This window comes from Pagrus major, chromosome 6, assembly GCF_040436345.1.
Source record: "Pagrus major chromosome 6, Pma_NU_1.0".
Classification (NCBI taxonomy): domain Eukaryota; kingdom Metazoa; phylum Chordata; class Actinopteri; order Spariformes; family Sparidae; genus Pagrus; species Pagrus major.
Window position 1 is genome coordinate 31,675,285 of NC_133220.1, and position 50,546 is coordinate 31,725,830.

Genomic DNA, 50,546 nt, shown 5'->3' on the forward strand with positions numbered 1-50,546 from the left:
TCACTATGAGCAACCCTTTTCACATTACACTTTCACAGTCATTTAATCCAGTCATTTATATAAAAGTACTGATTAAAGGGGCACTATGTAGCTTTGGAGAAGAAATATAAACCCAGAATTATAATCTTTACAGTATTAATGAGGTAATAAAACAAACTCTTATATTATAAATAAAACATATTTTTATTTAATTGATGCTAGGAAGGTGGCAGGGTCAGACAAATATAAACAAAGTTAAACAGAAATTGTGTTGTCCTTTAAGGTCAGCTTGTTTATTCAGTCATGAAAATGAAGAGAGTTTTTATTTAGTTTGTTTAGTATGAAAAAAAACTCAGTCAATGAAGACCTTTCTTTTCTGATTAAAATTTCTTCCCCAAAACTACATAGTGCTCCTTTAATGCAGCTTTCAAAGTGTGAGTCAGTGCATACAACGTTATATCAGCCAACAAATATTCCTTTATTACAAACCTGATACTGACAAGCATATCAGTGATAAGAGTTATTGAGTTGGTCCACCAGTTTAATTTTCATGGGAAGTGTCAGTTGTATAATGTTTTCTTGTATAATGTTGCTCTTTGTCTAATCTGAGAAATTAACCTTGATGATGTAATCAGGGTTATCTCAGTTTGGGCTTGTAGACAACAGCTTTATAACAGAAAGCCCGTGGTGCTGGGGCCTTGGAAAGATGTGGTTGTTTACCAGGCAGGGAGAGTTATCAAAAAGATGCAATTGAGTTGCATTGTGGGAAAATGTAGGATCAAGCATTTTTGGACGAAGAGTTTATTTTGACCATTTTTTTTTTAATGTATCTTGTGGCTACCCCAACTATATGGATGTCCATGGAGAATCCCTTTAAGGCCTGATCAAGTTAATTTGCCCAAGTGTTTTTCTTCACTGGGATAGACGACAGAAATGCTCACATCAACAAAGAGAAGTTAAATTTTATCTTAGACCAGCCATCACCATGTCTGTATTTGTTTTGTTTCAAACAAGGAAGCTCTTTCGTTGACATCTTTGTCAGTGTCTTTAAAAGGTTTCCACCTCATCGCACTACCATAGGAGATAAAGAGGGTCTAGGAAAGAATCTAATATCTAAGATCAAAAGCCATATGTATCCTAGGGTGGACTAAAGAGGCCTTGTTGTGTGTGCCATTGAGCATGCAGCCCTGTGGTCACAAACATGCCCCTGCTCTGCCTCCCATTGTGCAAAACCTCATTTCGCAGATTTCAGGGATCATTGAACTTTCAAACACATGATAAACGGACGAAACAACTGCAAAAATCCTGGGTACAAAAATACATTTCCTGCCCTCCTCGTGCTGCTTCACTGGGCTTGTGTAGCTGCCTTTGCAGTAAGTCAAACACAGGTTATAAAGTTACTGACTCCTGAGCTGACACATTTTAAAATGACACATAACATTGCACTGCTGTAGCAGATGCATCTTCAGTGCAGTCCTCTATGGAAATAATTTTACAGCTTGCAGTGTTTTGGCCATAGAGGGAGGACTAACAGTGTATGGAGTGGAGGGCATGGATGGGTGCCCGGGTCCCACAGCTGCATGGCGCTGGGGCACAGACAGCCCTTCTCTCTGGGGCACATTGCTCCTTTTATGCCCAACACACTGAACCATTGATCTGAGGCTGCCTCGTCTCCGCTGCACCAACACAGCTCAGGTCAGCACAGACCCCAGCAGGGCTCAGTGAACACAATATCTGACAGCATCTCGCATGCAAACATTTATTTGCTGTCAAAGCATGAGTCATTTTGGGGAAGTGAAAGTTTGAAACGTTATCTCTGTTTCCAAGATTTCATGAACTACAAACCTCTGGTGGTGTTTAAATTAGGGAACATTAATCTAAATGATACATTTATGAGAGAGATTTTTAATCGTACGAAATACTAAATATTTTATAAATTGTGCAAATTCAGTGACATTCCTACTTTCCAAGAACTCATTGTAACAAATGTTCAGCCCTTATACTGAACGTACTGTGACGTGTTCACTTTCATGCCAGGTCTCCAAGGCGTGACACTGCAAGGCTAATATAAGACCCTGATAGACAAGACTACAATAATAAAATACATTTTGATTGTCCTTGCAGCCTGTTCTTTTGTGCAAATGTGTGTAGCATGATGTGGTTGAATATTATTTCAGGCATACACAAATTAACTAATTATTTTATACTTTGATAAATTCTTTGTTTTTTCAGTTAGCAACTGGAAAAACCTCATCACATTGCCATGAATTGTGGGTAATTTAATCAGTGAAGTCCTGTGAAGTGTGTACCCCGAGAAGACTCTCTGGAAGCCTGTAGAAAGTCCGCTTGAGGGCCCTTGTGGACTGGATGAACCATGGGTTTGGACAGCCCTCAGCACAGTCTGCAAGCGTGTTGAAGTCCAGGCATTTGGATGCAGCATATGACTTTTAAGTTACCCATCTAGTGTCAGTTTTGCACGTGCAGGGCTCCACAGCTAATTAACCAATAATACATTCAAACTTTCAAAATAAAACTTGCTGACAAACAGTTCACATATTATGAAATATTAAGACTTTTGGGCTGTAATTAAAAGTTTCGGAAAAGAACATGCTTTGGGTTAAAATAACTATGGTTCTTACTCACGTAAAATGATTAAAAACAAGTCCCTACAACGCTAGAGAGACAACCTCCAGAAATTATATTAGAGGGGTAACTATGGCATCATACTGAGGACCGTAGGGCCACTGACCAGGCTGCCGTATTTGACATGTGTTATAAACCTACTGTACACTACTTGCCCAGCACCTGGCCGTAGAAAGACAAAGCTGTCAACTAGCTAGTGAACTTACTAGAGCATATAGCAATGAGCCACATATTTTCCTTCAGGATTCCAAAGATGTGCTAGTTGTAGAGTCAATGTTGGACTCATTCATCAGGTGACTAGTGTTTCTCCGTAGCTGCTGTATGTGTAAATAAGCAACTGTTTGCTAGAAGTTTACCATATCAACTTTTTATGGTGATAATGTCAATGTTGTGTTAGCTTGTCCCACTGTCACAAAGTAGCCAAAAAGTGCAGCTTTAAGATGTAAGATGTAAGAAATTATTGCTAAATGTTACTACCTTGGTTAAAAATTTAGATGCATTACAGTTTTGGTGAAAAGGTCTTTTTCAGTCATTTTTGCAGCTTCAGCTAATGCAGAAATTGAAATGATCTCATTACTTTCTACATTAATTATTATTAGTTTAAATATTAGTAGTAGCAGTAGTGGGCTTTACATAATGACTTTATTCATTCCATCAGAAAAAAATAGTGGTTTTAACAATCATGGTATGACAAAAATGCATTTTCTATTGATTTTAATCACAAATATGTTTTTCTCCGGTACTACAAACTGACTGAGTAATGTCAGTTAGGTGTAGTTCAGAAATATTAGTCAGCCTTAGTCATCGTAAGCTGGTTGTACCAGACCGAGTGAGGCTACGGCAGCAAATCCCTTGAGTGCACTGAGGTGGATGGAGTGTCATTGGTTATAAATCAACTTTTTGTTTATAAGAAGAAGAATGGCTTATTTCTCCTTTCAAAAGTGAAAAAGTCTGACTTTAAGTGCCAGTGTATACTATATCCCATCTGACCTGATGTGTTGCATACATCTGCACAGATGCATTGACAAACAGTTCATCTGCCACTGACGGTCTCTGTACCAAACCTCCAGCTGAGCCCTCTCTGGGTTAAATTATTAAAGATAAACTGAGGGAACATAATGTGGAGCCTTGTAACCAGCTTGTGGATTAAAAATAAGAACAAAATTTATAACAGTTGTCCAGAAAATCGCTGTTCATTGATGTTTCAATAACTGTTTATAGGTCTGTGTATTAGCTGTAAAAGTTTACATGACAGAAAGTTGGTCAATTCTCTACGGGGTAGGGTTCATCCCAAACTGTTTCCGATTTTAAAAAAATCAATCTACCCCACCAGACTCTCTTTCTTTATGTGTCTCTTTTTCTCTGTGGTCAGCTATCACTCTACTGGCCCAGCGTTGCCTGATTGATATTCGCTGCACTTCTCCGCTGGCTAATGCGCCGAACAGTTTACAACCTCAGTGGGAGGAAGCCTGTCAATACGAGGCTGGAGCTCTTTTATGGTTTTGGAAAGCAACTTTTCTAATTCCACTATTTGCCGTCCCTGCTACGTCCTTCACTAATGTGTGAGTGGTTGGAATTAGTAAGGCTTGATTAGGCTCATCTACAACTGAGTTTTTCCTTTTTATTCACAGTGTGTCTTGATGTTGAAAAATGATCAAACAGAGATCTAATTACATTCTGAGTGAGAACCACCGCCAAGAGAAAAACACATACAAATGTGACATTATTCCAGTACAGCAAGTGATGAAATATTAACTGACCTACATTGAGCAAGAGTGTATTCCAGACAGAGCAACATGCATTTAAAATATAAATGATCCACATATGTACATTATAGAAAATGCACTACATTCAGTACCACTACTTTTTAAAATAGACTGGCAATTTTTTTGTTCTTCCACTTTGATCTACACTGAAATATCTCAACAACTATTGAACTGATCGTCATGACATTTTGTACAGACATTCACTTATCCAGTAAAGCTTCTCAATAGGTACTAGATTGATTGCCACAAAATTCTGTAAACATATTCATGGTCCCCAGAAGATTAATCATATCGACTTTGGTGACTCCCTGACTTGTTAAATGTGTGATTTTCAGTGAAATGTCTTGACAACCATTCGATAGGCTGCCTTAGATGTGGTACATACATTCATGTCTCCGTCAGGATGAATTTAACAACTTTGGTGACACCTTGACACCACTAGCTTACCAGTAGCCTGCAGCTTGCTTTCACACTCTTATCGGGTGTGCAGTGGGGGAGGTAACGCCAACAGTGTAACAGACGGTGGGTTAATGCTGCATTCTACTGTAGTTGGAAGTCGGAAAAAACGACCTCCGATAGGGAAAAGTGCCATGGAATGGTCATCCAAGTCAGAATTCCAGCACAGGCAAGCCCAACTTCACCAACATAAATAAACACAACATCACAGGAGTATGGAGGCACACACAGTGAACCTTCTGCGTTATATCACTTTTTACTTCATGTAGTGTGTGTGTTGTGAAACGTGCTGTAACAACAACTTTGTAGTTGCCATTTTCATTTCCATTCAATTGATTTATACTTAATATTTATGAGTATGCGTACAAGCCTGCTCCTCCTGTCTTTTTTCAGTGTGCTTATCTGTCAAATCTGCTGCTGTAGTTGCTGTGAAGTTTGCTGCGGGGCATCCATGTTTTACCAAGCAGATGCATTGGAACACATTTAGCTTGGAAGTCAGGCATACTGACTCAGAAATACTAGAAATGGATTATTGATTTGTTTGGGTAGAGTGTTTAATCAAAACACATTTAAGATACCAAACTCTGCAATCTTTATTTTTGGTTAATATTATTTGAACTTGCCTAACCCATACATGAAATAACCACCAGGATAAAGTCATGCTGTTGTTGTTAATGAATACCCCTATATTTTTAAAGAATTTGAACATGTAAATGTTAAAACAGTTGTCAGGGCATAAAAACAATTATCTGGTTTTGATCTGCTGAAAAGAAATGTTTAAATCGAAAATCAAATTGAATCATGACCTTGAAATCGAAAGTGAAATTCGATCATGGATTGACTTCGTTGTTACACCCCTAGTTAGCATGCTAACACACTAAACTAAAATGGCGAACATGGTAGATATATCCTACCTTTCAAACATCAACATGTCAACATTATCATTGTTAGCATGTTAGCATGCTAAAGTTAGCATAACCCTACCATACCCCACTGTGCTTTGCGCAGATTGTGCGGCCTCACAGAGCTGCTGCACGGCTGTAGACTCTCAGCCTTGTTACATTAGTTTGTTTATACACTGGTCTCATCAGGCCTCTACATAAATTGGGGCTGGAGCAGAGGATGACTTTTCCAAAGTCTGTGAGAGGACATCTTTGGCACTAACAGGAAATGAAAATTTAAAATATGAAATATCACAGCAGGGAGCAGACATTCTGTTTAGAGGAAGCCCTTTGGTATCTTTTGGTATTAAGCCATCAAAGACCTGGGTGGTAATCATGAGCGTGCTGCGTGCGTTTTACTGATCCCCCACTGCACGATTTCAGGAATCAGTTTAAATTAATTCTCATTACCATTTCAAGTCATTAATTTAAGAGGTTACCAAAGGAGAGCAACTGGAAACTGCTCATTTAAGCATTTCCCGGTGTTTACTTCTACCCTTGAGTTTTTGGATAACTCACACGACTCATTAAACAGTGGTGTTAAATGAAATCATCTCAGCTGTCAGTTTCAGTGGCGTAATTGCTGCTAAGTGAATCTTGCAGTCAAATATGGAAATTTTCTGGGATAGCGTGGATGATTGTGTCACATTCTTGCAGTGAATAAGATGTTATACTGATCATCCAGTCAAACACTAACTGGTGATGTGACACACATTCACCCATTTAAATGCACAATACTTAATTTCTGCTGCTAGGGGGCTCTATCAAAATAAGACAAAAGACATTTGCTGAGTGTTGTGGGGGGAGCGCTGGGCAGACCTGGGGGGCACAGCCACTGCAGCTGCTCAGAGCCTGCCAGAGAGCCAGACCTTCTGGAGGAATAAACACCCACAGTTGTATCGTATTCTGCTCTGATCTGGAGCCGTTTAGCGATGAGAGGAGAGCTCACGGATTACTTTTAAACTTTTGGGACTAAAAAGTGGATTTATCTCCACTCCTGTTCATTAACCTGACTGCAGCAGTGATCCGTGGAGGTGACCTCCATTGCTGGGTGTTTATGTAACGTTGGTAATGTTGACTTCAGACTGGAGTTGGAGGGAAAGTGTACTTTACTACAGGAACGACTTTACAGAGAGGAGAGGGGAAAAAGAAGAGAGAGAACCAGACTCTCTGCTGAGTGCTAAGTCTGGTGATTGACATGGATTTAAACTCACAGACACACACCCTTGGTGCATGTCTTTGCTCGCTAGCTAACGGCTAATAAACAGTAAAATAATCTGGTTGTTAGGGACTTAAAGACACTGCAGGAGTAACACGTATAAACACAGATGATCCCGTGGTCAAACTCACTTCGCTAGTGGTGAACACACCCTTTAACTACCACCATTGTTGATAAAAAGTCTGTCTCACATGACTCAGGCACAAATGTTGGATGAGGTAATGTTTTAGTTTTATTTGCTGGCCTCCCTATCCCAGAAGTTATAGCCACAGACGACTGAATATGGATCATTAAATCTGTAAATGAGAAATTTTCATTATTTGATGTACATTTGTAATCTGATCTGACTCAGTTTAGTTGTGCTGTGATGAAAAGAAAGTTGTTGTGCTGTTTTGTAATGTGTGGTAGGATGCCCTTGAGGCTGCTCCATCTTCGAGGAAGGAGTAATGGATTTGCCCACAGTGTGACCACAGGGTGCCTAGGCCATCTGAGTCATCCCATTACTTGACTGCCAGAGTGTTTACAATGTCTCCTGCCCTTGGTTTACCTTGAAGATACAGAGTTCATGAAAATTTAAAGAAACCCTGCAACATAGGCTAGTTGTGAGGGTGTACAACTTACAAAATGCAAAACAGTTCTTTCAAAATATGTCAACGGTGTTTCTGTCAATATTTGCTTTTATAAACTTCCCCCGCTCCCTGCAGAAACTTGCAAATCTAAACTGGCACAAATATACTTCATTCTATAAACTCAGTTGTTTATGTATTTGAATATATCGATTTTTGGAAAGCAAGAAATATGTTGTCATCATTTTCCAAGGTCGGCATTTTTTCCAAATGTCAATATTTTAACTGGGTATGCAAGCAATCAGATTAGTCAGGAGTCTGCGTTCTGCAAGAGACTAAGCCCAAGGAAAAATGCAACACTCGCTGGGTCTGTAAAGCTTCATCTTCACTCTTTGTTGTGCTAGATTCAACACTTTGATGATATCAAGTGCATTAGCCTAATTTACAGCAAGCAAGAGAGGAAAAAATAGAAACTACTTTAAGTCGCTATCTTATTATGTATCAAGAAATCAAACAAATAAGACACAACAGTCTTAATATGTTTACAAACCTTCGGTTATTCTTGCTGATAGGCTTTGCATGCTAGCTAGCTAGCTAGCTGGCTAATCAGGTCCTCTAATCTGACCGTCATTTTGATTTTATCGTATATGCTGATCAAATCTGTGATCTAATTTTGCTTAGTTTATAGTCTACATATTCGCACCAGAATCAGCAGCAGCCAGTTTCAACTGAAGGTGCTAAAAGAGATTAAATGTTCCCATTTTCTAGTTAAAACTTTCAGAGAAATGCTTTTAAAATGATGGAGAGAAATCTGCCATTTTAAAAAGTGGTAGTTATATGTCCCCAGTGTAAATGTCACTTACTGTATATGTGGTCAAAATTTAAGTAAATGAATAATATATAATATATAATAATATAATATTATAAACAAGTAAGTCAGTAAATAAATACAGACAAAATATATAATATAGCCATGGATGAGTTCATCCAAAAATGAAAATTCAGTTATTATCTCTTATCCCTCATGCCAGTGGAAAGTTTAGTGAGGTTTCGTAATCCACAAAACATTTCTGGAGCTTCACAGCTTGTTACAGCATTCTCCTAAACAACTGCAGTAGATGGGGCTTGTTTCAAAAACATAAAAAAATCCCCAAGATCTCATGGCCTTTGGAGACTCTAATTAGCTATATGGAGTCATTGTATGATTTGTGGAGCTTCAGTCTTCCTGCAATCGGCATGGGGGTAATGACTAAATTTTCATTTTTGGATGTATGTTTCCTTTAAAATGTATAATCCAGCCGTTTTGATTTCAAGGTGTCGTCTTTACCAAAGTCTGATTATTGCACAACACCATTTTGACGTGACTAATTTATTACATAATGTCACACATCAGACTTTTTCCAAGTCTCCATCTGTCAATCAAGACAGACAGAGAAGAGTCACTTATTATTGGCTGTTGCAATGTATAATTTATTTATTAAAGAAAACACCCCACAACAACAACTTCTCTTTGCATCCCCCTCTCTGACCAAAATACAATTCCAGCGTGAGTTATAACTCATTTCAACAACCCTTTACTGTTTTCAGCTCTCAAGTATTCACTTTACAATGCTGAGAAAGAAGTGGCACTTCCCCAGCAAACACCAATGTCAGTTTTTGAGGGTCCACAAAGTACTTAAAAGCACTCATATCAAGGGTTATCGGAAATTAAAAGGATCTTTGTTTGAAGAACAGTGTGAAGGCCCTAAGGGACAAAAGACCAAAATATTTAGGGGATTTTCTCAGCAGATCCTTAAAAAACAACAGCAGCTGTGATTGCTTTTTCCTGATAAGACACTGCATCAGAAACAGTGTGATATAAAAGGGGTCTGCTGTAGTGCGGTAGTGGTGCTGCCATTCAAGCAAAGGTTGATTGTATCTCGAGACCATTTGATTCAATACTGTCTTCAGCCTCAAGAGGGCAGGAGCGCACCACCAGTACATGTTTGAAGAGACATGATTCAGGAGGAACATCGGCTTGATGTTCATATGTGGCATTGAGGAAATGTAGATAATGATTTAAAGCATTTTTGATTAATTTGTGACAACCCATAGTTTAAATTCAGTTACTGGCAACTTCAAAACTCTCATTTTTTCCTTAACACAGTGGTAGAGACAAAAAGGAAAAAAGGCTCTCTGTTGCAAGTCTGTCTGTGGACAGTCTTGAGGCGGGAACAGAGAATGACATGACAATGAACCTGAACTCCGTGTGAACTTCCCTTTCGGACTACTTCAACCTCTATAGTGAGCTGCAGAACATCTTTAACCTCTGGTTCACTCCCAAGGAGTGAAGTAAGAGAGATCTCATGTAGATCACCCTGGACTACAAACATGACCTTCTGTCATTTTAGTCTGGTTTATGATTATATATCTTCATGTAGGAACAAATACATATGTGAACAAAATGACACATTGCAGCTTAACCTTCTTGTTCTCTGTGTTTATTGGCAGATCGCAAACCAACTCTAAAGGTGCATACAGCCAACTATTGTGTATACGCTTTGCTTATTAAGTCAATAAAAGCGATTTGGCGTTGTATTAGCGGCTCTATGGGCCAGAAGAATGATAACCTTAATTTCCCATGATTGAAAACTTGTCAGCCAGATATATTTCACGCATCCCTATCATACAGGGCCTTTAAAGGTGTTACTGATATCATTCAGACACTAAATGTGGGCCACATTTAGTGTCTGAATGATACATTGTGTGGCCATTCCATCCCCTCCTTCCATTGCATTCACGCCATTAAAGAATGTGAGTGCTTCTTCTACCACTTTTTTAACCACTGATTTCACTGTGGCTCATTAACTCTTCATATCTGCAAATAGAAAATGACTTAAGGACTACACACACATCCTGGATCTAAAGGTTGTCTTTGATTAAAGAGCAGTAAATGTGGATAATAGTTTAAAAAGAAGGGTCTGTGCTTTCAGAAGAAGCTATTGAGTAAGTAATCTTTGTTAATGAAAGGTCCTCAACTGTGAACAAGATATTTAAATGAGGAACCAGTCACTTGTGATAAATATGGAAAGCACACTATACTATAAAGAGGAAGTCACGTGTTATTGCTTCCCAAACGTACCTTGCACAACAGCAAACTTGCCAGTCACAGAAAAGCAGTTGAAATACAACAATTTCTCCAAAGTTTCATTATGAGATTTTCTTTCCCAACAACTGGAAATGGAGTGTGGATGTTCAGTTTTACTTCTCTTCTTAAGATCCATTGGTAAAGCTGTAATGCACTGCAGAACTTTTTTTTAACTAGCCCACTTTTTTGATGATCAACTTTCCTCTGAGGTTATTTTCACAAAGAATCGACTGTATGGAACGCAGCCAACTAGGAGTTTTCTCCAAGAGCAACCTTTACCACTTTGTGGGAATGATCATTTTTGCATCACAATTTTTATTTTCACTCAAGAAACAATTAAAATCATGATGATGTTACATTTATTGGTGTCTGTACTAAACAAACGTGTTTTCTTACATCTGGAGAACAGGATTTGTTGTTTGTTTGTTTGATATCTCCGCAGCACGACTTCTTTACTGTTTTCTTACATATTTTACCTTGATCAAAATATTGTAAAAGTTGCAGTTTCTTGCGATTTGGATATCCCAGTTAGTCATGTTGCAACTTTGATTATCTTGCGATTAATTATGAAGCCCTACTTTATCTACAGTTTGTTTTTTAAAGTCACGTTCGGTGGTTTCTTTGTACTGTGTTGCCATTAAAAAGGAATGTTGCCAATTTTCAATTAGCTGTGGATGACTACACTGTTGGTGGTATTTGCAAATGAACAATGGTAAACTTCTCTCCATTTTGCCTGCAGCCAGAGCCCCACACTCTTTTGCTTGCTTTTCTCTGAGCTGAAGGGAATTCCACAGCCCTTTTAATTTGTTTTTTCTGGTCATGTAGCAGCAATTTCAGGATTTGTGTCTTTCCACAGCCCAGTCTTATGCAACAGCCATCTTTCCAGCAGTGAAATATTCCTTTCAGGTTTAATGTCTTTGCGTAAGACTTGTCCAGGAAGTGTGCAAGTTACAGCTTGTAACTGTTTGATCTGTTGTTACTGGATTATGCCATCTGGTTCACTATGTCTAGAATTCATCTTAGTCCTTTGGCTCAACACACAAATTTCACAATTTCAAACTTTCCTGAATCATCAGTTTTTAATAATATTTACTTTTGGGAAGCCCGGGATCATTTCACCTCTTTGGGCCTCGAACATTCCGTTAAATGAAACCATCTGAGAGGTTTACAGAGGTAATAAATCTCTGGTAGAGCTGCCAATGACTCACAGACATCTGAAGCATGTCACAAGGAGCACTAATTACACACTGTTTTATATAAGAGGTCACATGGCAAAAACATTGGATACCAGTGGTTTAATGTATTTTATAAGCTTTTTGAGTGTGTTTAGTGTTATTTTGTAAAGTAACTAGGGACTACAGCTGTAGTGGAGTGGAAGTTTAAAGAAGCAGAAAATGTACCTCAGAATTATAATTTACAAATATACTTTCATATTTTTGGTGTTATGTCTGTCTAGCTCTGTCTGGGGTATTTCAAGTACATGCACACTGAAAACTGCATTATTCCAGGGTCACAGTGTTGTGAATTATCTCTGGTCATTAACATTAAAAAAAGTTGTTTTCCTCTGATGCATATGCAAATGGTCAGAACACTGAACTTCAGTGATCGTAATAAAATTCAGAACCCATACTTGACATTCAGTTACTGGTTACTTCAAACATCTCAGTCTTTCCTGTTCATAGTGTCCGTGTGTGTACAGACAGGATCAGCGGTGAAGACAAAAAGAAAAGAGGCTCTCTGTTGTAGGTCTGAGTGAAATCCTCCTCACACTTGTCACCCATCTGTAGATTGTGCAAGAAGTTCTACTTGCTCATGACACATTTGGTGTCTCAATGAAAGCTACTGACAGACAGCCAAGTGGCTGTAACTAGTTATTCGAATTCCACAGCAGATGGAATAAGCATCAGCATCAAGTCACAGATGATGAGTAATGACGGTCTGAATGAAATCAGATTAGAGGTTTCTGGCACACCTTCACCTACACCTCCAAGGTGCATGGAGGAGGGAAAAAGTCCAGCAACACAACGTATTGTATTGTTGTATTATGTTTCGGCATGTGGCCTGATACACATTACAAACAACATTTGAATAGGGTATGTATAAAGATGAAAAAAATACCAAAAAGTATAAAAAATATACTTTTTTTGAAAGACAACCAATCATATCAGCCAATGGAGCACCTACAAAGGTGGGTTGGTAGTCATGTCATGTGGTTTAAGAGATGAAATTAGACTTTATTAATCCCTCAGCAGGGAAATTCACATGTTACAAGAGCTTAGGAGTCATATGCAGAGTGAAAGAACAACAGTGACTGAGTTTTAAAAAAAAATTAAAAAGAACATGCAAGACAAAAATAGAATAGTATAAAGATGAAGTGAAAAAGTAATAATAATAATAATAATAATAATAATAATAATAATAATAACAGTTATAATAAGACTATATACACTATTTACCTTTTACTTTGAGATATGACCAAGTAGTTGCAATACATTTATAGTGTGTAGCAATGTACTTCTGAAAAATATCTATGAATAAATTAATAATTGGCTTCAGGCCAATCGTTGTCCCAGACTGACAGAGAGGTGAGGGGAGTGTCCAATAAGAAACATGGGTGATACCCTGTTTGGTCCCTAAACTGCAGAAGAGCAGCTAAGAGGTTCAATATATAAGAACTGACCACATGTCAAATTAATGCTCAAAACAAATAGAGGCCAACCACTAAAGTAACCGCTTATTGTAACTGTAGCTGCCGTTAGCTCGTTAGCTCAATTAGCCTTGCAACTAGCAGTTCACACTGGGAGCTCGGGGACCAGGAGAGTATTAGTGGAACTTTAGGACCCACAGTCCAGGGTGAGCTAATTAGCATGCTAACCTCACTTGATATCAGAAATACTTTATTTATTTCTGCAACATGAACATCATAACATCAAAACAATTTGCTATTCCTTCACTTTTTATCGATATTTTATTTAATTTTGAAGGATTTCAACTAAAATCTTACACATTGCCTCTTTAAGTTTGCACAAAACAGAACCTTTTATAAAGCATTGTATAGAGCAGCAAGAAATATCACTAAAAACCATTAATAATGCATCATAAAAACATTATGTGATAAAAATGTTATCATCACACTACGAAACAACATAAATGAGAAATATTTAAGAACCGCTCCACAATGCTTCTTTCTTTGTCCTGAGAAAATTGACATTACCACCTCTTTGACTGACCTCTAAGATGAAAAGAAAAGAAAGATGAAAGGTGATGTTGCTTCTCATTAAAAATGTATTGCAACAGGATGGATAATATCATTCCTCTTAATGAAACTCCTATACAGTATGTTAGTACAAGGGATATTTTATAATCTATTACCATCTTGCATTGTGTGTTTTGATGGCAAATGCTGACAGAGGAAAATTGTAAAATAACACATTCGCCTATCAATAAACATTATTTATAATTATAAACTCGTAAACACTGTGCCCTATGTTTGCACTTTTTTTCTCTCTGTGTTGTTCTGCAAATTCATAGAAGGAACTAGAAAACAACATTATCAGCAACAGTACAAACAAGTGATAGTTCCAAACCATGTCAAACTGTAACTGTCCGAGTTTGTTTTTCAGGTAAATAGCACTCAGATAAGAGCACTGTAGGTGGATTGGGATTTTGAAGAGGTTATAAGAGAGCAGGGCAGTGAAGTAATGAAGAAATGTACATTTCCAAGTTTGCTAATGTTTGTTCTTTGTGGGAGATTCCCCTTGCCAGATTCAGTTCCTGATTGAGTAAGTGAATTAGAGGGTGTGTGTTTCACTTCCTCTTTCACTCTGTCTATATAAATGCAAGTCCCAGTCCAGTTGTTGGTAGTCAGAGTGACACATCCGAAGCTGTCTGGTCCTGAAAAACTGCTGCTTCAGGTAAGAGTGGCTGTATATTATCTGCATGGGCCCAACTTTAAACTTGAGTTATCAGAAAGTGTTCTTAACAAAGGCAGATTCCAGTGTGGATAAGTTGTCCTGAAGTTGGTTCTGATGTGTTTGGTGTGAAGGATGTTTTCATATGATAGACATTCAGTTACTTACACTTGGTAGCAAACAAGTAAGACAAGTATTACACGTTTAGAAACTGTGTTAAGTAGCTGCAAAACAGATTAGGAAAGATAGTAGTGTCAGTGCTACTTGTTTTTTGACGTGGAGGCCAACATTTCGGTAAAATATGACGACTTAGGGAGAAATTAAGTGCTGATGTCTTTGAATGTCCAGTCAGAGACGAGGAGTGTTTCCTTTTTTTTTTTTTTTTGTGCACATACATACAGAAAATAACACTTCCTTCACTGCACTTGTGACCCACATTGAAAAATGTCCTGAAGACAGATTTCCACTGCTAGTCACATGTCTTAGATCATCAGTTCAGTTCTTCGACACATTCAGAGCCTAAATCTTTTATTCGCACATGCAACACACTAAAGTTCAGGCAACATCAGCAGGAAAGAAAAGCATAAGATAGAAAAACAGCACGTGACAGCCGTAGCATTTTCTTACATTGAAATACTGAAATTGTGTCTTGAAACGCGATGACTTGAATGTTCCACAAAGTGCATTTGAGATATCTATCTAAAGATATCTACACTGATTCAAATATCCATTTTCAGACTGGACTAAAATGGTGGCCTGCGCCTTTAATCTAGGCCTAATTCAATCAAGTGCTCATGTGGTTTCTTCTACAGCTGACAGTTAGCTCTTTCACAAGCCTGCACTGATGCAGGAATCCCAAGGCTGCACTGGAAAGTATGTAATTCAGTACAATGACAAGTATGTCTATCTCAAAATGATCTGATATACAGTGCAGAAAGATACTTTCAGAGGGAAACATGACTTAACTTTTCAGTCCATGACATTAAGTTGTTGTGGAGTTAATGTTCATGTTAAGCCTTTATTTTAAGGTGCACAAGAAAATTAATCAGAAGAGAAAGATCTTCATTTACTGATTTTTTTAATGACTAAACAAACTAAATAAACTCACTTCATGACTTCATGAATAAACATACTGACCTTAAAGGACGACACAGTTTTTTTACTTTGTTTATATGTGGCGGACCCTGCCACCTTTCTAGCTTCAAACAGTGTTCTAGGACCTTATTTTCCTCTGAGAACAACTTGTTACTTCAGTTATGGAAAAAATAATATATCTGAGTTTGTATTATTACCTCATTGATGTTGTAATATTAACATTTCTTCTCCAAAACTACAAAGTTCCCCTTTAAAAAAAATATATATGCTATGCTTATTAAAACACAAGACACCGTTAGAGGACGAACCAGTTGTTTCCAAAATGTTATGGCTGATCTTTTGGAAGAAGCAGGGCTCCTTGTCGCATTCCAGAGGTCTATGATTACAGTAGTACAGTAAAGAATGGTCTGAGCTTTAAGGAGAAGCCACTGAGTAAGTTATCTATGTTAAGGCATCTATCTATGGGATATCTGAAGAATAAGGAACCAGTAACTTGTAATAAACGGGAGAGGCGCTCTATAAAGAGGAAGCCACATTGTATTGCTTCCTAAATGTACTTTGTAGAAAAGCAAACGTGCCAATCACACAAAAGCAGAAACTTCGCCTGATTTTAAGGTGTCATATTGAGAAAAATGATGAGAATTCTGTCAACAATCTTGTCCTTTTTGTCTCCCAACAGTCAAGATGTCCCTGTTCTGTTGGCTGGCTCTGGTGGCCTTCATCCCTATGACCTTAAGCACCGAACCCGGGGTGAAGGTCAGACTAACAGCAAAAGGCCTTGAATATGGTAAGCACTGCAGCACCGGTTTCCTCTGTCAGTCGGAAAACGACAACGATCTCTCCAGTGCTTCATCATCAAATTGTCTTGCATTTCGTTATAGGCAGACAACTGGGGATGGCGTCACTCCAGGAGAAACTCAAAACCATCCGGGTCCCTGATTTTTCAGGTAAAGAGAGGGTGTCTGGCATCGGCAAGGTCAAGTACAGCCTGTCAAAGTAAGTCACCAATTCATCCAACACTGTAAATTCTGTTGGAAAACTGGGATACTGGGAAGCCAAGTGCCTTTACAAAGAAGCATGTTGTTTCTTCCAGTATCGTTATCACGAGTGTGGGATTGCCGACATCTGCAGTGAATCTGGTGCCAGGGACGGGTGTCAAGATGTCCGTTAGTGGTGCCTTTATCAGTCTGCGTGGAAACTGGAGGGTCAAGTACCTCTTTATGTGAGTGAGAAAATATTTCTTCTTTAATGCACTAAAATCTATTGTGTGATATTTTTGCTACAGCAGTGATGTCTCTCTCTTGACAGAAGGGACAGCGGCTCTTTTGATCTGGATGTGAAGGATCTCAGTATCTCTGCTAGTATTGCCATCAGCAGTGATGCGACAGGCCATCCCGCGGTCAGTAGTGCCAACTGTGCGGCCAATGTTGGCAGTGCTAAAGTCAAATTCCACGGTGGGGCCAGGTAAAAGAAACCCTGCCATGCACTACGATTGAAGTCATGTGAATGATCAGTGTAACTTTCGTCCTTGACACACTGCATTCTCCTCTAATTACTATGTTTGCTTTCTGTTGCAGCTGGCTGTACAATCTCTTCTCAAAATACATTAATAAGGCTTTGCGAAGTGCAATGGAGAAACAGGTGAGGGAAATCCTCTTAACATGTTCTACTTCTAACTTGTTCACAACTGCTAAGAGAAACTTTTACTGAGAGCAGCCATGGAGGAAACCCTGACACCCAAAAATGTGGACGTTGTGTAAAACGGAATTTAACGGCTTCATGAAGTGTTCCTGAACATTCCTTATAGTATCTTTATGTAAACAATGTACACAATGGTATACTCAATTACAAGTTAAACTTACGATCTTATGATGTTTAATGAATTCAGCCACGACAAAAATACATTCTGATGATTGGAAGTTATCATGTAGAGCGTAGAGAAACTACAATCCTTCAGATCTAACAAAAACAAAATCTGCCTCAGAGGTATCTCCATTTACTCTAAAAATCTGATCTACAAAACAAAAGTAAACAATGGTGTATTCATTTTGGGGAGCTTCTAAGAATCATTTTCTCAGAATTCACTGTGTAACATCAAGTTTCTTTTGGAGTCTAACAATAGATTTTTCTCTGCTCTTCATTGTTGCAGATCTGCCCTCAGGTGACCAAGGCAGTATCTGATATGAATCCTCATCTGCAAACTCTCAATGGTAAAAAAAGAAAAAAAAATCTCTTAGTATAAAATATGTGGATGTTTTGATGCTGAATATCTGAGAGACTTTCTGCCTCACTGCAGTTTTGGCCAGGGTGGACAAGCATGCAGAGATTGAATACTCCATGGTGTCATCGCCCTCAGTTACAACATCCTACATTGACTTGAACTTGAAGGTAAAAAATTTCACACTGTTATACTGTACATTTAAGGACAGGTTGGTAATAAAGAAATAGACAGTCGTGGTCATATCACAACTTTTCTGCCCGCCTTTGTCATTTAGGGTGAGTTTTACAACATCGGGAACCATCAGGAGCCTCCTTTCTCCCCAAAAGCCATCTCCCTGCCGCCCCAGGTCAACAACATGGTGTACATCAGCTTGTCCGCCTTCACTGCCAACTCTGCAGGCTTCGTCTACAACAGAGCTGGAATCCTCAGCCAGGACGTCACTGATGACATGGTGAGCTTTATCCTCTAAATTTCCTAATAAATCCACCTTCATGACATCACACTGATCTACAACCTTTCTGTCACAACAGATCCCAAGATTATCTCCCATCCGACTCAACACCAAAACGTTTGGAGTCTTCATCCCGGAGGTGACACACAGATTCCACTGATTTTATAAGAAGCATTACCTTCATTCATGAGCAGTCAGCTGTATCTTGGTGTATTTTCAGATTGCCAGGCGTTTCCCAGGCCTGATGATGAAACTGGTGGTGAAGGCAGCTAAGGATCCTGTTGTCACTTTTGAGCCTGACAACATGACAGTTAATGTCACTGGCACGGTGACGGCCTACGCTATCCAACCCAATGCCACACTTTCCTCTCTCTTTGTCCTGAACTTGGTAGGTTACACAGCTCGCATGATGAAAAAGTGAACACTGTAAAAAACAAAAAAAGGAAAAAATACTTCTATGTATTGTTTTGCAGAAAAAATGTACTCAAGGTTATCATGCTAACCAGCTAGTCCCAACTGCCCATGGCTCCTGTGCTAATGATGTGAGCTCACAGTGCGGGCATACCCCGGTCAGCTAATTGGGCCACTAGCTACACTGCTAACTCAGCTAAGTAGGTAATGGCAGCTAAAGCTAGCAGCAATTAGCAGTTGCGATGGTAATACGCTGCCCACTATTTGTTTCGTTTTGTCTGTAGTTTGAATTCAACAGGAGGCCAGTTCTTACATGTTGCTCCTGTAAAGCTCAAATAGACCAAAAAAAACAACCCTAAGAATCCCACTTTGGAGTAAAACACAGAGTTGTATAAATAAGTAGGCAGGTTTTGTTACTTGCTGATCAAGTGGAAAAAACAGTCTCAAGTCCTGCTGGGAAGGGGGAACACATCAGCGGGGGAACAGACTTTGACACAGTCACGGCGCTCTCCATTGTCGGTCCACTCTCGTTTTACCTCGGTTTCTATCATTCTTCCTCGTCACCTTCTTTGCCTCCTCCATCAGCGGGGTTCCTCTTTTGCAGTGTAGAGTCTCCACAGTTATTCCGGTTGTTCCACTGTTACCTGGGAATAGCGACTGGGTAAAACTATGGCTGTTCCTGGTTTGGTTTTGCAGTGGCAGACACGCCTCCTCAGTGTCGTTATTCAACCCTCAATTTTCCAGGAAAAATCGTTAGTAGTGAAAGTGAGGTTTATAGTAAACCAAGCTATGTCGATGGTGTCATTATTTGCCAACCTATGATCTTTTGTTGAGATAATACAATAATTGCAATTGACAAATTGAATTATAAACAGTTAAACTGAGAATTTTTAGTTTCTGAAGCTTAAAGATTTAAGTTTTTGTGAAGAGGAAAAGTAAATGATCTCAATAAAAGATAAGAGGTTTGCAAAAACTTTGTTTATTTCAAGAGTTTGAGTTTGAGTTTATGTAATTGTCTTTACAGGAGACCAGTGTCAGCGCCAGAGTGTTTCTCAGCGGAATGAGGCTGGCTGGAGCAGTCACCCTAAACAAGTGAGTTACTAAAAAAACACTACTTGCTCTCAGAAGAGAAAAGTGGGGCCAAAAGGTCTTCGTAAAAATTAACATCACAGTCTAATTTTGCCTGTCTGGTTTGCACAGATTTGATCTGACCGTGGGGACAAGTTCTGTCGGAGAGTTTCGGGTGAGAGCTGCATTCTAACATGGGTCACCGCAGGTACCATCAGTACCAACACAACAGACTAACCCTGACTCTAACCCCTGCAGGTCAAATCCCTCGACAGCATCTTTGAAATGGTCCTCAATGTGGTGGTGATACCTGTGCTGAATGGTGAGTTCTTGCATTTTCAGTTTGTACTCTATATGAAGAAGGTGCCATATCATTACTAAATGCTCTGCTGACAGGCTTCAGGTACACAACTCTGAATCTGAACAGTGCTGTATAAAACCCAAAAGAGAAGTCAAGCCAGTTGTGGACAGGCTGTGCTGGCTTCCTGTAACTTTTAAAATTGGTTTCAAATTCTTTCACTTACATTCAAAGCTCTAAATAGTCTTGGACATATTTATATTGCAGATTCATTATCATGTTATGTGTTACACCCTAATTTATGAAACTAGGAATGTGGTTTTGTTTAAAAGCAGCTATAATCGACACCGATATCAACGACAATGTGAAAATAACGTGTCAATGTGAAAGGAGTCAGTCGTAATGATGAGCCTACAGAGAATTACCAGCTGAATCTGCTGCTCTCCTCAGCTTTATGGAGCTTTACATACCTGTACAGCTGCAACATGTTTTAATTCACTCTCACCACAGCAGTCAGGCAGCTATTTTTTTTAGAGAAAAAGCCCTTAAAACCCACTGAACACTACCTGCTCAATATCCAAACACAGAACGACAGTTAGAGACTAGCTGGTGAACACAGTGGAGAAAAAAAAGTTAGATATTTCCCTCAGAAGTTGGTAGAGACCAAAAAGAGAGCTAGAAGAGAGTGAATGTTGGACTTACATTCACCAGCAATCCAATTAAATAATAATGTTGCTCCATAACTGCTGGATGTGTGAATATTATAAGCAAGGTGAAAGGTGATGTAATGTCTGTCTGTTCACAACTTGTTTCTGCTGCCCCCAAGTGGCCAGAAAAAAAATGTTATTGCAGGTTAAATTAAACACAGGTGAAAGACTTGGTTGCCCTTTTAAAACAAATTTGTTTTAATTAATGTCATATTTATATAACCACCAAGCACATTGTTAGCATCTGTGCTTATATTGCATTTCACCTTTAATTTTATTTTCTAATTGAATTACACTGCATTGTCGTTTTAGAGTTCATTTAATCCTGTGTGTTCTAGTTCTCGTTATGTTTATCTATTTCATGATGTTCAATATAATTAAAATTTAACACAAAACCCAGGCTAATATCATAATAATGTTTGTAATGTTGGACTTTGATGCTCGTTTATTAAAATGTATGAATTTTGCTTCATAGTTCAACTTGCAAAGGGATACCCACTTCCTGCACTTAGAAACATGAACCTTCTGAACACCAGGCTTCAGATCCTGAAGGTAAGAGGCTGCATGTTTTCTGCAAAACTGCATGTTTTGTGGCGAGCTGCGTTTCTTATTTGACATGGAATTTAAATGTGTAGATTATCAACAGAATTCATAACCTCAGAGCTGTTAATAACTGTTGAAATGTTTCTGTGGTGTGTTTTTCTCTAGGACAATATCCTGATTGGGACAGATGTCCAGTTCACAGGTTAATGGCATTTCTGCAAACTCCCAGAGATTATTTCTGCACTGCACACGCCACCATGATCACAGCCAGAGTACAATTTCTCCTACGAGCCTGAGAAACAAGCATCTCCTCATTTTTTTTTTTTATAATTTAGCTTTTTTATTCTATTTTTCTGTATCTTATAAATTTGAACTCAGACCAGGTTTTCTATATATGAAATGTAGATGAACTTCTCCAGCAGGGTAACTGCAGTCGTGTAGTAACAGGACACAGTCTGCAGGACAGGGTTTGCAGTTTGTCACCACAATCATCGTCTTTATAATAACATGCTTCTTCCAAAGCAGATCGCAGCACTTTCTGCTGCTGACTTTGGGCAAATTCTTTCTAAAAACTTTCTGACTTTGTAGCTCACGGAGCGATTTCGGCAAATGTGCTGACCCACGACATCTTGACTGCAGTCCCAGAAAAAAATGCAAACACATCAATCAAACACAAGACAAAACAGATAAGATACAGTAGTTTGTATTAAATAATCACTATGTTTGACATCATCTTGACAGGTTTTAGTACTTTATGCAGTTCAATATGTACATACACATTTGTATGTACATACTGAACTGCGTAAAGTATTGTTTGTATTTGTATTACTAGGGCTGCAGCCAACAATGATTTTCATATTGATTCACAAGTCAATTAATCAACTTATCATCGCAGCTCTAGTAAATACTGACTGTATAAATAACACATTGCAGTTTTCACAGCAGTCCAGGGGGACTGTGAGATGACCAAAATCCCAGTAAAACCAGCCTGTGTGTCTTCACTGTCAACAAGGGTAGTGTGCTAGTTTTCCAAAGGAATAAGAGTTTCCTGCGGTGTCACCTGGGTCAATCAAGGGCATGTCTCAGTCCTGCTTATGTCTGAGGCCACATGTTCATCAAGCTCGCTGTGCTTCACCGTGCCTCTCAGGGAGCTGTGACTGATGGCGCGGCCTCTCAGGCTCTGCGAGTTGGCCGCCAGTATCTATATTAAAGACACAAAGAATGAATGAGTGAATGAAGAAACCTTTTAAATTACCAGATAATGCCTTAAAGTTCTTCACTGTGTTGAAATGATGTCCTCCGACTGTTACCATTGACTATCAGCAGACTGTTTGTTCATGCTGGTTACTGAGACATTCATGAATGTTATGTGATTTTAATAAAGATGCCTAAATCTGAAAACCTGGGATTGATTTCTCATTTTAGAAGAAGAAGAAGAATCTTTATTTATGTCACATATCATACAACGTACAACATGGTGAAACTGGCACTCTGCATTGAACCCATCCCAGGGGAGCGGTGGGCAGCGTATGCGCCCGGAGACCAACTCCAGATCTTAGCCAGTGCCTTGATCAAGAGCACTGACTGGAGAGGAAATGTACATGTTTTTATCTCGAATGAGTGTAGAGTTTTTTACACTGGTAAAAAAAACGTATTAGTGCTCTTTGGTGCAAAAAGCAAAGGCCAACCACACCAAGAAGGATCATTATCATTATCATTATAATGATAACAATGTGACATCGAGCGCCCGCTGCACGCTCCAGCTGTGTCGGCATCTTAGGAAAATAGTTTCAGATGACCTGTTACTGCTGCACGATGCAAAAACTAACAAACAAATGACATTTTAAAATGGTTTCACGAAAGTCTTCAAAGATAAGCAGAGTTCAGGGAATCCAACACTCTGACATGATAGTTGTTGCCTTTTATTCCTACTGTCGTACAAGTCAAAATCAATGATCCTGGGGATATCATTAAAGACTAAATGAACTTTAGAGACCCCATTAGTGCCGCTGACTGTTGGCAGCATGTCTGTTTACTAAGCGATTAATAAGTTGTATACATAACCAAGACTGAGTCTCTACAGTAGACCATCTGAAAAGTGTTTCAGTCAGAGGATTATCTTTTAAAGTTGACTTCACGTAACATTAACAGCTAAGTACAAAACTTCTGTTTCACAGGGCTTGTAGCACGCTGTGGCTCTATCTCCAGCTCTACTTCTTACTCAGGCTGAAATGCAAGGCAGTAACAGCCACATATAAACTTCTTTGTATCACAGGGCCGGTGGCATGCTGTGATTAACACGAGGAGCATTTAAACTGTCATCAAATTCTGACAGCTTGACTACAATGCATTGAATACGGGATATTCAAATGCTGAACTGAAATTCTTACAATTTCTACAGAGCACTTTCAACTTGAATCGATAGCGGCAATAGCAAATGGCTCAAAGTGGCAGATAATGGCCTAAAAGATTTTGGTTAATCACATTGGTTGTAAATTTGATTGATGAATCAATTCTCACCACACTGCAATTGTTTGTAGGTAAAAATCAACGTCTACTCCTGTAGTAGACTAGTGGGGTTAAATGTAAAGACTTTTGGCTAAAAGGTTCAAGATGTGAATCTCAAATTTTAGCACTGTCCAAATTATGCTGAAATTAATATTGCACATTTATGAATGATTGCCAACAGTACACTACCTCACACGGAGCACCATTTATGTTGTGCTCACATCACACGAGGCACCATTATGTAGTGCTTCATGCAACAGTAATAGGGAGTTTTGGGTTAAATTTGGCTATCAATAATAATCAGTGATTATCAGGGATAATTATTAATTATGATTAATAATAAGATCCAATTTACATTAGATTACCTCGGGGCACCACCCTTGAAGAAGGGAAAAGATAGCCAATTCATCAGTCTCAGAAAAGTTATTATTGACAGAGTAGAGGTTGGCAACATTCACGCTTGTACAATATTAAATAGGCAGTTGATGCCAGGTTATAGAAGATGGTTAGTTGCATGCAAAAACCCTGAGTCTGTGTGATGCATCATTCGACTAACGTCAAATTAGCCGTCTAGGAAAGCAAACTACCAATAACCTGACCTGAGATCACAATAACACTCAAACAGTGGACACACATAAATTGAACACATATGCATTACATCAACCAGAGTTTAAAGTCCTGTGCCTAGCCGTGCTATGCTATGCTATCTAAGCCCAGTTCAACGTTACCAGTCTTTGAAGAAAAAGTGCTGGTGGTTGCAGGAGAACGTTGGGATTCTAATTTTGAATGCTGTTCTTGTTGTGCAAGGACGGATGAAAGTCGGCAGAGGAGGAAACGGTTCGCTCCTCTCCTTTGCAAGGATAGCAGCTCGGTGCTAACTGGCTTGGTGTTCCTCAGATTGTGAAGTTAGCTGGCAAGCTTTGTGTCGCAGCTGCTGGTGCTAACTGATAAGGAATACTGGCAGGACCTCGTGTCGCTACAGTGAGGAGAAGTTCTTTGGGCCTGCTGCAAATGCAGCTTGCAGCTCTCCGCAGCTGTTAGGCCCAGAAGAAGAGATCTTGAGGGCAGACAGCCCCGTGGGGGGGAGATAGAGAGGAGCCCTTGAGGATAAGAAGTCGAAGGAGTGGAGGGCGTTAGAGTAAGAGAGAGCGTTAGAGTAAGACAGGAGAGAGCTTGAGGAGAAGAGAGGAGAGAGAACAAAGGAAGGTGCTGGAGTTTTGACTATCTGATCAGAGGGGGGTTTGTCCAACTTTTATCGAGGGACTGAGAGGGACTGAGAGCAGCCATGGAGGAAACCCTGACACCCAAAAATGTGGATGTTGTGTAAAACAAAATTTAAAAAAAGAGCGCAATCATTTGTAACTGAACTGGATATTACTACATTACACTCCATAAAGCCGTTGTTGGGAAACATCCCAACAACGGCTTTATGGAGTGTAATGTAGTAATATCCAGTGTAATGTAGTAATATCCAGTTCAGTTACAAATGATTGTGCTCTTTTTTTTAACTTTGTTAAAACACACACACACACACATCACGAATTGCTTCCAAATAAAGCACATTTCAGTCATAATAACATACATAGGTAGGTAGGTAGGTAGGTAGATAGATAGATAGATAGATAGATAGATAGATAGATAGATAGATAGATAGATAGATAGATAGATAGATAGATAGATAGATAGATAGATAGATAGATTCATTAATCCCTGAGGGGAAATAAGGTTATCATAGCAGTGGGTACATTCAAGTACAAATACAATCAAAATACAAGGGCAAATATGGAAACAATAAAGGACTATATATAATAAAATGCTTAAGTAGCTATAAAATAAAATAAAATAAAACACTGAGGTAAATAAAATAAAATACTGAGGTATCGAAGAGTAAAGGTAAGTGGAATATAAGGTGCAGTATTTACGGTAATAATAATTTAAAGCGCATTATTTGTGTGTTGTGGAGTGAGCGCTATAAAGTCTGATGGCACCAGGTAGGAATCAGTTCCTGTGCCGTTCCTTTAGGCAGCGGGGTTGAATAAGTCTGTTGCTGAAGCTGCTCTTAAGAGTTTTGTGGACGGGGTGAGAGACATTGCCCATGATTGCCAGCAGTTGTCCCAGTATCCTGTCCTCCGCCACCTCCTCCAGGGTGACAAGCTTAGAGCCAACAACAGACCCTGCTTTTTTGGTGAGTTTATTCAGTCTGTTAGTGTCCTTCGTTTTCATGCCCGCACCCCAGGACAACACAGCAAAGAAGATGGTGCTCGCAACAACAGACTGATATTGTACAATAATAATGTAAATATTGTGGACTCCTCACATGGGACTAGTATTACCTGGGGACCTCTAGTATTTTGTAATAATTGTGGAGATCGTCTGTGATCTTAATCCCGTGCGAATCTGCCATGTCCGTAATTTGTGATGTAAAAATTCCACCACAAATTACCTACCATATTTTGCCAAACACAGAGGTCATGTGATAATATTAGTCCCGTGCGAATCGGCATCTCTGTGATTTGGGGTCGTTTTTTGTTTTTTTTTAAGGGTTTTTGTGTTTTCCGTGCCTTTTTTCTGCCTTTTTGCCGGTTGAGAATTATGGAGGCTGCGTTGGCAATTATAAATGAAAGATTTGACAGCATTTTGGGTGCAAATTCAGGAGGCTCATCTAGGTACACAGCATGGAGACCCATTTGCAGAAAGAGCAAGCTCAAATCCATCAGAAGAGCGAAATCTCGAAAGATGATTAGATGGATTACATGCATGGCAGCATCTTTCAACAGGCTCACCAGTTATTATAATATTAAAAATATCCATATCTAACCGTTGTGCTGCTCCAACGAGGGCTCCGGTGCGATCGTATCCCTTTCAGAGCCTTTGTAATCCAGCCTTGTACTAAATACAGACATGGTGGGGGATTTTCTAAATCCCATGAGGTCCCCAGGTAATACTAGTCCCGTGCAAATAGGGCTTTAGTTTAGTAAAAAGTTATTTTGTGCATGAGGTTTTTTTTTTTGTCCTTTTATTTTTTGGGGGGGCGCTGAAGGTGAGGTTTGCCCAGGGCGTCATGCAAGCTAGGACCACCACTGCCAAACCATGTCAAACTGTAGCTGTCTGAGTTTGTTTTTCAGGTAAATAGCACTCAGATAAGAGCACCGTAGGTGGATTGGGATTTTGAAGAGGTTATAAGAGAGCAGGGCAGTGAAGTAATGAAGAAATGTAAATTTCCAAGCGGCCAATCAGTTCCTGATTGAGTAAGTGAATTAGAGGGTGTGTGCTTCACTTCCTCTTTCACGCTGTCTATATAAATACAAGTCCCAGTCCAGTTGTTGGTAGTCAGAGTGACACATCTGAAGCTGTCTGATCCTGAAAAACTGCTGCTTCAGGTAAGAGTGGCTGTATATTATCTGCATAGGTCCAACTTTAAACTTGAGTTATCAGAAAGTGTTCTTAACAAAGGCAGATTCCAGTGTGGATAAGCTGTCCTGAAGTTGGTTCTGATGTGTTTGGTGTGAAGGATGTTTTCATACGATAGACATTCAATTACGTTCACTTGGAAGCAAACAAGTAAGATAAGTATTGCACGTTTAGAAACTGTGTTAAGTAGCTGCAAAACAGATTAGGAAAGATAGTAGTGTCAGTGCTGCTTGTCTTTTTTGACTCAGGGAGAAACTAAGTGCTGACGTCTTTGAATGTCCAGTACACATAAATACAGAAAATAACACCTCCCTTCCTTCACTGCACTTGTGACCCACATGGAAATGTCCTGAAGACAGATTTCCACTGCTAGTCACATGTCTTAGATCATCAGTTCAGTCCTTCGACACATTCAGAGCCTAAATCTTTTATTCTCACATGCAACCTTCCAAAGTTCAAGCAAAATCAGCTGGAGAGAAGAGCATAAGATATAATTAATTAAATGTTTCTCATTTCTCAATGACTGATAGAGCTCTTCATTGTGGAAAAACAGCACGTGACAGCTGTAGCATTTTCTTACACTGAAATATTGGAATTGTGTCTTGAATCGCGATGACTTGAATGTTCCACAAAGTGCATTTTCTATCTGTAAAACCTCAAAGATATCTACACTGATTCAAATATCCATTTTCAGACTAGACTAAAATGGTGGCCTGCGCCTTTAATCTAGGCCTAATTCAATCAAGTGCTCATGTGGTTTCTTCTACAGCTGACAGCTAGCTCTTTCACAAGCCTGCACTGATGCAGGAATCTCAAGGCTGCACTGGAAAGTATGTAATTCAGTACAATGACAAGTATCTCTATCTCAAAATGATCTGATATACAGTGCAGAAAGATACTTTCAGAGGGAAACATGACTTAACTTTTCAGTCCACGACATTAAGTTGTTGTGGATTTAATGTTCATGTTAAGCCTTTATTTTAAGGTGCACAAGAAAATTAATCAGAAGAGAAAGATCTTCATTTACTGATTTTTTTATGCCTAAACAAACTAAATAAACTCACTTCATGACTGAATAAACATATTGACCTTAAAGGACAACACAGTTTCATACTGTTTTACTTTATATGTTTATATGTGGCAGACCCTGCCACCTTTCTAGCTTCAAACAGTGTTCTGGGACCTTATTTTCCTCTGAGAACAGCTTGTTACTTCAGTTATGGAAACAATAACATATGAGTTTGTATTATTACCTCATTAATATTGAAATATTAACATTTCTTCTCCAAAACTACAAAGTGCCCCTTTAAAAAAAAAAAAATATGATATGCTTATTAAAACACAAGACACCGTTAGAGGACGAACCAGTGGTTTCCAAAATGTTATGGCTGATCTTTTAGAAAAAGCAGGGCTCCTTGTCGCATTCCAGAAGTCTATGATTACAGTAGTACAGTAAAGAATGGCCTGTGCTTTAAGGAGAAGCCACTGAGTAAGTAATCTATGTTTAGGCATCTATCTATGGGATATCTGAAGAATAAGGATCCAGTAACTTGAAATAAAAGGGAGAGGCGCTCTATAAAGACAAAGCCACGTTGCATTGCTTCCTAAATGTACTTTGTAGAAAAGCAAACCTGCCAATCACACAAAAGCAGAAATTTCTGTCAACTTCTGTCAACAATCTTGTCCTTTTTGTCTCCCAACAGTCAAGATGTCCCTGTTCTGTTGGCTGGCTATGGTGGCCTTCATCCCTATGACCTTAAGCACCGAACCCGGGGTGAAGGTCAGACTAACAGCAAAAGGCCTTGAATATGGTAAGCACTGCAGCACCGGTTTCCTCTGTCAGTTGGAAAATGACAACGATCTCTCCAGTGCTTCATCATCAAATTGTCTTGCATTTCGTTATAGGCAGACAACTGGGGATGGCGTCACTCCAGGAGAAACTCAAAACCATCCGGGTCCCTGATTTTTCTGGGAAAGAGAGGGTGTCTGGCATCGGCAAGGTCAGGTACAGCCTGTCAAAGTAAGTCACCAATTCACCCAACACTGTAAATTCTGTTGGAAAACTGGGATACACGGAAGCCAAGTGTCTTTACAAAGAAGCATGTTGTTTCTTCCAGTATCGTTATCACGAGTGTGGGATTGCCAACATCTGCAGTGAATCTGGTGCCAGGGACGGGTGTCAAGATGTCCATTAGTGGTGCCTTTATCAGTCTGCGTGGAAACTGGAGGGTCAAGTACCTCTTTATGTGAGTGAGAAAATATTTCTTCTTTAATGCACTAAAATCTATTGTGTGATATTTTTGCTACAGCAGTGATGTCTCTCTCTTGACAGAAGGGACAGCGGCTCTTTTGATCTGGATGTGAAGGATCTCAGTATCTCTGCTAGTATTGCCATCAGCAGTGATGCGACAGGCCATCCCGCGGTCAGTAGTGCCAACTGTGCGGCCAATGTTGGCAGTGCTAAAGTCAAATTCCACGGTGGGGCCAGGTAAAAGAAACCCTGCCATGCACTACGATTGAAGTCATGTGAATGATCAGTGTAACTTTTCATCCTTGACACGCTGCATCCTCCTCTAATTACCATGTTTGCTTTCTGTTGCAGCTGGCTGTACAATCTCTTCTCAAAATACATTAATAAGGCTTTGCGAAGTGCAATGGAGAAACAGGTGAGGGAAATCCTCTTAACATGTTCTACTTCTAGCTTGTTCACAACTGCTAAGAGAAACTTTTACTGAGAGCAGCCATGGAGGAAACCCTGACACCCAAAAATGTGGACGTTGTGTAAAACGGAATTTAACGGCTTCATGAAGTGTTCCTGGACCCATGTAAGTGGTGAACCTCGCCCCGTCCTTGCCTGTGAACATCTGAGCCTCTAAAACTCAATCATGACACTATCACCTGTCAGCAATGAAAATTTCCCAGTCTTTTGTCACCCCTGTTCCAGTTTGTTTGAAACGTGTTGCTGGCATCAACTTCACAATAAGCGCATATTTACAAAAATCAATGAAGCTGGTGAGGTAAACCATTAAATATATTGTCTTTGCACTGTTTTTTAGTTGGGTAAATGTCAGAAAGGATTAGCAAAAAATCCTTTACTTAAACGTACTACAAGAAACTTTTAACTGGTCACTTTAATACTGATGCCTCTGTATGACCTACATAAGCAAAGGAGACCATCTGTGAGAAGATTTGCTATAGTTATTACAGTTATTCTTAATGCCTGTCACCGGGTCAGATAAGTCATAATTTAAAACTGTTTTTTGGAGCGGAGTGTTGAGGATGACTTGGGAGGTAGCACAGCCTGTGGAGGGAAGCTGCCCTACAGTCTGTTGGTATGGTGCAACACTAAAGCAATCCATACTTTGTGTCGCCATTGTCATCTTTTGTCCACAGGGGGCGCCAGAACCATCACAAAATGAACATTCTTTATAGTAGCTTTAAGTAAACAATGTAGACAATGGTATAAAAATACTCAATTACAAGTTAAACTTACGATCTTATGATGTTTAATGAATTCAGCCACGACAAAAATACATTCTGATGATTTGAAGTTATCGTGGAGAGTGTAGAGAAACTACAATCCTTCAGATCTAACAAAAAAAAAATCTGCCTCAGAGATATCTCCATTTACTCTAAAAATCTGATCTAAAAAACAAAAGTAAACAATGGTGTATTCATTTTGGGGAGCTTCTAAGAATCATTTTCTCAGAATTCACTGTGTAACACCAAGTTTCTTTTGGAGTCTAACAATAGATTTTTCTCTGCTCTTCATTGTTGCAGATCTGCCCTCTGGTGACCAAGGCAGTATCTGATATGAATCCTCGTCTGCAAACTCTCAATGGTAAAAAAAGAAAAAAAAATCTCTTTGTGTGAAATATTTGGATGTTTTGATGCTGAATATCTGAGAGACTTTCTGCCTCACTGCAGTTTTGGCCAGGGTGGACAAGCATGCAGAGATTGAATACTCCATGGTGTCATCGCCCTCAGTTACAACATCCTTCATTGACTTGAACTTGAAGGTAAAAATTGCACACCGTTATACTGTACATTTAAGGACAGGTTGGTAATAAAGAAATAGACAGTCGTGGTCATATCACAACTTTTCTGTCCGTCTTTGTCATTTAGGGTGAGTTTTACAACATCGGGAACCATCAGGAGCCTCCTTTCTCCCCAAAAGCCATCTCCCTGCCGCCTCAGGTCAACAACATGGTGTACATCAGCTTGTCCACCTACACTGCCAACTCTGCAGGCTTCGTCTACAACAGAGCTGGAATCCTCAGCCAGGACGTCACTGATGACATGGTGAGCTTTATCCTCCAAATTTCCTAATAAATCCACCGTCATGACATCACACTGATCTACAACCTTTCTGTCACAACAGATCCCAAGATTTTCGCCCATCCGACTCAACACCAGAACGTTTGGAGTCTTCATCCCGGAGGTGACACACACATTCCGCTGATTTTATAAGAAGCATTACCTTCTTTGGCGAGCAGTCAGCTGTATCTTGGTGTATTTTCAGATTGCCAGGCGTTTCCCAGGCCTTATGATGAAACTGGTGGTGAAGGCAGCTAAGGATCCCGTCGTCACTTTTGAGCCTGACAACATGACAGTTAATGTCACTGGCACGGTGACGGCCTACGCTATCCAACCCAATGCCACACTTTCCTCTCTCTTTGTCCTGAACTTGGTAGGTTACACAGCTCGCATGATGAAAAGGTGAACACTGTAAAAAACAAAATAAGCAAAAAAGACTTCTATGTATTGTTTTGCAGAAAAAATGTACTCAAGGTTGTCATGCTAACCAGCTAGTCCCAACTGCCCATGTGCTATTGATGTGAGCTCACAGTGCGAGCATACCCCCGTCAGCTAATTGGGCCACTAGCTACACTGCTAACTCAGCTAAGTAGGTAACTGCAGCTAAAGCTAGCAGCAGTTAGCGGTTGCAATGGTAATACGCTGCCCACTATTTGTTTTTTTTGTCTGTAGTTTGAATTCAACAGGAGGCCAGTTCTTACATGTTGCTCCTGTAAAGCTCAAATAGACAACTTTCTGTCAACTTTCCACCCCCTTAGTGTTTCCGTGTCACAAAGACAGTGTTAGCAACATGGCTACCGCTAGCAGTCTAGCTGCGGTCCAAAGCAAAAAAACAACCTTAAGAATCCCACTTTGGAGTCAAACATCAGGTTGTATAAATAAGTAGGCAGGTTTTGTTACTTGCTGATCAGGTGGAAAAAATGGCGGTTTTAAACAGTCTCAAGTCCCGCTGGGAAGGGGGAACACATCAGCGGGGGAACAGACTTTGACACAGTCACGGCACTCTCTATTGTCGGTCCACTCTCGTTTTACCTCGGTTTCTATCATTCTTCCTCGTCACTTTCTTTGCCTCCTCCATCAGCTGGGTTCCTCTTTTGCAGTGTAGAGTTTCCACAGTTATTCTGGTTGTTCCACCGTTACCTGGGAATAGCGACTGGGTAAAACTATGCCTATTCCTGGTTTGGTTTTGCAGTGGCAGACACGCCTCCTTAGTGTCGTTATTCAACCCTCAATTTTCCAGGAAAAATCGATATTAGTGAAAGTGAGGTTTATAGGAAACCAAGCTATGTCGATGGTGTCATTATTTGCCAACCTATGATCTTTTGTTGAGATAATACAATAATTGCAAGTGACAAATTGAATTATAAACAGTTAATCTGAGAATTTTTAGTTTCTAAAACTTAAAGATTCAAGTTTTAGTGAAGAGGAAAAGTAAATGATCTCAATAAAAGATAAGAGGTGTGCAAAAACTTTGTTTATTTCAAGAGTTTGAGTTTGACTTTATGTAATTGTCTTTACAGGAGACCAGTGTCAGCGCCCGAGTGTTTCTCAGCGGAATGAGGCTGGGTGGAGCAGTCACCCTAAACAAGTGAGTTACTAAAAAAACACTACTTGCTCTCAGAAGAGAAAAGTGGGGCCAAAAGGTCTTCGTAAAAATTAACATCACAGTCTAATTTTGCCTGTCTGGTTTGAACAGATTTGATCTGACCATGGGGACAAGTTCTGTGGGAGAGTTTCAGGTGAGAGCTGCATTCTAACATGAGTCACCGTAGGTACCATCAGTACCAACACAACAGACTAACCCTGACTCTAACCCCCGCAGGTCAAATCCCTCAACAGCATCTTTGAAATGGTCCTCAATGAGGAAGTGATACCTGCGCTGAATGGTGAGTTCTTGCATTTCCAGTTTGTACTCTATATGAAGAAGGTGCCATATCATTACTAAATGCTCTGCTGACAGGCTTCAGGTACACAACTCTGAATCTGAACAGTGCTGTATAAAACCCAAAAGAGAAGTCAAGCCAATTGCGGACAGGCTGTGCTGGCTTCCTGTAACTTTTAAAATTGGTTTCAAATTCTTTCACTTACATTACAAAGCTCTAAATAGTCTTGGACATGTTTATATTGCAGATTCATTATCATGTTATGTGTTACACCCCAATTTATGAAACTAGGAATGTGGTTTTGTTTAAAAGCAGCTATAATCGATACCGATATCAACGACAATGTGAAAATAACGTGTCAATGTGAAAGGAGTCAGTCGTAATGATGAGCCTACAGAGAATTACCAGCTGAATCTGCTGCTCTCCTCAGCTTTATGGAGCTTTACATTGAGTTTCAGCTCATTGGTTACCTGTACAGCTGCAACATGTTTTAATTCACTCTCACCACAGCAGTCAGGCAGCTATTTTTTTTTAGAGAAAAAGCCCTTAAAACCCACTGAACACTACCTGCTCGGTATCCAAACACAGACAGACAGTTAGAGACTAGCTGGTGAACACAGTGGAGAAAAAAAAGTAAGATATTTCCCTCAGCAGATGGTAGAGACCAAAAAGAGAGCTAGAAGAGAGTGAATGTTGGACTTAAATTCACCAGGAATCCAATTAAATAATAATGTTGCTCCATAACTGCTGGATGTGTGAATATTATAAGCAAGGTGAAAGGTGATGTGATGTCTGTCTGTTCACAACTTGTTTCTGCTGCCCCCAAGTGGCAAGAAAAAAAATGTTATTGCAGGTTAAATTAAACACAGGTGAAAGACTTGGTTGCCCTTTTTAAACAAATTTGTTTTAATTAATGTCATATTTATATAACCACCTAGCACATTGTTAGCATCTGTGCTTATATTGCATTTCACCTTTAATTTTATTTTCTAATTGAATTACACTGCATTGTCGTTTTAGAGTTCATTTAATCCCGTGTGTTCTAGTTCTTGTTATGTTTATCTATTTCATGATGTTCACTATAATTAAAATTTAACACAAAACCCAGGCTAATATCATAATAATGTTTGTAATGTTGGACTTTGATGCTCGTTTATTAAAATGTATGAATTTTGCTTCATAGTTCAACTTGCAAAGGGATACCCACTTCCTGCACTTAGAAACATGAACCTTCTGAACACCAGGCTTCAGATCCTGAAGGTAAGAGGCTGCATGTTTTCTGCAAAACTGCATGTTTTGTGGCGAGCTGCGTTTCTTATTTGACATGGAATTTAAATGTGTAGATTATCAACAGAATTCATAACCTCAGAGCTGTTAATAACTGTTGAAACGTTTCTGTGGTGTGTTTTTCTCTAGGACAATATCCTGATTGGGACAGATGTCCAGTTCACAGGTTAAACGGCATTTCTGCAAACTCCCAGAGATTATTTCTGCACTGCACACGCCACCATGATCACAGCCAGAGTACAACTTCTCCTACGAGCCTGAGAAACAAGAATCTCCTCATTTTTTTTTTTTTTTTTATAATTTAGCTTTTTTGTTCTATTTTTCTGTATCTCTTAAATTTGAACTCAGACCAGGTTTTTTTGCGATTTCGGCAAATGTGCTGACCCACGACATCTTGACTGCAGTCCCAGAAAAAAATGCAAAGACATCAATCAAGCACAAGACAAAACAGATAAGATACTATATTACACTACACTACACTATATTTGACATCATCTTGACAGGTTTTAGTACTTTGAGCAGTTCAGTATGTACATACACATTGGTATTACTAGGGCTGCAGCCAACAATGATTTTCATATTGATTCACAAGTCAATTAATCAACTTATCATCGCAGCTCTAGTAAATACTGACTGTATAAATAACACATTGCAGTTTTCACAGCAGTCCAGGGGGACTGTGAGATGACCAAAATCCCAGTAAAACCAGCCTCTGTGTGTCTTCACTGTCAACAAGGGTAGTGTGCTAGTTTTCCAAAGGAATAAGAGTTTGTTTCCTGCGGTGTCACCTGGGTCAATCAAGGGCATGTCTCAGTCCTGCTTATGTCTGAGGCCACATGTTCATCAAGCTCGCTGTGCTTCACCGTGCCTCTCAGGGAGCTGTGACTGATGGCGCGGCCTCTCAGGCTCTGCGAGTTGGCCGCCAGTATCTATATTAAAGAGACATAGAATGAATGAGTGAATGAAGAAACCTTTTAAATTACCAGATAATGCCTTAAAGTTCTTCACTGTGTTGAAATGATGTCCTCCGACTGTTACCATTGACTATCAGCAGACTGTTTGTTCATGCTAGTTTCTGAGACATTCATGAATTTTATGTGATTTTAATAAAGATGCCTAAATCTGAACACCTGGGATTGATTTCTCATTTTAGAAGAAGAAGAAGAATCTTTATTTATGTCACATGTCATACAACGTACAACATGGTGAAACTGGCACTCTGCATTGAACCCATCCCAGGGGAGCGGTGGGCAGCGTACGCGCCTGGAGACCAACTCCAGATTTTAGACGGTGCCTTGATCAAGAGCACTGAATGGAGAGGAAATGTACATGTTTTTATCTCGAATGAGTGTAGAGTTTTTTACACTGGTAAAAAAATGTATTAGTGCTCTTTGGTGCAAAAAGCCAAGGCCATCCACACCAAGAAGGATCATTATCATTATAATGATAACAATGTGACAATCCAGCACCCGCTGCATGCTCCAGCTGTGTCGGCATCGTAGGAAAATAGTTTCAGATGACCTGTTACTGCTGCACGATGTAAAAACTAACAAACAAATGACATTTTAAAATGGTTTCACAAAATTCTTCAAAGATAAGCAGAGTTCAGGGAATCCAACACTGACATGATAGTTGTTGCCTTTTATTCCTACTGTCGTACGAGTCAAAATCAATGATCCTGGGGATATCATTAAAGACTAAATGAACTTTAGAGACCCCATTAGTGCCACTGACTGTTGGCAGCATGTCTGTTTACTAAGTGATTAATAAGTTGTATACATAACCAAGACTGAGTCTCTACAGTAGACCATCTGAAAAGTGTTTCAATTAGCCAACATAAAAGAGGACAGCTACAGGTAGAAACCAATATTATCAGCACTCCTGCAACAATTATTTCGTAGAAAAATGTCTCCAGAATCAAACTAATTGATGCCTCTGTAAATTCCCATGGATTCTGATTGGCTGTCAACGATCGTTTTCTTTGGGATCACTGACAGCCAATCTGTCTTTGACTTTATAGTTGTGGTATGGACTCCACCATGTACTTGAGTTAGAAAATTGTTTTATCTGTTATTTATTTTATATATAGTATATTGTTATAGTTCTTGTTCTTGGTGTGGACGACCCTTAAAATTATTTCTGAATGACCTTAAACATATCTTTCTGTACTATCAGCCAATTAATATCAATATATGTCTTAAACTAAAATCTACCAGTCAGGCTTGATTTAATAAAACATGTAACCAAGGGTGTGACTTTTTAAAGTTATACTACCTTCACCAGCACATAGTCTCCAGCAGTGACCGCTGCAGTGTTGGACTCTGCAGGCTGAACAGAAACATCTTCTTTGGGGAAAATCACTTTCATGTTGCCATCAGTTCTCCCACACAGGTCCTGAGCAGATCTTTTACTCTCCTGCATAAAAATGGAAAGCAGAGATGAGCGTTGTTGCCTGGTAACATGTTGCAGTAGCCCGGTACACTGGAACAGGACTTCTTCTTTCATCCAGGTGGACAAGGGTTTCTCATTCATGATTCAATGTCTGCATTTCTATAGGAGCCAATCAATCACCTCCCTCACATTATGAGAACGAGGTCAAAGTATTAACAAGAGTCTAAAGCCATGATAGTGGCTCTGTGAGGCAGCGCCTGCTCTGAGCTAAATGCAAATGTCACCATGCTAACATGAAGATGCTGAGGGAGGGTAATGTTTCACATGTTCACTATCTTAGTTTAGTGAGTTAGCACGCTACCATGTACTGATCAGCATCAAATCCAAGGTATAGCCGAGGATGATGAAGTTTTAAGTATGTGTCAGCCACGCCTGCAGTACTCACTCCCTCCACCAGGACAAGCTGTTTGCTGCTGATGAGAGCAGCGTTGACCCTCGCAGCTTCCTCTCTGAACACACTGATACACTCCTCCAGCCTCTGCTGCTTCACCTCGACTGGCACATCGTCCTGTAGCCGATGGAAGGTGTGTGTTTTCTGAGAGAGAAACATTTAAACTAGATTTTATAGGGCGTCTGAAAAGAACGCCTGAAAATAACAGCTTGGATTTCATTGTGAAATACAGTTTTGTGGCATCACGTACAGTACGAACACACAAAAGCTCACCTTTCTCATACTGTAGGCAAACAGGAAGCCCACATTGTAGCCCACCTCTCTGATCAGAGATAGAGTCTGCTGGTGGTCGTCCTCCGTTTCCCCACAGAAGCCTGAGATGAAGTCGCTGCTGAGACTCACCCCTAACACACACACACACACACACACACACACACACACACACACACACACGTCATTCATGTTAAAAAACACACTACTTTACCTTAAACAAATTATGAGCAGGGAAGTGCAACATGGCTGTGATACACGAGTAGTTTTACTTAAGTAAGCTGTCTTTAAAGTAACAGTGCTTTTACTTGAGTAAACTATAGTACTAGTACGCTTTCCATCCTTGCAAATTAAATTTAAAAAATACGTCCCCAATGCATCTCGGGGGCTTTCACAACTGTACTTAGAGCTGTCCACTTGTGTTCAATCACTCAGGACGGATGGTTATACCACGTCTGAACAGAGCATCTGTATGTCTGCTTGATAGTGTAGCAGTTTAGAGTTGAAGCTCTAACTTGCCTGGTCAGAGAGCATACGAACTTCCTCAAGTATGGAGCTGACCAGTCGACTCCTCTCCCTCCCTCAGGTGAAAGGAACAATGCAGTAACTACACATGTTGTCACAGCCCCTCATGATGGACCTGCCAGCACAAAAGACACACGCAGTCATCAGAGGTTACAACATAAAGACACAGTAATGCTGTGCAGAACAGGGGGAATAAAAAACAACTTACACAAAAGCACTGTATCCCTGAGGAGCACAGTGGACGGGCATGATGTCAGCGTAGGTCTCCTCTAGTGACAGCAGCAGCTACAGTCAAGAGGTGGGGAAGGTCCCGGTAGGCGTCTGGACCAGCAAGAACATCTACCAGCTTCTCCCGCTCCAAAAGCTCCGTCTTCAGCCTCTCTGCCATGCACCCTGGACAAACACAACCATTGATCTACATTTGTAGCCTCTGTAAGACAGCCCAAGCTGTGCACATTAGTGAACTAACTTACCTAAAATCCCAATTTTCATTGGTGTTTGTGTCTTTAACCGTCTCTTCTTCATAGCTGTTAGTTGTTGTAGTCTATTCCAGATAGTTTGTTCAGCCTTTTCTCTGTTAATAGAAGAGTTAGTAGGTGTATCTGATTTAGTCTCATGAAAACTCCGGTAACATTTCAAAGAGCTTGATTTTAGGTTTTTGACATGATCTTACCTTATGGAGCATGTTACCAGCAGGACAACATCTGCCTGTGAGCACAATGATATTTTTAGTCAAATGTTTTGTCACAACTAACGTTAAAACTGTAGGAAGTTAAAGTTCTCCTGTACCTCACTTATGTCAACCGTGCGTAGGTATCCCTTCCCCTGTAGTATGGACCAGGCTTTGTCTGTGTCGTTTACATTCATTTGACATCCATAGGTTTCAAAATACACTGTAACATTGAGTCAAAACAGCAGTTCAGCATTTCTCCCAAACACTAAAAATTAACTTGATGGTTTTTCTTAGTGATGCCAACCTTTTCTTGAATTCCCCAGCTCCAAGTCCTCAGACAGGTAACTCTGATTGTCAGAGTGGTCTCCATCTGCAGCAGAAGTCTTCTTAACTGAAACTCCTCTGATGAAATCCTGAAAGCTTGGACCAGAGGATACCTGGGACTTGAACCTGTCTACAGTTCTCCTCCTCTCTTTGGAAGTCACACTGGTTTTAGCTAAATTAGAACAATATCTGGGTCGGACACACCTGGTGGGTTTCCAGTGTTGGGAAATGGTAAACAAGGGTTTTAAAGTCCTGATGTGTTCCATGCTTGTCGAAGTTAGCTAGCTACAAGAGCATAGGGTTTGTTGCTAATGTTGGACTAATGTCGCGCTAACTGAGGAACCACATAGCGAAGTTAGCAACTTTTAGCCGACTTCACAGCCCACACATTGTCCCTTACGTATCTTACTGGATAAAGTGCTTTTTGAGTTCTAGCCACGTTGGGTGAATGTCATTTAGACACTCATGGCAAGTGGAGCCAAAGACGTCTGAATACCAAGAGGAGTATCTCCTCATTCCAAATTTACAAATTAAATTCAATCAAAGAGGCAAGACTCAAGGAGATATGATATGTCACCAAACAACTAAACACAGCATTGAATAAAATATTTGGATTTGAGACTGGAACAAGCCCCCAACAAATCTCTCCTAGATGGTGTCCTGGGATACTCTCAAAGGGGACAACAGATCAAGCGGTGAGAAGATATTGACATGTCCTAACTGGTGACCCACAAGTTGATGAACTGTATAAAGAACATCTTAGGATAACCTTTCGTAGAGGAAGAAACCTCGAAGACAAATGGGTACACTCAAATGTCTCCATATTAAATCAACCCGACTGGTGTCAACCTTACCAGAAGGCGATTTCAAATGTGGACACTGCACAATACCACCTCACAACTAAGTGTTTTTCTTTTGACCACCCTGTATCAAGAAATGAGGAAAAAAATGCAGCACAATTTCCTGTACAACCACCGGAGGCATCTATCTCATTAAGTGTCTTCGGGGTAAAGTATGGTCTATATTCCAGCATGCTTTCAAAGATTAAGATGGCAGAACATCGTCACACTATTCAACTGTAAGCAAAGACAGCCCAGTCCCCCACCCCAACCTCAGCCTGGCATACTACTATTAATACATGTATTCAGATTCAAATTTACAGACAAGGAGGCAACTTAAAGGGTAACTCCATCAATTTTAACTGATGCTTACATTACCCACAATGCAATTTAGCCACTGAGTGACATCACTGGAGGCAATTTATCAGATTAAATTCAGCTTCCTCTGGAGCCACAAACGGCTTTATGCTACTTGTTTTCACATACTGTATGCAGTAGTGCTCCCCAAGACCTATAAACACACTTTATTGTGTAGAATTGTTGGAGTTACCCTTTGAAAGGAACCCTGAATTACTGAATTAGAGTCTCTCAGACCTTTGGACCTGGATCGTCCTATAAAACATAACTTACCAAATCTACTGCCAAGTTTCCAAATAGACCTTCTACATTTAACCTGTGTGTTTTAAAAGGTTTTTTATTTACTATGTATAGTACTGAAAGTGAAGTAATGAGAAATGCTCTCCTTGGTGTGAGGTGTAACACTAACAGTAAGAGAGGTTAGTCTGAGGAATAGTATGACATCAATATCTAAAATCTAAGTACTAGGTGGAGGATTAATAAGCAAAACACAAGTGTAATATTTAGACAACATCCGAGTGCATTTATTCAACATAAAAAAAAAGGAACACTTCTCTCAATAAGTGCTTATTCACCTCTATGTTATGCTTTGACAAAATGGTAAAATAAAATACAGTGAACCAGGTTCAAGTGAAATTAAATGTACCTCTGTTTACCCAGAGCTCTCCAAGATCACAATAAAAAATAAAACAAAATACCTCAATTGTCCAAATGTAAATTACTGTACCCGGGCACTTAAGATAACTAACTTAAATAAAATCACCTCCACTGTAAAGTGGGATCTTCCTCATAAAAGAAAATTGTTTCTTCAAGTTCAGTTTAGTCCAGTCAAAAGTTTTTAATCACTTTGTCTCCTTTGAGGTTAGTTCAGTCTCTGTTCAGTTAGGTAGGGGCCCCTTTTTCTTTTGTTTTGTCGAATCTTATCTGGAATCCAATCTTGTTTTTTTCCCACCTTCCTCCTTCTTCCTCATTTCTACCGCTGATTTTTAGACCCATTGGTGAGCACTATGCGCCACCTTGTGGAGGTTCATACGCTACTACATACAAAATCACAACACTTCAAATCAATATACTATTATGTTAAATTTATGGGGGCTACAGAGGGATTATACATATTGAATGATTTCGACAGCTGTTTAATTGTGGGCTGTGCGCACTCTGACAGACACATCAACCTTTTTTAACAAATCTATCAATGCATGGGGGAAAAATGTGTGTGGGACTGTACTCTGTTCTGCTCTAAACATTACCACTATGTTCAGTATCCTATACTGACCAACAACTGTCTCATCCTTTCATGTATATTCTTTTGATTTTAATTTATTTTTCTTTGAATCTGAGGAGAAAGAAAAAAAGAAAAAAATAACATGCAGCTCCAGTACAATGAGAGAGAGAGAGAGAGAGAGAGAGAGAGAGAGAGAGTTGATGATGTGTGATGGGGAGTGTCTGGGCGCTCCAGGTTCAATATAAACTGACACAACACAACAAAAATAACAAATCAATACACATTGTACACGATACATATATGTACTTGAAATGATGACAAAGCAAACATTTGCAGCTTTTTTTAATATGGGTATTAAAAATTGTCCAATTAGGTTTGCACTAATTGGACAATTTTTAATACCCATATGTATTATTTATTGTTTGTAAATAAAAATACCAAACTGTTTATACTTACACTGTTCATATTATAAATACTATGTCATATTGTAAATACCAAGTTCATATTGTAAATACTATGTATATATGAGTTAATTCTATTTCTTATCTCTTATCTCTTATTATATTGTTTATTTTTTACTTTTTATTATTGTTTAAGTGTGATACTGTCCTTTGGCTGCTGTGACTAAGAAATTTCCCCATTTGCGGGACAAATAAAGGAATTCTGATTCTTATTCTGATTCTGATTAAAGCGGTCATTAACTTATTGTAGCAGCATATTGCCCTTTTTAGAACAACTATGAATTTTAATCAACACAAAAAATATGAATTTAAACAATATCTGAGTTATACTCACAGACAAATCTTTCCCAAGGCTGTAACATAAAGAAAATGCTGCACACACTGTAGGCTGCTAGCTCATCAACTGAGCACATGGTGAGAAAATGAAACTTAAGAGCATTAACTATACCAAAAACTACCAGCAGGTGACGATAAACAGTTGAGGGATGAGCACACTCCCCGCCTCCGTTGTTTTGTCTATTTGAATAATCCGGAGGTAATTAATCAAATTCGACTGGACAAGTTTAACTTGTATCAATTCTAATCAATTTCAGATCAATTTATTCAATCTCATAAATGAAGTAGTGACTTCTACACAGATCCATCGGTTCTCCACATTAAAAACAAACCTGCACAGACAACGACATAAGGTTAAATATGTTTATTGACTAAATAATTCAGATTAAATAAATGAAATGGCAATTTAAATGAATAACAACAGGTAACAGGAAATATGGAATAACTAAGTAATGGGTCCTCCTTGAACCGACACCTTACCGTGATGGAGGCGTTTGAGCACCTGAATGATAATCCCTTCAGACTGTGCACTCTGTTGTCCGGGGCTTAATGCCCCTGGTAGGGTCTCCCAAGGCAAACAGGTCCTAGGTGACAGGTCAGACTAAGAGCGGTTCCAAAGCCCCCTATGACAGACATTACATCAAGGAAGTTTACGTCGCCCGGAATGGCGTCACCGGGGCCCCACCCTGGAGCCAGGCCCGGGGTTGGGGCTCGCAGGCGAGCGCCTGGTGGCCGGGTCTTTGCCCATGGGACCCGGCCGGGCACAGCCCAAAGGAGCAACGTGGGCCCGCCCTCCAGTAGGCCCACCACCCGCAGGAGGGTTCAGAAGGGGCTGGTGCGGTACGATTTGGGTGGCTGTCCTGTCCCAATCCCCAGACGGTGACTCTAGCCATGGGGACATGGAATGTCAACTCGCTGAGGGGGAAAGAGCCTGAACTGGTGCGGGAGGTTGAGCGCTACCGGCTCGAGATAGTCGGGCTCGCCTCCACGCACAGTCTGGGCACTGGAACCCAACTCCTTGAGAGAGGCTGGACTCTCTTCTACTCTGGAGTTGCCCGCGGTGAGAGGCGACGAGCCGGTGTGGGCTTGCTCATAGCTCCCCAGCTCAGCCGCCATGTGTTGGAGTTTTCCCCGGTGAACGAGAGGGTCGTTTCCCTGCGCCTTCGGGTCGGGGATAGGTCTCTCACTGTTGTTTCGGCCTACGGGCCAAACGGCAGTGCAGAGTACCCGGCCTTCTTGGAGTCCCTGGGAGGAGTACTGGAGAGTGCTCCAATTGGGGACTCCATCGTTCTGCTGGGGGACTTCAACGCTCACGTGGGCGGCGACAGTGTTACCTGGAGGGGTGTGACTGGGAGGAACGGCCTCCCCGATCTGAACCCGAGTGGTGTTCTGTTGTTGGACTTCTGTGCTAGCCACAGTTTGTCCATAACGAACACCATGTTCAAGCATAAGGGTGTTCATCAGTGCACGTGGCACCAGGACACCCTAGGCAGGAGGTCAATGATCGACTTTGTGGTCGTGTCATCTGACCTCCGGCCGTATGTCTTGGACACTCGGGTGAAGAGTGGGGCTGAGCTGTCAACTGATCACCACCTGGTGGTGAGTTGGATCCGTTAGCAGGGGAGGAAGCTGGACAGACTTGGCAGACCCAAACGTACTGTGAGGGTCTGCTGGGAACGTCTGGTGGAACCCTCTGTCGGGGAGGTCTTCAACTCCCACCTCCGGGAGAGCTTTGACCAGATCCCGAGGGAGGCTGGGGACATTGGCTGTGTCCAAATTCAGGGGCTGCAGCCTTCAAGGCCGCGGCCTTAGCGGTCCACGAAGGCCGCGGCCTTCGGAGAGACCTTGAAGGCTACATCCACCGTTGTTAAATGGGACGGTCTAGCCTTCGGAGTATTTCCTGGTTGCGTCACCAGGTGTTCATGCATTAAAGTCTGTTTTGGTTCAAATCTATCAAACGTGTACATTTATTTGTGTGTGTACAATGTGTCAAATCTGAATTGAATTATCAACATTACAAAATAAACATGAACCCATTGGTGAATAACAACTATGTTTACCATAGCATTACCAGCTTCACGTATTTTAACTGAAAGTTAAACTTTGGAGGTTTTATAGTCTCTTGAAGTTTAACATATCTGGCGTTGGATGTTCAAATGAGTAATAACCGAGTATAAACCCATTACTTAAATTTAAATGTCATGTCTGCGCCACTTGATGTCGCCATTTTCTCTTGCTTCCTCTTCTGTTTCGGGACTGAGCAGCGGTGCGCAAAGGATCTTGGGATATGTGAGGCCGCGAAGGATAGTAGCGGTGCGTCCTCCTAAACGAGGGTGGGGAAGGCTGCATTTGTGGGCTGCATGTGGCGCAGCCTTCGAATTTGGACAGCCTTCGCGCAGCGTTGTGACGTAATTGGCCTTCAAATGCGCCCTTCCTGGGCTGCAGCCCCTGAATTTGGACACGGCCATTGAGTCCGAATGGGCCTTGTTCTCCGCTTCCATTGTTGACGCGGCTGTTCGAAGCTGTGGCCGTAAGGTCTCCGGTGCCTGTCGTGGCGGCAATCCCCGAACCCGGTGGTGGACACCGACAGTAAGGGATGCTGTCAAGCTGAAGAAGGAGTCCTATCGAGCCTGGTTGGCTCGGGGGACTCCTGAGGCAGCTGACGGGTACCGGCAGGCCAAGCGTGCTGCAGCACAGGAGGTCGCGGAAGCAAAGGCTCGGGTCTGGGAAAAGTTTGGGGAGGCCATGGAGGAGGACTACCAGTCGCCTCAAGGAAATTCTGGCAAACCATCCGGCGCCTTAGAAAGGGGAAGCAGCCCTCCACCAACACTGTTTACAGTGGAGGTGGGGAGCTGTTGACCTCGACTGGGGATATCGTCGGGCGGTGGAGGGAATACTTGTCCCACTGACACGCGTTCCATAGAGGAAGCAGAGGCTGGGGACTCGGAGGTTGATCCATTCATCACCCAAGCCGAAGTCACCGAGGTAGTCCGGAAGCTGCCCGGTGGCAAAGCACCGGGGGTGGATGAGATCCACCCTGAGTACCTCAAGTCTCTGGATGTTGTGGGGCTGTCTTGGCTGACACGTCTCTGCAACATTGCGTGGCAGTCGGGGACAGTGCCTCTGGACTGGCAGACCGGGGTGGTGGTCCCTCTATTCAAAAAGGGGGACCGGAGGGTGTGTTCCAACTATCGGGGGATCACACTCCTCAGCCTCCCTGGTAAAGTCTATTCCAGGGTACTGGAAAGGAGAATTCAGCTGATAGTCGAACCTCGGATTCAGGAGGAACAATGCGGTTTTCGTCCTGGCCGTGGAACACTGGACCAGCTCTATACCCGCCGCAGGGTGCTGGAGGGTTCATGGGATTTTGCCCATGGAGAAGGCATTCGACCATGTCCCTCGTGGCATTCTGTGGGAGGTGCTTCGGGAGTACGGGGTCGGGGGCCCTCTGCTAAGGGCTGTACGGTCCCTGTATGACTGGAGCAGGAGCTTGGTTCGCATTGCCGGCAGTAAGTCAGACCTGTTTCCGGTACATGTTGGACTCCGGCAGGGCTGCCCTTTGTCACCGGTTCTGTTCATTATTTTTATGGACAGAATTTCTAGGCGCAGTCATGGGCCGGAGGGGATCTGGTTCGGGAGCCACTGGATTTCATCCCTGCTTTTCGCAGATGATGTTGTCTTGTTGGCTTCTTCGAGCCGGGACCTCCAGCATGTCCTGGGGCGGTTTGCAGCCGAGTGTGAAGCAGCTGGGATGAGAATCAGCACCTCCAAGTCTGAGGCCATGGTTCTCAACCGGAAAAAGGTGGCTTGTCCCCTCCGGGTTGGGGGAGAGTTCCTCCCTCAAGTGGAGGAGTTCAAGTATCTCGGGGTCTTGTTCACGAGTGAAGGAAGGATGGAGCGCAAGATTGACACGCAGATCGGTGCGGCGGCTGCAGTAATGCGGTCGTTATATCGGTCTGTTGTGGTGAAGAGAGAGCTGAGCCGAAAGGCAAAGCTCTCGATTTACCGGTCAATCTACGTTCCTACCCTCACCTATGGTCTTGAACTTTGGGTCGTGACCGAAAGAATAAGATCCCGGATACAAGCGGCTGAAATGAGTTTCCTCCGCAGGGTGGCAGGGCGCTCCCTTAGAGATAGGGTGAGGAGCTCTGTCACACGGGAGGAGCTCGGAGTAGAGCCACTGCTCCTCCACATCGAGAGGAGCCAGCTGAGGTGGCTCGGGCATCTATATTGGATGCCCCCTGGACGCCTCCCTCGGGAGGTGTTCCAGGCATGCCCCACCTGGGGGAGGAGACCCCGAGGAAGACCCAGGACATGCTGGAGTGACTATGTCGCCCGGCTGGCCTGGGAACGCCTTGGGATCCTCCCGGAGGAGCTGGAGGAAGTGTCCTGGGAGAGGGAAGTCTGGGTGTCCCTGCTCAGGCAGCTGCCCCCGCGACCCGGCCCCGGATAAGCGGTAGAAAATGGATGGATGGATGGATGGATAAGTAATGGGTTATTAGTGGAATATGGGCTGATGGTGAGATCACGAGTTAGGTTGAAGCATTTAAATATTACGGGAGTAATTTTAATACTACCAAAATCCTAACCGAATTTCTCTTAAACTAAAAGATCAGAGCCATAGACACCATCTCACCATCTCAACACAGCAAGTTGCTGTAGTGTCGTGATGATGATTTTGATAAAGATGTTCTTCTTCGTTGCTTCGAGTGGTTCTCAGGCTCTGACTTTGTAAACTAAATCTAACTTCTTGAATAAAATAACTGAGGATGATACGTTGATCAGGCGGATCTTCCGTTGTTAGTTAATGCAAGATAATCTAAATTAAGTTCACTTCCTCTAAATCAGGTTACGATACTTAACTGTATAAAATAAACTAAAACAGAACTTCGTTCTGGTACAAACTTAATAAAAGAAGCTAATTGTTACGAACCTGGCTCAAAGGTTCACAACAAAAGGAGATGAGTCCACACACCAATATAGTGCAACAAAACATTTATTTAACTAAACATAACACAACCTAAACTGTGCGAATGTTATTCATCAGTGGTGTAGAGCGGGTGTATGTGTGAGTGGCAAATAAATGAACAAACTCAAAACAAACTGAATTTCCCATGCTGTCAGAACAAAAGAGAGAGAGAGACTCTAAGATGGCCGCCCTTTATATATCATCCAGCTCCACCCTCTCAAGGTGTAACCAACCAGCTGACGGCCTGGAAGATACTTGGAGGCTACAGAGAGGTAAACATAAGGGAGGATTAGAGAGAGGCCGTCACATCCCCCCCCCCCACAACGATGAGGGCCCCCAAAGGGGTACCTCAAATACAGCAGGAAAATCAAATTATTCAAAACAATCATGTCAGCACGCTCAGTCTGTTACCACCCCCATCCATTTCCTCATCAGACCACTCGCTCCATTCACTGCCACTCAGCAACTTCTGGTACCTGGAAGAAGCAATTTAAGAGATAGAAGAGAGAAGGAGAGCAGCTTAATGAAAAATGATCATTTAAGACCAACTTTAAGGAGGTAGTGCACGCGATAGAGCATCAGCCAAAACATTATCAGACCCCTTGATATGGCGAATGTCTAGGTTGAACGGCTGAAGAAATAGACACCACCGCATAAGACGCTGATTGGGATTCTGTAGAGAATTTAAGAATGTCAGGGGGTTGTGGTCAGTATAAACAACAAGTGGCTTTCCTCCACCACTAACATAGACCTCAAAATGTTTCAATGCCCAAATAAGAGCCAAGGCCTCTTTCTCCACAATAGAATAATTCAACTGGTAAGAGTTGAACTTCCTTGAAAAGAAACTCACAGGGTGATCAATGCCATCCCTACCAGTCTGCAGGAGAACAGCTCCAGCCCCCAAATTGCTGGCATCTACCTGCAACTGAAACGGTTCATCCAGACGCGGAGCTGCCAAAACAGGAGCAGAGGAAATCAGACGCTTTACATTTTCAAAAGCATGTTGACACTGAGGGGACCAAACAAACTTGACCTTTGAACTTAACAGGTTGGTAAGAGGGGCCACTACCGTAGAGAAATTCTTGCAAAACCCACGATAGTACCCAACCATACCTAGAAAGCGCATAAGTTCTCTCTTTGTGGTTGGCGGTGGAAACTTATCAATAGCCAGAACTTTCGCTCTAACTGGGCGTACCTGCCCCTGGCCAACAACCTTCCCCAAATAGGTGACCGTCCCTTTGGCAAACTCGCATTTAGCCAGATTCACAGTGAGATTGGCCCAAGCAAGACGATCAAACAACGCTCTGATACGGCGTACGTGCTCCTCCCAGGTATCACTATAGATTACAACATCATCTAAATACACTGCACATCCCTCCAACCCTGCCACTACCTTGTTCATCAACCGTTGAAAGGTTGCTGGTGCGTTTCGCAGCCCAAATGGCATGACAGTGTAGGAGTAGAGGCCTGAAGGTGTTACGAATGCTGCAATCTCTCGAGCCCGTTTGGATAGGGGAACTTGCCAGTAACCCTTCAAAAGGTCAAACTTGCTTACAAATTTAGCAGAGCCCACCTGATCAACACAATCCTCAATACGAGGTAGTGGAAAAGAGTCTGGCTTGGTGACATTATTTACTTTTCGAAAATCGGTACATGGTCTAAATGTTTGATCTGGTTTGCTTACTAACACACATGGGGAGGCCCAGCTCGAACATGAGGGTTCTGCAATGTTGTGTTCCAACATGTAGTTCACCTCCGACTCCAATTGAATACGTTTCTCCTGAGAAACCCGGTAAAACCTTTGTCGGATTGGTTCCACATCTCCTATGTCAATATCATGTTCAATGAGATGCGTTTGGGTTGGAGTATCTGAAAACAAACCAGGAAATGACAAAATGAGGTCAGACAGTTCCCTCTTTTCCACATCAGGCAAATGGTCCAACAACCTATCCAGGTCATTTAGTGACTCAGAATTTTTCAGTCGGCCTTGCATCACACAGTCGTCTGGAGTATGGACTGGCTCCTCACCACTGTCTTTCCCCAGAGACGACAACACTACACCCAAAGAAGCCACCAGAGCCACCGGCTTCGTTTCCCTTTCAGTCTGATCTGTAGTGGAACGAAGAAAATAAGGTTTTAGCATGTTTACATGGCATAACTGAGAGGACCTTCTCCGGTCAGGTGTAGAAACCAAATAGTTCAAATCTGAGACCTGGCGAAGAACAGTGTAGGGGCCTGAAAATTTTGCCTGAAAAGGAGAACCCACAACTGGAAGGAGTGCCAGAACCTGATCACCTGGACTTAACACATGCACTTCAGCCCGGCGATCATACAATCTCTTCATTTTTTCTTGAGAATTGTCTAGATTTGTTTTTGCCAATTTTCCTGCCTCATACAAACGTCTTTTAAATCCATTAACATAATCTGTTAGTTCTGTAGGTGGAGGAGACTGCTTCCAGTCAGCATGTAACACTGCTAATGGACCACGAACTGTGTGACCAAACACAAGGTCATTTGGGCTAAAACCTGTACTCTCCTGGGTCACCTCTCGAGCAGCTAACAGCAACCAAGGCAAACCTTCCTCCCAGTCACGACCCAGTTCAGTACAATAAGAGCGCAAAAGCGACTTTAGTGTCTGATGGAACCTCTCAATAGCTCCCTGGCTTTCTGGATGGTAAGCAGTGGATTGGACATGGGTGATACTGAGTTTCTTTAACATTTTTCCAAACATGCCAGAGGTAAAATTTGTTCCCTGATCGCTTTGGATCACCTTTGGAATGCCAAAAACAGAAATGAACTGTGTTAAAGCTTTTAGGACAGACTTGGTAGTAATGTTTCGCAGAGGATAGGCAGCAGGATATCTGGTAGTTTGACACATTACAGTGAAGAGATACATGCTACCAGTTTTAGACTTGGG

The 50,546-nt window shown here is 41.1% G+C and overlaps 2 protein-coding genes and 1 pseudogene across 2 annotated transcripts; 2 read left to right on the top strand and 1 right to left on the bottom strand.

The window, feature by feature from the left end:
- Positions 1–14,517: 14,517 nt before the first annotated feature.
- LOC140998649 (bactericidal permeability-increasing protein-like) lies at positions 14,518–22,803 on the top strand. Its single transcript, XM_073468993.1, has 16 exons — positions 14,518–14,611; positions 16,383–16,490; positions 16,585–16,699; positions 16,797–16,925; positions 17,012–17,167; positions 17,281–17,344; positions 17,853–17,913; positions 18,000–18,091; positions 18,199–18,375; positions 18,455–18,514; positions 18,596–18,763; positions 19,811–19,878; positions 19,987–20,029; positions 20,113–20,176; positions 21,335–21,411; positions 21,568–22,803. Exons 2-16 carry the CDS (start codon positions 16,388–16,390, stop codon positions 21,607–21,609), a joined length of 1,419 nt encoding a protein of 472 aa, XP_073325094.1. The 5' UTR covers positions 14,518–14,611; positions 16,383–16,387; the 3' UTR covers positions 21,610–22,803.
- A 4,435-nt stretch (positions 22,804–27,238) lies between these two features.
- LOC140998817 (bactericidal permeability-increasing protein-like) lies at positions 27,239–35,935 on the top strand. The gene is made up of 16 exons (XM_073469204.1): positions 27,239–27,290; positions 29,025–29,132; positions 29,227–29,341; positions 29,439–29,567; positions 29,654–29,809; positions 29,924–29,987; positions 31,102–31,162; positions 31,249–31,340; positions 31,447–31,623; positions 31,703–31,762; positions 31,844–32,011; positions 33,159–33,226; positions 33,335–33,377; positions 33,461–33,524; positions 34,705–34,781; positions 34,938–35,935. Exons 2-16 carry the CDS (start codon positions 29,030–29,032, stop codon positions 34,977–34,979), a joined length of 1,419 nt encoding a protein of 472 aa, XP_073325305.1. The 5' UTR covers positions 27,239–27,290; positions 29,025–29,029; the 3' UTR covers positions 34,980–35,935.
- On the bottom strand, positions 35,606–39,822 carry LOC140997963 (mitochondrial tRNA methylthiotransferase CDK5RAP1-like; annotated as a pseudogene).
- Positions 39,823–50,546: the final 10,724 nt, after the last annotated feature.

Bases quoted from the DNA above. Each gene is read 5' to 3' on its own strand.
- LOC140998649 (XM_073468993.1), top strand. From the start codon at position 16,388: ATGTCCCTGTTCTGTTGGCTGGCTCTGGTGGCCTTCATCCCTATGACC. The intron at 16,700-16,796 runs GTAAGTCACCAA...TGTTTCTTCCAG, and splicing joins GTCAAGTACAGCCTGTCAAA to TATCGTTATCACGAGTGTGG. The intron at 20,030-20,112 runs GTGAGAGCTGCA...TAACCCCTGCAG, and splicing joins GTTCTGTCGGAGAGTTTCGG to GTCAAATCCCTCGACAGCAT.
- LOC140998817 (XM_073469204.1), top strand. From the start codon at position 29,030: ATGTCCCTGTTCTGTTGGCTGGCTATGGTGGCCTTCATCCCTATGACC. The intron at 29,568-29,653 runs GTGAGTGAGAAA...CTCTCTTGACAG, and splicing joins AGGGTCAAGTACCTCTTTAT to AAGGGACAGCGGCTCTTTTG. The intron at 31,624-31,702 runs GTGAGCTTTATC...CTGTCACAACAG, and splicing joins AGGACGTCACTGATGACATG to ATCCCAAGATTTTCGCCCAT.